Here is a 72,089-nt window from a genome sequence, read left to right on the forward strand (position 1 = left end):
CTTTAATAAAGAGTTGGACTTTCGATTCTTTAAATATAAGGGGAGAAAATGTACCTCTATTTCATGCAGAAATCCTTTTGAATAGAAGATAATCTCTTAAAAATTAAAGACAAGAAGTGTCAATGAGTGGTATATATAGAGGTTTTTATTATTACTAGTAATATTTACTGCCCATTTTATACTAATTTACAAAACATTCCCCAGTAAAAAAAAAAAAAAAAAAGAAAAGAAATCCATAGCCAAGAAAGCCTTCCTCAGTGACCAATGCAAAGAAATAGAGGAAAACAATAGAATGGGAAGGACTAGAGATCTCTTCAAGAAAATTAGAGAGGGAGTATTTAATTCAGAGATAAAGGACAGAAATGGTATGGACCTAACAGAAGCAGAAAATATTGAGAAGAGGTGGCAAGAATACATAGAGGAACTAAACAAAAAAGATCTTAATGACCCAGATAACCACAATGGCATGATCACTCACCTAGAGCCAGACATCCTGGACTGTGAAGTCAAGTGGACCTTAGAAAACATCACTACAGACAAAGCTAGTGGAGGGGATGGAATCCGAGCTGAGCTAGTTAAAATCCTAAAAGATGATGCTGTTAAAATGCTGCACTCAATATGCCATGAAATTTGGAAAACTCATCAGTGGCCACAGAAATGTAAAAGGTCAGTTTTTATTCCAATCCCAAAGAAAGGCAATGCCAAAGAATGTTCAAACTACCACATAATTGTACTCATCTCTCACACACTAGCAAGGTAATGCTCAAAGTTCTCCAAGTGAGGCTTCAAAGGTACGTGAACCAAGAACTTCCATGTTTTCAAGCTGGATTTAGAAAAGGCAGAGGAATCAGAAATCAAATTGCCAAAATCTGTTGAGTCATAGAAAAAGCAAGAGAATTCTAGAAAAACATCTGCTTGATTGACTACTCTAAAGCCTTTGACTGTGTGGATCACAACAAACTGGAAAATTCTTAAAGAGGTGTGAATACCAGACCACCTGACCTGCCTCCTGAGAAATCTATATGCAGGTAAAGAAGCAACAATTAGAAATTGACATGGTACAACGGACTGGTTCCAAATTGGGAAGGGAGTATGTCAAGGCTATATATTGTCACCCTGCTTATTTAACTTATATGCAGAATACATCATAAGAAATGCTGGGCTGGATGAAGCACAAGTTGGAATTGAGACTGCTGGGAGAAATATCAATCACCTCAGATACGCAGATGACACCACCCTTATGGCAGAAAGTGAAGAGGAACTAAAATGGCTCTTGATGCAAGAGAAGAGTGAAAAAGCTGACTTAAAACTCAGGTTCAAAAAACTAAGATCTTGGTATCCAGTCCCATCACTTTATAGTAAATGGATGGGGTGACAATGGAAACAGTGAAAGACTTTTTTTTTGAGCTCCAAAATCACTGCAGATGGTGACTGCAGCCATGAAATTAAATGATGCTTGCTCCTTGGAAGAAAAGTTATAACTAACCTAGACAGCATATTAAAAAGCAGAGATATTACTTTGCCAACAAAGGTCCATCTAGTCAAAGCTATTGTTTTTCCAGTAGTCATGTAGTTGGACTATAAAGAAAGCTGAACGCTGAAGAATTGATGCTTTTGAACTGTGGTGTTAGAGAAGACTGTTGAGAGTCCCTTGGACAGCAAGGAGATGAAACCAGTCAATCCCAAAGGAAATCAGTCCTGAATATTCAGTGGAAGGACTGATGCTAAAGCTGAAGCTCCAGTACTTTGGCCATCTGATGCAAAGAACTGACTCATTGGAAAAGAGTCTGATGCTTGGAAAGATTGAAGGCAAGAAGAGAAGGGGACAACAGAGGATGAAATGGTTGGATGGCACCACCAACTTGATGGACTTGAATTTAAGCAAGCTCTGGAATTTGGTGATGGACAGGGAAGCCTGGCGTGCTGCAGTCCATGGAGTCACAAAGAGTTGGACATGATTGATTGACTGAACTGAACTGTGCTATACAGTAGGACCTTGCTTATTCATTCTATATATAACAGCTTGCATCTGCTAACTCCAAACTCACAATCCATCCTTCCCCCATATCCCTCCCTTTTGGCAACCATCAGTCCATTCTCTATGTCCTTGATTTTTTTCTGTTTCATAAATAGGTTCATTTGTATCATTTTTAAGATTCCACATAAAATGAGAATAAGTAGTTCTATCTGAGAGATTTTTTAGAAAAATATTTAAGCAATGAGAAATTGGACCTTTTTATAAGTTACTAACATTTAGTAACTTAATGTTTTGAGATGATAAAGGACCTTTCATTTTCACATGATCATTCTTTTGAAATTTTTGCATAAGAAGCAATTATGAGGCACAAAGCAGCACCTATTATCTTTTGACAAATCTAAGCCTCCTTATAAAGATCGAGTTCATCACTTGGGAACCACCCACACTCCATTTCTCCTGTTCATTTGTATTCCTGTTAAAGATGGTTCTTTCCCTGCCGACCTCAAACTCCCCAAAACTGCTATTTTTGCACTGACAAGAATATTACCCAAGTATTAACTAAAAATGAATCATGCAAAAGACAGCTAATAGATGTTTTGCACACATATGTACATGAACAGTTTTTACTTTGCTTGTGCTCAGCAAAGTGTCCCAGAACCATAGGGACTCTTCAGACTTTAGTGGTAGTAAATGTCTCTACCACACTGACACAAGCCCTTCTCTGGGATTTTTGTCAAAAATTTGCTCTTGGTGTATGAGTTTTTGAGGTTGAGAAACTCTTTAAATACAGCTCTTTGCATTGCCTAATATGTAAAGCCCTTTTAAAAGGAATTCTTTTAAAAATAGCAATGGCACCCCATTCCAGTACTCTTGCCTGGAAAAATCCCATGGACGGAGGAGCCTGGTGGGCTGCAGTCCATGGGGTCACTGAGAGTTGGACACGACTCAGTGACTTCGCTTTCACTTTTCACTTTTATGCATTGGAGAAGCAAATGGCAACCCGCTCCAGTGTTCTTGCCTGGAGAATCCCAGGGATGGCAGAGCCTGGTGGGCTGCTGTCTATGGGGTCGCACAGAGTAGGACACGACTGAAGTGATTTAGCAGCAGCAGCAGCAACACTATAATAAAAGTTACAAACTCATATTTTTTTTTCACTTGGTAAATAGCCATTTATTGAGAGTCATTTTGATTCTGAGCACAATATTAAGGAATCTAGAGAGGAGATGGTATAAAAATAAGTACACACAGAGACATCAATTTAAACCATTGATGCCTTGTGACAGTATTTTATCAATATATTTTTTTAAAAAATAGACATTGCATGGATCACTACGAACAAAGCTAGTGGAGGTGATGGAATTCCAGTGGAGCTACTTCAAATCCTGAAAGATGATGCTGGGAAAGTGCTGCACTCAATATGCCAACAAATTTGGAAAACTCAGCAGTGGCCACAGGACTGGAAAAGGTCAGTTTTCATTCCAATCCCAAAGAAAGGCAATGCCAAAGAATGCTCAAACTACCACACAATTGCACTCATCTCACATGCTAGTAAAGTAATGCTCAAAATTCTCCAAGCCAGGCTTCAGCAATACGTGAACTGTGAACTCCCTGATGTTCAAGCTGGTTTTAGAAAAGGCAGAGGAACCAGAGATCAAATTGCCAACATCCGCTGGATCATCGAAAAAGCAAGAACGTTCCAGAAAAACATCTATTTCTGATTTATTGACTATACCAAAGCCTTTGACTGTGTGGATCACAATCAACTGTGGACAATTTTGAAAGAGATGGGAATACAAGACCACCTGACCTGCCTTTTGAGAAATCTGTATGCAGGCCAGGAAGCAACAGTTAGAACTGGACATGGAACAACAGACTGGTTCCAAATAGGAAAAGGAGTACGTCAAAGCTGTATATTGTCACCCTGCTTATTTAACTTCTATGCAGAGTACATCATGAGAAACGTTGGGCTGGAAGAAGCACAAGCTGGAACCAAGATTGCTGGGAGAAATATCAATCACCTCAGATATGCAGGTGACACCACCCTTATGGCAGAAAGTAAAGAAGAACTAAAAAGCCTCTCGATAAAAGTAAAAGAGGAGAGTGAAAGAGTTGGCTTAAAGCTCAACATTCAGAAAATGAAGATCATGGCATCTGGTCCCATCACTTCATGGGAAATAGATGGGGAAACAGTGGAAACTGTCAGACTTTATTTTTTTGGGCTCCAAAATCACTGCAGCTGGTGATTGCAGCCATGAAATTAAAAGACGCTTACTCCTTGGAAGAAAAGTTATGACCAATCTAGATAGTATATTCAAAAGCAGAGACATTACTTCGCCGACTAAGGTCTGTCTAGTCAAGGCTCTGGTTTTGCCTGTGGTCATGTATGGATGTGAGAGTTGGACTGTGAAGAAGGCTGAGCACCGAAGAATTGATGCTTTTGAAGTGTGGTGTTGGAGAAGACTCTTGAGAGTCCCTTGGACTGCAAGGAGATCCAACCAGTCCGTTCTGAAGGAGATCAACCCTGGGATTTCTTTAGAAGGAATGATGCTAAAGCTGAAACTCCAATACTTTGGCCACCTCATGCGAAAAGTTGACTCATTGGAAAAGACTCTGATGCTGGGAGTGACTGGGGGCAGGAGGAGAAGGGGCCGACAGAGGATGAGATGGCTGGATGGCATCACTGACTCGATGGATGTGGGTCTGAGTGAACTCCGGGAGTTGGTGATGGACAGGTAGGCCTGGCGTGCTGCGATTCATGGGGTCACAAAGAGTCGGACATGACTGAGCAACTGAACTGAACTGAATGGAACTGATGGAGAAAGAACAGAAATGATAATCTATAAAACAACATATAATTTATGGTTAAACAAACTAGAACATTATAGAAACATATTGTATATTTTTTAATCTAAATACAGAAACATAATCAGCACTGAGAAGCAGTCAAAAGGAAAATAAAAATTTAAAGGATTCATGAGACATTTCAAAGCACAGAAGAAGGAAATATTCTGATAATTTCAACAAATTTCAGGGACTTCCCTGGTGGTTCAGTGTTTAAGAATCCACCTTTCAATGTAGGGAACTAGAGTTAGATTCCTGGTTTAGAAACTAAGATCCTGGCCTGTGCACCATAACTAGAGAAGCCCACAGGCTGCAAATGCTGAGCCCGCAGACTCTGGAGCCCAAGCACCACAACTAGAGAACCTGAGTGCCACAACAAGGAGCAAGAACAGCCAAAAGTTTTTTAATTAAAAAAAATTCATAAAATTTGAGATGTTAATGATAAAAATAACACAGCAAAAGAGACACAGATGTATTGAACAGTCTTTTGGACTCTGTGGGAGAGGGCAAGTGTGGGATGATTTGGGAGAATGTCATTGAAACATGTAAATTATCATATGTGAAATGAATCGCCAGTCCAGGTTCAATGCATGATACAGGATGCTCAGGGCTGGTGCACTGGGATGACCCAGAGCGATGGTATGGGAAGGGAGGTGGAAGGGGAGTTCAGGATGGGGAACACGAGTACACCCATGGTGGATTCATGTTGATGTATGGCAAAACCAATACAATATTGTAAAGTAAAAAAAAAAATCATTTTTAAAATGGCATTTCTTGAAGTGTTGTACATATTGTAACCACTAATTGAACTTAAAAGACAGGAACAAGCTGAGATGGGGTGATCATAACTCCTGCTGTCCTTGAAGCTCACAACAAAGCTTACACCACCAGGTGGCAATCAGGGGGCAATACTACAATCACTACAGAGCACCCTTGTCCCCAGCATTGTTTGGAACATTTTGCATGTGTTGAATCCTTGTAGCAATTCATTAAATATCCTTGTCACTGCCTCCATTTTATTTAGAAGGAAACAAGGGCACATAGAGTTTGAGTTCCTTGCCTGAGGTCAGAAAATAGTGAGAGAAGAGCCAGTAATTATACACTCTAAGCAGACACAGAGCCTGAGCTTCCAACCAGTGTCCTCTGACATATTCCAGATTACAAGTGAGCAGAGAAGCCAGCAAGTGATAAGTTTCCAGAGTGTGTCTTAGAGTTAGGTGATTGTTGGTCAGGTAATATAGTTCTAGTTGGACAGATGGACAAGAAGTGTGAGGTGTGACAGGTGGTTTTGGCCCCAAATCTGATGATGAGCACTGCAGGATTTGGAGGCCTGTGGCACAGGCAAGGGACCAAACAGGTCTAGAGAAGGGGCACAAGGTAGCAATCACAGGATAGAATAAGAGAATCCATATGATGTGCACCAGGAGAAATGTCCTACTAGTGATGGGCCCCCGCTCTGCCTGAAAAGCAGATTGCCCTGGAGCTTTCAGGTTGTGAGATTAACTAGTTCCAAGAGTGAGCTGTGGTGAGCTGTGGGAGTAGAGAAATAGCATCATTAGCTTCATGCTTCATGAAGGCACCTGCTCAGAGTGCAGAGTGCAGCCTTCCAGGGACACAGAGGAAGTCCTCCAGGGGATGGGCACGTTGGACTCCTGCACCTATCTCCATCATTAGTGTTTTCTCATTATTGGTGGGGTCTGCTACTGGGAAACTTTTTTGCTTTTCATTTCTAAAGCTTTGAACAAGGTCTCTCAAAAAATATAGAAGACATTTTCCTTGTTTCCCATACTAAGGCCTGTATTTCTCCTGTATACAGATACAATCCATTCCCATTCTTCTACTTGTTATAATGTTGGTGACTAAAAGCAAATACCTCCATGACACTGCAATGTAAAATCTAATCAATCTCCAAATAAAAGAGGACCTGACTTCTTCAGTGTTTCTTATGATGAATTTTATTTCAGCAATAACATAAATAATGATAATATCAGGTTGTAACACAAAGGGTTAAAAGAAATCTTTCTGATTCATGCTGATTTAAATAAATGATTGAAAAAATAAACAAATAAGGGAGAGAGGACAGCTGTTCATTATGAAGTAATTCCAGCAGAAATAATTATGAATTAAGCAGCTAGTTGGGGATGAAAGTGAAAAATCTGATTGAGTCTGAGTAATAGATCTAAAATGAAATCAAATTAACTAGTAGGTACCCAAAACTTAGCTATTCCATATTTTTGGCTAGGAATTTTGCTTCCCTGTAAAAAGTAGTTGGAGTACTTAAAAATAACTCACTGTGTTATACTCTACTTAGCATAATAGGAAATTTCATTTTTCTCAAAATATGCTCAGGGAAAAATGCTATACATGTATTTATACTATATTTCCCTTTTATTGTTATATATCTTTGTATCAAATATTACACAATGCTGTGTCTAACATACTGTATATTTGTTCAAGAGACTTCTCTAGCTTGTTGGCTGAAATTGTCAGATGTTGAGTCCCTATATTCTGTTTTCCATATTCTATATGCTTAACAAATACCCAAGTTTGTCTTCTCACTAAGCTATTGTATAATAAAATTTCATATATTCTTTCACAAAATGTTAATATTGTATTATTGTTGTTGTTTAGCTGCTAAACATGTCTGATTCTTTTTGATCCCATGGACTGTAGCCTGCCAGGTTCCTCTGTCCATGGGATTTCCCAGCAAGAATACAGGAGTGGGTTGCCATTTCTTTCTCCAGGGATCTTCCTGATCTAGGGATTAAACCCAAGCCTCCTGCATCTCCTGCACTGGTAGGCGGATTCTTTACCACTTTAAAGAAATTCTTTACCGTTTCCACCAGGGAAGCCCCAAATATTATGTACACTATTAAATCTTTGAGAACTTTCCCTTATCTTAAAAAAATACAGAGATATATCATCAATTCAATTTAACAAAATTTGAAATAAGTTTATTTCCATTTGTAGCCATTACAAACAAATAATGTCTTAGTGAGCCTCGTAAATTTTTGTGCTCGTTTCTTATTATTTTCAGAGCATACAGTCAATAAGAACAATTTCTTGATAAAAAACAATGTTTTCTAATGTATTCAAAGTTACTCATCAGACAGAGAGTGCTTTAGGAGAGTGTTTATTTTCCTGTCCATAACAAATAGTGCTGTTAGTGTCTTTACATTCATTAAATCTTCTGGTCCTGAATTTTATCTCATGATTATGTAGTGAGTTTTAGTACATTATTTCCTGGCATTCTTACGTGTCTCTTCCTTGAGGAAGGGCATATTTGTATCCTTTGACCTGTTTATGGATAGGATGTTTGTTTTTATGGGTACTTTGGAGTACACTGTGCAACAGAGATACTAGGACTCTGTTAATTCACACAGTACTTCCCTCTAATTTTCATTTCCGCGTGTGATGTTGGTTTTGGTTCAGCATAGTATCCTGAGGTGGATTTCTCTTCCTGTCCTTAGACATTATGACACCGCTGAACTTGTAGAGTCATAGATCTGTGTAGCAGAAGTATTTTATGTGCAGTTTTTGTTACTGGAATGCACAGTTCACAGAGATTGCTTTCTTTTACAGTTGTCTAAATCATGCTTATAAAACCACATATCCCCAGTGTGCACGCAACTGTGTGCCCTTTCCTTCGCTGAAAGTGAAAGTCACTCAGTCATGTTCAACTCTCTGCGACCCCATGGACTAATACAGTCCATTGAATTCTCCATGCCAGAACACTGGAGTGGGTAAACTTTCCCTTCTCCAGGGGATCTTCCCAACCCAGGGATAGAACCTAGATCTTCCACATTGCAGGCAGATTCTTCACCAGCTGAGCTACCAGGTAGGCCTAAGAATACTGGAGTGAGTATTCTATCCCTTCTGTAGTGGGTCTTCGCAGCCCAGGAATCTGAACTGGGGTCTCTTGCATTGAAGGTGGATTCTTTACCAGCCGAGCTACCAAGGAAACCCTCTCCTTCTCTAAATCGTATTTTAAAATGAGTGCTGTAGATATCTCTAAAAGAATCAAGACTGAGTTTAGAATTATGCAGTCCCTGTGTCATAGGGGTGCTGCTGCTGCTGCTGCTAAGTTGCTTCAGTTGTGCCTGACTCTGTGCGACCCCATAGACAGCAGCCCACCAGGCTCCCCCGTCCCTGGGATTCTCCAGGCAAGAACACTGGAGTGGGTTGCCATTTCCTTCTCCAATGCGTGAAAGAGAAAATGAAAGTGAAGTCACTCAGTCGTGTCGACTCTAGGCATAGGTACCTCCTTTCCTTTCCTTTTTTACTCCCTTCTTTCTTTCTTTTTCCTTCCCTCACTCCGTCCCCCCTTCCCTCTCTCTCTCTCTCTCCTTCCTTCTCCCTCTCTCTCCTCCCTCCCTCTCAAACCAAAAATAATATAAGGCATTTTATTGTAAGAAAGCTCCCTTTGGCCTCAAGAGGATAAGGGAATAGCTCCAAAGTGATAATGACTTGCTCTTAATAGAGACAAAAACTTTGCCAGCACTTTAGAAAGATGAATTCATTTACTGAGAATATTTGATTAGCCACTGTAGAAGTCATATTTAATTGATGGTTTGCTGTGATTTGGGGCTTTCCAGGTGGCTCAGTGGTAAAGAATCTGCCTGCAATGCAGGAGATGTGGGTTTGATCTCTAGGTCAGGAAGAACCCTTGGAGAAGGAAATGGCAATGCACTCCAGTATGCCTGCATGGGAAATCCCATGGACAGAGAAACCTGGCAGGATACAGTCCATGGGACCACAAAAGAGTCAGACACAACTTAGCAACCAAACAACCACAAAAACAAATACTGTGGTTTGTTAGCACATGAAAAAAAATTGAATGTCATCTGAAGCTTACATTTGAGTTATCTGAGCTGCTCTACCTCTTTTTTCAGATAATAACTTAATGTAAATGTGTGAGAACATGGAATAATGAATTTGCTTAAAAGTTGGCATTGTGTGGATAATAACTCACTATATTGTAAAAATTGTTGAGCAACTTTGGCAATGCTCAATCTTCTTTTTCATTTTCTCAAAACCTCTAGCCCTGGAAAAGTTTGTGTCAATGGATTCTCTTTTCTTTTTAGCTTTTATTAAAGTAGAGTTGATATACAATGTTGTGTTAGTTAGGTGTGCAACAAAGTGAATCAGTTATACATATAAATATATCCACTCTTTTTAAGATTTTTTTTTCCCATATAGGTCATTACAGAGTATTGAGTAGAGTTTCCTATGCTATAAGGGGACTAATGCATAGTATTATTAGTTTTTAGTTGTCTAGTTTATGTATCAGTTCAGCTCAGTTGCTCAGTCATGTCTGACTCTTTGTGACCCCATGAATCACAGCACGCCAGGCCTCCCTGTCCATCACCAACTCCCGGAGTTTACCCAAACTCATGTCCATCAAGTTGGTGATGCCATCCAACCATCTCATCCTCTGTCATCCCCTTCTCCTCCTGCCCTCAATCCCTCCCAGCATCAGGGTCTTTTCCAATGAGTCAACTCTTGCATGAGGTGGCCAAAGTATTGGAGTTTCAGCTTCAGCCTCAGTCCTTCCAATGAACACCCAGGACTGATCTCCTTTAGGACGGACTGGTTGGATCTCCTTGTAGTTTAAGGAACTCTCAAGAGTCTTCTCCAACACCACAGTTCAAAACCATCAATTCTTCAGTGCTCAGCTTTCTTCACAGTCCAACTCTCACATCCATACACGACCACTGGAAAAACCATAGACTTGAATAGATAGACCTTTGTTGACAAAGCAATGTCTCTGCTTTTGAATATGCTATCTGGGTTGGTCATAACTTTCCTTCCAAGGAGTAAGTGTCTTTTAATTTTATGGCTGCAATCACCATCTGCAGTGATTTTGGAGCCCCCTAAAATAAAGTCTGCCACTGTTTCCAGTGTTTCCCCATCTATTTCCCATGAAGACCAGATGCCATGATCTTAATTTTCTGAATGTTGAGCTTTAAGCCAACTTTTTCACTCTCTTCTTAAACTTTCTTCAAGAGGCTTTTTAGTTCCTCTTCACTTTCTGCCATAAGGGTGGTGTCATCTGCGTATCAGAGGTTATTGATTTCTCCCGGCAATCTTGATTCCAGCTTGTGTTTCTTCCAGTCCAGTGTTTCTCATGATGTACTCTGCATAGAAGTTAAATAAGCAGGGTGACAATATACAGCCTTGATGTACTCCTTTTCGTATTTGGAACCAGTCTGTTGTTCCATGTCCAGTTCTAACCGTTGCTTCCTGACCTGCATACAGATTTCTCAAGAGGCAGGTCAGGTGGTCTGGTATTCCCATCTCTTTCAGAATTGTCCACAGTTTATTGTGATCCACACAGTCAAAGGCTTTGGCATAGTCAATAAAGCAGAAATAGATGTTTTTCTGGAACTCTCTTGCTAGTTTATGTATAGTAGTGTGTATATGTCAATCCCAATCTCCCAGTTTACCCCTCTTGTTTCACCTTTGTTAACCATAAGTTTGCTTTCTACATCTGTGACTCTATTTCTGTTTTATAGATAAGTTCATTTGTACCATACTTTTAGATTCCACACATAAGGGATATCATGTGATGTTTGTCCTTTTCTGTCTGACTTACTTCTGTATGACAATCTCTAGGTTCAACTTTAACAGGATTTGTAGATTTAAGTCCCTTTTTATAGGATTTGTACTCCAGCTATTCCCCATTCTTTGCTCTGATTTTGAATATAGACATTCCAATGAGTTCATTTTTATTTTTGCTAAGGTTCACATAATTTGATGATAAATACAGCATAAGGGGAATTCTGAATTCTCTCACTGCTGCTGCCTGTGTGAATTGTTAGAGCAACATCAGACAGCAATTTGACAGGAGACAGTCAAGGTGGAGAAGTATGTTCCAGAAAATCCCAGAAATTTCACTTCTAATAACATAACCTAGATATATGTGTATGCACAAATGAATCACTTTGCTGTGAACCCAAAACTGATACAACATTGTAAATCAGCTATAAAATAAAATAAAAATTATATTTAAAAATAACCAAATGGGATGTACAGACATTCATTGCAATATCTTTGCTATAGGTAAAATACTGAAGTTATGTGAATATGAATTAGTTGGGGAAAAATAAATAAATCATGATATATTTATTGGTAATTTTGTGCAATAAATAAACTAGATCTTCATATGTTGACATGGACACATAGGAAACATGTAAAATAAGAAAGCAGGCTTTAGACTGACACATTTAGCATGATTCAATACATGTAAAACCTGAAGGATATAGGGCAAAATGTGATATTAGTCAAATTTGGTATTAGTTAAATAAATATGGCTGTTTATCTTATTTTCTTAAATTTTTCAGTTTTTTTATTATATTTAATAATCACTAAGGTGTCAATTGCATAGAAATTGCTTTCTATGTTAATTTGTATATATTCAATTATCTTATTTAACTACTGATTTCTTATAAAATTTAAGTAATTTTAAAATGTCTGATTACATGTCTTAGCATGTTTAGACAAACAGGAATGAAGTAGACATTGAAGAGTCTGAGAGAAGCTAAATAGAGAAGGTGTAACACTGAAGAGTGGGAAAGATTGCAGAGATCCCATGCAAAAAGAATATTGCTGTAAAAGGGGAGAGGACGAGGAGAGTTATTAAGGAACAAATCACCATGGAAACTTTGTGGGACAGAGAAAGAGCTGTCCTGGATTAAAAGGCCCAGAAAGAATTTAAAAAAAAAAAAAAGATGCTTACTATGTAAGATGGACAGCTTGCAAAGGGTGATGGGAAGTTGCAAACAGTAAGACCATTTGAGGTGAGAGGAATGGTCACACTATGACATTTGTCATATAGTAAATTGTTGAGAGGAGGTATGGAATTCCAGGAGAGTATTTGACATTCTGGTTTCAGAACTGAAGGCCTCAGTTACGACAGAGACATGAGAGAAATGAGAAAGGAGAGAAAATGTCCAAGGAGAACAAACAGGATTTTGTGATTAGAGGTGGAACACATACTCAGCAGAAACAGCATTGTCGGAAATTCAGACACAGCAAAATCTAAACCTCGGGTCAATAAATAGTACTTAGTAACAGTTTAGTGGGCAAAGAACAGCTCGAGAACCGGGAGCTTTACAAGAAATAACCTGGTTTCATTTTCGCTTGTGAGATGAGCTAGATTCCATTTTGCTTAAGTGGCTTTAATGGTTTTGTCTGCTCTGGGAATTCTCAAATTTGTATAGAATCTTTTTTAAGGTTTTAAAAAATGCAGATCATTTTCTTAAAGTCTTTATTGAGTTTGTTGCAATATTGCTTCTGTTTTATGTTTTAGTTTTTTGGCTGTGAGGCATGTGGGATCCCAGGTCTCTGACCAAGGAGCCAACCCACACCCCTTCATTGGAAGGTGAAGTATTAACCACTGGACCACCAGGGAAATCCCCATTTTTAACAGTGTTCATGCTCACAGCATTAAAGAGTCTTCACGACAGCCAGGAATTGTTGCCAATGTGCCCCAGACACTCTGCTCTGAGGACACGTGCTGTCACGTGAGGCAGTGGTGGCCTCCAGTTCTGGGGCTTCTCCAGTTTTTATTCCTTGCTGATCATGGGGGTTCTCAGGGTCTGTAACCAGCTCTTAGCTCCAAGGCAGCTCAATAAACACCCCCAACAATGCAGGTGCGTGTGTTTCCCGTGACCCACAGTGCTTGGCCTAATTTTCAGTTATCTTGGTATTTTGCTGGAAGTTTTAACTTTTGTTTTAGGTTCAAAGGATTCATTAACAAAAGAAACCACTCATTTTATACAAATAAGTAATTTCAATATTTAATAGAGAATTATCTAACTTGTTTTCAATATAAAATCATTAAAAGAAAAGAGAAGCAGAAACAGTAGAGGAGAGTAACAGCATAAACATCACCTAACTGGGGCCAACTGACATCTGGATTTAAACAGTGCTGGGACTTCCTGGCATAACAGCAATCTGGAGTCCACACTGAGAAAAGGTCCCAGGCAGTGCATCCACCCCACTGGTGGGACTTCCAAATTGCAAGTTTGGGGGTTCCCACTTAGAATCCCAGGCCACAAATGGATATCATCATCAGTTTGCAAGCAAATTGCAGCTCTGACTTCACGTCACTATTTTTTACAATGCTGTTTGTTTTATCTTGCTAGTTGTAGGATTTTGTTAAGACTCAAGCTTCGTTGGCCAGGCCTCCTCCAGAGGCTCAAGAATTCCAAGACCCACTCCCTATCTTATCTATATTGTCATTCATCTTACTGGTAATAATTGGTGTACTTGCTATCAGGCACATAGTCAGGACAGTGTCCAGGCAGGTCAGAAGCAAGGTCAAAGGCCTGCTATGCTTTCTTGGCTCTGAAGCCTGAACAAGGCTGCTTCCATTTAACGTCCCTAACATTGGCTCTGAGCCAAGTTGACTCCCATAAATCCCTTGAATTTTCAAGGTAATTCATCCTTGAGGCTGGGGGAGAGGCCACAGAACCAATCCTTTATTCTCACTTCCATCTCCTTGCTACGCATCCCCCAGGCACTGCTTGTCATTCTTACTATAGTAATTTCTATAATAGTCAACCCGTAGAAGCAGACTAATGAAAACACTGATGACTGTCAGGACTTGCAGCTTCCAGTGAAATGCAGCAATTCGCTTTCAAAACATGCTAATGATGACCACAGGTCTCACAATTTTTTTATATTCCTTAACCACTTGGATTATTCATTTCCTTCCTTAATCCATTATTTTTTGTACCTTCCAATAGCTTTTATAGAGAAATTCAACTGCATATGGTTACTCTCCCAAACTTAAATTTACTTCTTTCTCTGGCCAGTTAATCTCATGGGCTCTGACATCAGAGGGGAGTTTTAGGTTAATTCCTGAAAACTTACGTTTATCCTGAGATTATAGTTTACTTAAGTTTCATTTATTTTAAGGTTTACAAGTAAATCATAAATCTTTTATTATGACATATAGCTGCTGTGGAGAGCTTCAAATATACTTTATATAACACATCTCAGTTAACAGAAGGGCTTCCATGGTGGCTTGGCAGGTAAAGAATCTGCCTGCCCCTTCAGGAGACTCTGGTTTGATCCCTGGGTCTGGAAGATCCCCTGGAGAAGGAAATGGAAACTCACTCCAGTATGCTTGCCAGGGAAATCCCATGGGCAGAGGAGGCTTGTCTATGGATTCCAAGTGGTGTTCATGGTGTCCAAGAGTCGGACACCACTTAGTGACTAAATTACAACTCAGTTAATATTACAATGTTATGTCTCAAAGTTTCCCACAAAGATCTCTTTTTATACAAATTGCACTTCCAATGAACACAGGAGTTACTGGAGGCCAGTGGTCACTAAATTTCAGGTCCATCTGGACTGGGGGAGTATTCCATACCTTAATCTTTAAGAAACAGATTTCCAGTGACACAGATTCCAGGTATCATTTTGACACACTGACATTCTTCCTTCTGACTCATTCAATGTACTGTGGGGAAAGTTCTTTGGTAATTCAGAGTGCTCTGGCCAGAAAATTATTGTCACACTGTAGTCTGTGTATAGTCATGCTACAAATGCATCCCTCTATTCAGAGTCTCCATCATCCCTCACCACTGCACTTTAAAAAATATAAATAATACACTTTATTTTTTTGAGCAGTTTTAGGTTGACAGAAAAATTGAGTGAAAAGTAGGGAATTCCCATACACCCATTACTCTACCACCTCTGTTTTACCCTATTATTGATGTTTTTCATTGATATGCACATATGTTACAATTGATATCCCCATGTTGGTATATTATTATTAACACAAGTCCATAGTTTACTTGAGAGATCACTCATTTTTTTTAACATTCTGTAAATTTTGACAAATGTCTAATGTGTCCACCACTACAGCATCATGCAGAATATTTTCACTGTCCTAAAAATCTTCTGGGTGTTACTTCCTTTCCTTCCTTGAGTCCTGTAAACCATTGATTTTTCTTCTTACATTTTTGTCTTTTTTGCCATATAGTTGGAACCATACAATATGTTGTCTTTTCAGATTTGTTTCTTTCACTTAGCAATGTGTGTTTAAGGATCTGCTATGTCTTTTTCATGGCTTGGAGCTTATTTCTTTTTACGCTGTTGCACTTTTAACACAATAGGTTTTATTGTAATCAAGACATTAATGAAAGATATAAGCCCTTTCCCAGCATGGTTGGAAAGTACAATGTTCCACTGGTTTAGAGATATGAATAGTGCATCATGTCTACACATAATCCTCTCAGGTATCCTCTAGTAATGCCAGGACCACTTGGCTCAACACACCAAGTTCTATTTCCCAGGTACCTACTCTCTTAGGATGCTGAGAGCGATATTATCTAAGCCAGTGGTGACACTTCTACCTGTTATATTTTATGCATGTACATGCATAGTACCCTCCAGAGGTAGCGAGTTCAAACATTCAGCTTCTATGTGCAATTATTTCTGAAGATTCTTTGGGTGACTCATCGGTGACTTATGGCTGTGTAAAAGCATCTTTGCCATAAGCATGACTTGAAAAATAAAACCCAGTGATGATTTCAGCCTGCTCTTCATTCAGGCAGGTCATCAAGGGGTGCTGATGATACCTCTTCTGCTATGAATTCAAGTAGTTTTTTGGGTTAATTTTGTAAATAGACTTAAGGTCACTTTTCCATCTTAGAGGAAAAACAAATCCAGGGATCTTTTCCCTATGGTTCATGAACTGCTGCTCCTGAGAGAATTAAGAACATTAATTCTTTCATGCAAGCCCTCTCTCAGGGAAAGTACGACAGCATCCTTCCTGATGTTATTTGTATTCACAAGCTCCTTTCCCATCTCCCCAGTTTCTCCTTGTCTGTTGTTGACCTGTTTTAACTCAGACTTGGTTTTATAGATTCAATCAGACTACCCACAGTCAGGCAAGTAGCAGAAATCTCCTTTCTGGAATGTTCCCTTTTGTCCAGTCCTAAGGAGCACCTTCCAAAGGCAAAGGCTCTGGGACCATTGTGGCCATGAGCAGGGGGCCAGCATCCTGGTCAGTCCTAGGCGAGCTGCGCAGTGTGCATTTCTCTGTTCTTCTGGGGATATTTATACTTTCAGGGGCATTGACAGTGTGGTGTCAATTGTTTGCACAGTGATGCTCCCCTCCTTCAGGACACACAAGTGTAACCCTTGATGAGCGGTGACTAGATCCAGGAAAATAAAGAAAGTATTTTGAGATGAGAAGTCAGTGTGTGATCATAGCATCTTCAGCCTTCATTCTCATCCCCGTACTCTTTGGAAAGAAACCTTCTCAAAGATGCTCCTCCTCCACTGTCCCTCATAGTGTCAGCTCAGCTCTTCAAGACTCTATCACAGTCTCTGCATCTTTGAGTAAAAGTGTTTTGAGTTCAGTTTGAAGGTGGTAGGAAATTTCCTAAGATCAGACAGCTTTAAGCTTCTCACTGTTTTGGTGTGCTGACAGCAGTGATGTGTCACTTTGGTCCATGAAATGTAGCGGGTAGAATCAAACGGAAGCACAACCTGTTGCATCAAACCCTTAATGATGAGACTGGCTTCAGTTAAAGGGTAATACAGCCCAGGGTAGAAATCATGCCTATTCCCGTCAGAACCACTTTGAAGCCAGCAGGGTTACTGGTAAGGATTTTAACAATCTACATGCTAGTGTTTGTCCTTAAGCATCTTACCCAAAGCCTTTGAAAGCAATTCTTTTCCTCTCAGTCTTCTGGACTGTGCTTGACCACATGGGAAAGGAATACACCACCTTCCTACCTATTATTATGTAGCTGGGACATCTCTGTGCTCATTTACATTCATTTGCCAATCAACCAACTCCAGGGCCAGAACAAGCAAGCCTCGGCCTTCATATGCCACATTCCCTCTGAGTCAGCCATGGGGTTTTTCAGGCGGGCATCTCATAAGCTGCTCTGATTCTCCTTCAGAATTCTGACAGAGATTTCCAAAATCACCTTCCTCATTGAGAGAAATTCCTAATCGTCCAATTATTGTGGGCCCATTTGACTGGCCACACATATCTATAAATATCCAAGTATTATTCTGGAGTAGGAATCCCAAGGGTCAGTCTCCCCAATGAGCCTTCTGTTTTCCCATTGTGTGGACTCACTTTTACCTGCTGCAACCAAAGTGTTACCCTCTAAGTGTGAAGGGAGGCTGGTTTCCAAACTGACTTTCAGTTAAGAATTTTCCATCAGTACCCCAGGCAGCTTGCTCTGAGATAGCAGAGAGGGGATTGTAACGTTTAGGGCATAGAGCAATAGGAGATGGCCATTGAGATTTTGTTTACTGGCTTTATTTTTCACTTGTAACATTTACTTGTTGAGTCTCAGAATATTAAGTTCTGTGCATCTTTTTTATACACCATATTCATTTTTTAATTTTCATTTTTAAAATAATTTTTATTGGTGAATAGTTGCTTTATAATGTTGTGCTAGTTTCTACTGCACAGCAAAGTGAATCAGCTATACATATGCATATACCTCCTCTTTTTTGGATTTCCTTCCCATTTAGATCATGACGGAGCACAGAAAACAGTTCCCTGAAATTAGTTATCTATTCTATACATAGTATCAGTAGTGTATATATGTTAGTCCCAATCTCCCAGTTCATCCCACCCTATCCCCTTACCCGTCTTGGTGTCCATGTTTTTCTCTACGACTGTCTCTGTTTCTGTTTTGCAAATAACATCATCTATACCATTTTTACATTTCATATATGTGCAACAATATATTTGTTTTTCTCTTTATGACTTATTTAACTCTGTATAACAGTCATATATACATCCATTCACATCTCTCAAATAGCACAGTTTTGTTCTTTTTATGGTTGAGCACTATTCCATTGTTTATATGTAGCTTCTTTATCCACTCCTCTGTTGATGGAACGCTAAGCTGTTTCCCTGTCCTGGCTATTGTAAATGGTGCTACAGTGAACACTGGGGTGCATGTATCTGGATTGTGGTTTTCTCTGTGTATATGCCCAGAAATGGGATTGCTAAATCATATGCAATGTGTATGCTGGGCTCTAGTTTTAATTTTTTAAGGAACCTCCATACTGGCTTTAAATGCACAGCTACAAACTGGTTTTGGATACAATGTTCTTCTTCCCTTCCCTCCATGTGCTCCAGAGTCCACATCAAATGTGCTCCCTGAGTACCATTTCCATTGCATCACTGACTGCTGAGTTGCTCTGTCTTTATTGAAAAGTCCTTCTGATATTGCAGTTATGAGGGGACTTAGATGTCTCAGTGGCAGGATATATCTTCAGCAAAACCTGGTAACACAGGAACAATTGACTCCTGAAAGAATTCTAAGTAGTTGCTGCATCTGGTGACTGACAGTCTTAAATTTTCAGTATTTTATGCTGAGATTTGATATTAAATTTACCAAAGACTAATCTGCATAGATCCACTTTCTGATACTGCCAAAGAGATTCTTACTTTAATTAAAGTTACAGTAGTCACTGTGTATGGAAATCAGGCAATTTTAGAGGTTCTCAAATCAAAATGGAGCAAAAGATGAAACTGACTTATTTAAGTGATAAGCCACTAGTGGCAAAGCCCTCTATCTTATGTGATAAATGCATCATTAGAGGGCTTTTTCTTTCTTGCTCCCCAACCCACAGTTTCCTGTTCACCCTAATGCTTTCCACTGCAGCAGCACTACATCCTCCAAGCTGCTCTTTCAGCTTTAAGATATTGCCTTCTGCAGCTTCAGCTTTCTTTACAGCTTCATTCCTTCTTAAGAGGAGGTTTGTATTAAGGACTCAAACCTTTATCCACATCTACCATCACTCTCTTCAGTGTTGTATCACTTGAGGATGACCCATTACTGGCTGTCATGTCACAAACATGGGTTTGCTTGTTTCCACAATATTTAAAATGCTTCAGAAGGACTAGACCCTTTTTTTTTTTTTTTTTTTTTTTTTTGCGGGGCAGAGGAGGGTAGGCAAGGGGGTAGAGTTGCAATTTTGACTTTCAAAGCAAAAAATCTCTGTGTGGCTACCTTCATCAATCCGCAAAGAAGTAACACTCATAAATGAATACTCGTTTCAAGGACTCTTCTCCATTTCATTCTCTTCTTCATTCCATTGCATTTACTCTCTGACTATTTGCTCTTGGTTATTTAAGCAAAGAAATGAAGAAAACAGATTCCCAGATGGGTGATGGTACCTTTCAGCCACATGGTCCAACTCTTACCTGGCCTGTCTATTACCATGTGCTGTTTATTTATTTATTTTTGAACATTCTAATTTAGTTAGTTTTCCGGCTGTGCTGGATCTTCGCTGCTGCTCGGGCTTTTCTCTAGTTGCAGCGAACAGGGGTTAGAGAGCAGGCTTCTCATTGCGGTAGCTTTTGCTGCAGAGTATGGTATCTAGGGTGGGCAGGCTTTAGTAGTTGTGGTTCTAGAGCTCAGTAGTTGTGACTCCCGAGCTCTGGAGCACAAGGCTCAATTGTGGTGCACTGGCTTAGTTGCTACACAATATGTGGGAATTTCTCTGACCAGGGATCAAACCCATGTCTCCTGCCTTGGCAGGTAGATTCTTTACCACTGGGCCCCCAGGGGTGCCCCCCCCCGCCACTCCCTGCCACCTGCTGTTTAGATGGTGCATTTAGTAACAGAGTCACAAAGAGGAGAGTAGACCAACTGCCTGAGGGATGATGGCAGCACAGCAAATCTTGAATTTCCTCCCGAGATTAAAGACGTATACACAGATATTAGAGATAAGCACTGTGTTTTCCCAATATGCTACAAGTTCACTTTCACATAGATTTATCGTAAGTATCCACCTGTACACGAAATAGACATAGATAGTGTCCCTCCAAAAATCAGTTACATAATAGGACTTTCCAGACAAAAGAAAAGAAATCATGTTGAACTTTCCCCAAAATAAAATCTCTCAGAAATTTTATAAAGCACAAATTACATGCGCTGCTTCCTGAATAAAGAAATATCTTGTCTCCTCAAATATAGCGTATCTATCATGTCTAACTTATGTAGTTAATCATAAAGAGTGTCTTTGCTATTGCACATGCTTTCAATCATTAGTAAGTTATTTCTGAAATGCCTACTATATAATCTCTACTGTTCTGGGTACTGGGAATTAATCAATTAATTCCATGGTGGAAAAAAACCCAAGACAGTGCCTGTTTCTTTTTTTAATATATAAATCAATATGTATGTGTAATTAAAGACACAGACAGAGATGAAGTATGTATAAAAAGATAGATATCTCCAGGACTATAGCATAAAGTTACAGAGCAGTGAATAAGCCGTGAGTAAATCTGAAGGTATCGTGAAGAGAAAAAATGCTTTTGTCCTAAGTGGACATCAGCATACCTCGATGCTGTCTTTATTCCCCAGGTGATTCTGAGGTGCAGGAGCGCCCTGGGCCATTTCAGGGATCTTCAGCAAGAACAAAATGCATATCCAGTAGAAATTGGTGAATATATACTCAATAATTTCTATAATTGTAATCACACTGGCCCCACAAAATAGGCCCAGCTGACCACCAACATCTGCTGTAATAAAGCCAATAAAGAAAGTGAATAAATCATGCTTATTCCATAAAAAGCAAATTAAACATTACTAGATTTTAAATTATTTGAAGCTCAAAAGTTAATAATAGCTGATATATGAATATGAGCTAATGGTATTAAGTTTAGCATAAATAATGCAGTAGCAATAAATAATACCTTAGAGTAACATTCACATAATTATCTCAAAAAAGGGAGTGAAAGAAAACATAAATTCTATTTCCAAAAATACAACTCAAGGACTTTGGAGGGTATTAAATCTCAGCAAATTCATAAAACATCCTAGACAATCACACATTCATTTCTAAGTGGAAAACAGAATGGAGAACAGAAATTGGACACCAGGACAGCCTTACTGGTTAATGATACTTTCCAGAAACAGATTTCCAAGCAGTTTATGACCTCAAGTGTCCAAACAATTTCTTTGTAAGCATTTGCAGTATTTCATTGAACTAAGATATATGAACACAATACTGCCTTCTTTTTAACAAGTTTTTCAGCATCTATAAGTCTTTATTGTTTGTGCTTTTTTGTGGCAAAATGTATATAGAATAAAATTAGCCATGTTAGTCAGTTTTAAGTGTACAATTCTGTGGCATTAAGTATATTCCCATTGTCATAAAATCATCACTAGCATCTGTCTCCAGAACTTTCTCATCTTCCCCAGCAGAAACTCTGTCCTCATTAAATACTGACTCATCACTGCCCCCTTCCCCAGTCCCTTGCATCCACCACCCTATTTTTTGTCTGTGAATCTGACTCCTCAAGCACTGCCTTTGTAAATAGATTACCTTACTAATCTTTTGCTCTTTGCCCTGAGCCATTCTTAGGACAATGTTATTTTTGTAAGACCTGGTGATGGATTGAGTATGAACGTGAAAGTTGCTCAGTCCTATCTGACTCTATTGGAGAAGGCAATGGCACCCCACTCCAGTATGTGACCCCATAGACTCTATACAGTCCATGGAATTCTCCAGGCCAGAACACTGGAGTAGGTAGCCATTTACTTCTCCAGGGGATCTTCCCAACCCAGGAATCAAACCCAGGTCTCCCACATTGTAGGTGGATTCTTTACCAGCTGAGCTACCAGGGAAGCCCATCCAAGAGCACTGAGGAGTCTGCATTGTGCTGAGGAGATTGGCTCAGCCACCAGGGTTTGACCTTGGTCACTTAACCTGACTCTGATTCCTGTTCTGTCTGTTCCGCAACCTCCTCTGAGAGACGGTGAGATCTGGAATTCAGCGGTTAAGTTTGCCAAGGACTGAATGATGGAGGAGCATGAACAGGTAGTGTTTGTAACTTAAATGCAGATTTTACTTTTTCAGGTTCTTTGCAGCCCAGTCTGGGTGGAATTTGTTGCAGAGGTCAGTGATGCTGATATTCGACCCAGACATGGGGTTAGATACATCTGGGTGAAGGCAGATGCTGAGTGACCATGAGACCATGCACTGTACCCTGTACTGTGCACAGTCATGGCTGATTCTTTTAACCCCATGGACTGCAGCCCGTCAGGTTCCTCTGCTGTCCGCAGAGTTTTCCAGGCAAGAATATTGGAATGGGTTGCCATTTCCTTCTCCAGGGGATCTTTCGAACCCAGGAATGGAACTCATGTCTCTTGAGTCTCCTACATTGGCAGGCAATTCTTTACCACTGCGCCACCTGGGAAGTCCATGAGCCCTGCCTTATTTGTGAGCACCCCGCTGCATTTGCTGGAGACATGTCCAGAGACTGGAAAGGTGTCAGATTTACATGACAAGTGAAAGACAAGCACCATGGATTATTTTTTCCCATTGATAAGCTAAACCTTAAATATGAAAGGAAAATAAACTGATAGAAATTTTTTTACAATAGAGGAACAGACATTTCTACAAAGAAGACATGCAGATGGCTAACAAACATATGAGAAGATGCTCAACATCACTCATTATCACAGAAATGCAAATCAAAACCACAATGAGGTACTATCTCATGCTGTTCAGAATGGCTGCCATCAAAAAATCTACAAACAATAAATGCTGGAGAGGGTGTAGAAAAAAGGGAACCCGCTTACACTGTAGGTGGGAACTCAAACTAGTACAGCCACTATGGAGAACAGTGTGGAGATTCCTTAAAAAACTGGAAATAGAACTGCCTTACGATGCAGCAACCCCATTACTGGGCAAACACGCCAAGGAAACCAGAATTGAAAGAGACACCTGTACCCCAATGTTCATCGCAGCACTGTTTACAATAGCCAGAACATGGAAGCAACGTAGATGTCCATCAGCAGATGAATGGATAAGAAAGCTGAGGTGCATATACACAATGGAATATTACTAAGCTATTTTAAAAAATGCATTTGAGTCAGTTCTAATGAGGTGGATGAAACTGGAGCCGATTATACAGAGTGAAGTCAGTGAAAAAGAAAAACACCAATACAGTATATTAATGCATATATCTGGAATTTAGAAAGATGGTAACAATGACCCTATATGCAAGACAACAAAAGAGGTACAGATATAAAGAACAGACTTTTGGACTCTGTGGAAGACGGTGAGGGTGGGATGATTTGAGAGAATGGCATTGAAACATGCATATTACCATATGTGACGTAGATGACCAGTGCAAGTTCGATGCATGAAGTAGGGCACTCAAAGCCAGTGCTTGGGACAACCCAGAGGGATGGGGAGGGGAGGGAAGGGGGTTGGGGGTTCAGGACGGGGCGACACATGCACACCCATGGCTGATTCAGGTCAATGTGTGTCAAAAACCACCACAAAATCTAAAGTAATTAGCCTTCAATTAAAATAGATAAATTAAAAAAATTGAGGAACAGCTAGATAATACTTACCAAGTAACTCAGAGACACTCACTGCTTTTTGCTGCTGGGTTATCTTATAGTTTAAGTCACTATAGTTTATTTCAATATTCACAAGATTCTCCCTGGGGATAAAAAAGAGTTAATTGAGCTCAAGATTGTCAGCCCGATTATTTTTTCAGCTTTTGAATTACTTTCTCTTTTTTGGTTACTCATATAAACATTGCCCACACTTAAACATGTGGAATATAATTAAATTTATCTATCTTTGATATTTGCCAACTTCCAATCAAATGAAAAGAAATCTATGGTTCTGCTGATATTTTTGACTTTGTCATTTTGACCATGTACTTGAGGTAAGTGGGCAAGCATATTTCCTCAAACAGTTAGGTATCTTATTTTGTACCTTTAAAATACTTAGACCTAAGGTATGTTGCCCTGTTTATAGCATCAAACCTTGCTTCTGTCACCAGTCACATCTACAACTGGGTGTGGTTTTTGCTTTGGCTCTGTCTCTTCATTGTTTCTGGAGTTATTTCTCCACTGATCTCCAGTAGCATATTGGGCACCTACCAATCAGGGGAGTTCATCTTTCAGTGTCCCATCTTTTTGCCTTTTCATACTGTTCATGGGATTCTCAAAGCAAGAATCCTGAAGTTGTTTGCCATTCCCTTCTCCAGTGGACCACATTCGAAATAAGATTGATTGTATTCTTTGCATCCAGGGATGGAGAAGCTCTATACAGTCAGCAAAAATAAGACTGGGAGCTGACTGTGGCTCAGATCATGAACTCCTTATTGCCAAATTCAGACTTGCCAAACTGAAGAAAGTAGGGAAAACCACTAGACCATTCAGGTACGACCTATATCATATCCCTTATGATTATACAGTGGAAGTGAGAAGTGGATTTAAGGGACTAGATCTGATAGACAGAGTACCCAAGGAACTATGGATGGAGTTTCGTGACATTGTACAGGAGACAGGGATCAAGACCATCCCAAATAAAAAGAAACGCAAAAAAGCAAAATGGCTGTCTGAGGAGGCCTTACAAATAACTGTGAAAAGAAGAGAAGTGAAAAGCTAAGGGGAAAAGGAAAGGTATTCCCATTTGAATGCAGAGTTCCAAAGAACAGCAAGGAGAGATAAGAAAGCCTTCCTCAGTGATCAATGCAAAGAAATAGAGGAAAACAATAGAATGGGAAAGACTAGAGATCTCCTCGAGAAAATTAGAGATACCAAGGGACCATTTCATGCAAAGATGGGCTCAATAAAGGACAGAAATGGTATGGACCTAACAGAAGTAAAAGATATTAACAGGAGGTGGCAAGAATACACAGAAGAACTGTACAGAAAGATATTCACGACCCAGTTAATCATGATGGTGTGATCATTCACCTAGAGCCAGACATCTTGGAATGTGAAGTCAAGTTGGCCTTAGGAAGCATCACTACGCACAAAGCTAGTGGAGGTGATGGAATTTCACTTGAGCTATTTCAAATCCTGAAAGATGATTCTGTGAAAGTGCTGCACTCAATATGCCAGCCAATTTGGAAAACTCAGCAGTGGCCACAGGACTGGAAAAGGTCAGTTTCATTCCAATCCCAAAGAAAAGCAATGCCAAAGAATGCTCAAACTATCGCACAATCACACTCATCTCACACAGTAGTAAAGTAATACTCAAAATTCTCCAAGCCAGGCTTCAGCAATACGTGGACTGTGATATTCCAGATGTTCAAGCTGGTTTTAGAAAAGACAGAGGAACCAGAGATCAAAACGCCAACATCTGCTGGATCATCAAAAAAGCAAGAGAGTTCCAGAAAAATATCTATTTCTGCTTTATTGACGATGCCAAAGCCTTTGACTGTGTGGATCACAATAAACTGTGGACAATTCTGAAAGAGATGGGAATAGCAGACCACCTGACCTGCCTCTTGAGAAACCTATATGCAGGTTAAGAAGCAACAGTTAGAATTGGACATGGAACAACAGACTGGTTCCGAATAGGAAAAGGAGTATGTCAAGGCTGTGTATTCTCACCCTGCTTATTTAACTTCTGTGCAGAGTACATCATGAGAAATGCTGGGCTCAAAGAAGCACAAGCTGGAATCAAGATTGCCAGGAGAAATATCAATAACTTCAGATATGCAGATGATACCACCTTTATGCCAGAAAGTGAAGAACTAAAGAGCCTCTTGAAGAAAGTGAAAGAGGAGACTGAAAAAGTTGGCATAAAGATCAACAGTATCATGCCATCCGGTCCTATCATTTCATGGCAAATATATGGGGAAACAGTGGAAACAGTGGCTTTATTTTTTGGGGTCCAAAATCACTGCAGCTGGTGACTGCAGCCATGAAATTAAAAGACGCTTACTCCTTGAAAGGAAAGTTATGACCAACCTAGACAGCATATTAAAAACCAGAGACATTACTTAGCCAGCAAAGGTCAGTCTCATCAAGGCTATAGCTTTTCCAGTAATCATGTATGGATGTGAGAGTTGTACTGTAAAGAAAGCTGAGCACTGAAGAACTGATGCTTTTGAACCGTGGTGTTGAAGAAGACCTTTGAGAGTCCCTTGGACTGCAAGGAGTCCAACCAATCCATCCTAAAGAAGATCAGTCCTGAGTGTTCATTAGAAGGACTGATGCTGGAGCTGAAACTCCAATACTTTGGCCAGTTAATGCGAAGAGTTGACTCATTTGAAAAGACCTTGATGCTGGGAAAGATTGAAGGCAGGAGGAGAAGGTGATGACAGAGGATGAGATGGTTGGATGGCATCACCGAATCAATGGACATGAGCTTGGGTAAACTCTGGGAGCTGGTGATGGACAGGGAGGCCGGGCATGCTGTGGTTCATGGGGTCACAAAGAATTGGACACGACTGAGTGAATGAACTGAACTGAACTGTGTTGCCCTCTGTTGCCCTGGGCTACCCCCCCCCCCCCCGATTAGGAGAGGTTCTGACCACCTTTTGTGACAGTCTTAGCTGACTTATTCTATTCTCAGCCTTTATTCTAACACGGTAGCCCTCACAGGCATAGACAGAAGGTTTGGCAGATGGTCTTTTAATTCCCATTTGACAAAGGTAGTATTTATTTTTGTGTTAGAGGTTGTTTAGTATTGAATTAGATATGACATTGTGTTCAGTACTAATCACTATAGCTTCATTTTAAATGCATTCATGTCATGTTGGTATTTAGGGAAAATAATTTTTCTCCTGACCTAATAACTTTTCTGTGCTTCATTCCTGAGAAACTGGGAAAAGACATTGAAAGTAAATCTCTACTGAGTATATGATTTACAAATGCTTGACTGTGTGTCTAACTTTAATTCAAATCTGGGTCCTGTTCTTTGTGACTTATGTGGTCCTGGAGAAACCACCTTCTTTTCCCGGGTCTTGGTTGCTTCTTCTGTAGTCAGGATTTCAGTTCTGTGGCAAGAAGCAATTAAATAATATATGCAAAGAACTGACACAGAACCTGCATCTATTGTGCTTTTGATAAGTGGTAGTCATTTACATTATATCATTAGTATTTTGGGCAGAGACAGTTTTCTCACTGTTTTCTGGAAATTTTTATATGCAGCCAGAGTGGCTAAATAACTATTTTGAAATAACTCTATGTACACTTACCATCTTCAACCCAGACACTACCTTTAAATTCATTAATACATCGAATTGCCTCTTGGTATTCTACTTGATGTTCAACAGACATTTCAAATATTCCAAGTCAAACTTTAGATATTTCTTCATTTTTAATGCAATAACACTTCACAGCTAATCCATCAGTAAGTATTTGCTTTACCTTCAAATATATCCAGAATCCAACCTCTCACCCATCCACTGAGACCACCTTTGCCTAAACCTCCATCATCTCTCACCTGGATTTTTCCAATCGCTTTCTGGTTTCTCCTACTTCTGACCTTAGTGTACTCCATCTCAACAGATACCCTCCGCTCTTCACACAAGAACCAAGGCAATACTTTTGCAACTTGTAAATCATATCACTTTCCTGCTGAGAGCTCCTCACAGATTCGCCCTCTGTGGCGTTATGAGATTTCTGTCTACCACTGACCTGTTCATGGTGACTGATGCTTACCCATCCTTGGCTATCATCTACTCTGCCTCCTGCCACACCAATTTCCAGGCTATTCTACCCATATATAAGATGCGCTTGTCAGCCTAGGACTTTTCCTGGCATGTGGTTTTCCTTCCTGAAGTGCCTTTTTCCCATTAATATTGAGACCAGCTCTGATATCACCTTAAAGTCTAACAATTTTCAAAGTGTGGTCATAGACCCCTACTGTGCATGCCTGCTTAGTCACTCGGTATCAGATTCTTTGAAACCTCATAAACTGTAGCCTGCCAGGCTCCTCTGTCCATGGGAATCTCCAGGCCAGAATACTGGAGTAGGTTGCCATGCCATCCTCCAGGGGGTCTTCCTGAACCAGGGATGGAACCCACACCTCATGGATTGCAGGTGGATTCTTTACCACTTGAGCCATCAGGGAAGCCCACACAGACCCCTAGGGGTCCCTGTTATCTCTTCTGGAAGTTCACAAAGTCAAAATTATTTTCATAAAATACTGACATGTTATCTAACATTTCCACTATGATTGTTACTTCAAGAAAGCTGCAGTAGCCGCTTCTGATGCGGAACATCATTTTCACTTGAAGGAATGGCTGACGAACTATAGTTCTTAAGAATGTGAAATCTGGCAGAGATTTTCAAAATAATAAACAAAATGAGCTTGTTGCATCAAGAATAACTGATAAGACTTGAGGTCAATAATACATTTTAAGCTTTTAAAATTAAAGCTTAAAAATTAAGCTTTTAAAATTAAAGCTAAAGTTAAAATTCTGGAAAATTTATGTCTGCTATGATGAGCTTGATAACTCAATTTTTAACGACTTTTATGATAGGAAACAGAGAAGGCAATGGCAATCCACTCCAGTACTCTTGCCTGGAAAATCCCATGGATGGAGGAGCCTGGTAGGCTGCCGTCCACGGGGTTGCTGAGTTGGACACAACTGAGCGACTTCACTTTCACTTTTCACTTTCATGCATTGGAGAAGGAAATGGCAACCCACTCCAGTGTTCTTGCCTGGAGAATCCCAGGGACAGCCAGAGCCTGGTGGGCTGCCGTCTATGGGGTTGCACAGAGTCGGACATGACTGAAGCGACTTAACAACAGCAGCATGATAGGAAAAGTAATGTTATTACATTGCAATGTGTATTATATAATAAAGTAGATTGATATTTGGAAAATGCTCATAGCTAAAAGAATTTTTCTAATGCCCAATAAATGATGTTCCAAACCATGCACAAATAAAAGACCCATTCAAAGTGCAAGTTTGTATAAAGTGCAAGTGAGTAGAAATAGAATTGCATATGAAAAATTCACTGATATGTTTTGACATTTCAGAGATGACAGCTTTCAAATGCCACCCCACCCCTTTCTTGTCCTCTAAGAGTTAAAGTGATGAGAAAGCCATGCTCTTCCCCCTTTGGGACCTGGGAAAGTTCAACCACACAGACCCTGGCCCTCATCTCAGATTGTTTGTCCAAGTCCTACCTCAAAACCATAAGGCCAGGCAGACCCAGCTGCCTTTTCTTGTTCTCTCACAAACCAGGAAAAGTTCTGCCCGGGAGCCTGCCCTTCTGTTCACAGAAAGTGTCATATGTGAACAATAAGTATATTTTTCATACCCTCCTGATGCATGTATGGCAGCATGAATCTCAACAGTGCCATCAAATGTTGAAACTGGAGCCTATTATACAGAGTGAAGTAAGCCAGAAAGAAAAACACCAATACAATATACTAACGCATATATATGGAATTTAGAAAGATGGTAATGCTAACCCTGTATGCGAGACAGCAAAAGAGACACAGGTGTATAGAACAGGCTTTTGGACTCTGTGGGAGAGGGAGAGGGTGGGATGATTTGGGAGAATGGCATTGAAACATGTATAATATCATATATGAAACAAATCGCCAGTCCAGGTTCGATGCATGATACTGGATGCTTGGGGCTGGTGCACTGGGACTACCCAGAGGGATGGTACAGGGAGGGAGGAGGGAGGAGCGTTCAGGATGGGGAACACGTGTATACCTGTGGTGGATACATGCTGATGTATGGCAAAACCAATATAATATTGTGGAGTAATTAACCTCGAATTAAAATAAATAAATTTATATTAAAAAAAATAAAGAGTTGACCTCAGTCCCTCTGGGCAAATCACAAAACACATACTGATGTTAACATGCAAGAAGCTAGTCTTGTTGATTTTTGATGTATCATCAAAGAAAAATATCACAATTATCTATAAAGGCTTTAAAAATAGGCCTCCCTTTTTGAACTATACATTTGTTTCATGCAAAGTTGTCTTCATGTTCTCCAACCAAACAACATAGCCCAACAGGTTAAATACGAAAATGAGAATCCAGCTGTCTTCTCTTTTCCGACACTGAAGACACCTACCACATCCTAAAACAATCCTACTCCTCTTCCTAAACATTTTTGAAAATAGTTAATCTTTATAAAAACTTTTACTTATGTTACTGTATAGCACATTCATTATTGTTGTTTTAAGTGAATCAATAAATTTAAGAAGTCACACCTTACTTTCCTAATATGGCAAATATTGATACTTAAAACTCACATGAAGAAGAGCTCATTGGACTCCTCAGTGCTTCTTAAGACTGTAAAGGGACTTTGACACTGACAAGTGTGAGAAGCACTGGGTCTTTGCTCGGCTATCACCCTGCCAGGACAGTCTTACTTGATCTCAGTCCTTCATGCTGAGACCAGCCCTCCCTGACTCTGATTCCTTTTCTTTCCCTTCCCCTCCCAGGCACTCAGCACCATGGCTGGTTGCCCCATATATTTATTGTCCATTTTCACTCCACAGGGCACGTGTGCAGCATGGCAGGGGTTTATCTTTTATGCACAGAAGTATCTCTAGTTTTTAGAGCACTCCAGAATACTGACACACAATAGGCACTCATTTCCAATTTGTGAAATGGACAAATAAGGGAACAAATCAAAGAAGAAAACAACGAATGAATAAATTTATAAATATTTAACCTCTCTGTCTTTTAAACTGAGGTAAAAATCAACTACCTGATGGTTTTCATATGCAACAATAGTTTCATTAAGAAAGATCCTATTATGTAAAGTAATATGTAAATGGGAAAAGATTTTGGAATAGATATATGTATATGTGTAACTGGGTCAGCTGTACATCTGAAACTAACACAACATTATAAATCAGCTATCAGTTCAGTTCAGTTCAGTCGCACAGTCGTGTCTGACTCTTTGCGACCCCGTGAATCGCAGCACGCCAGGCCTATAGTCCAATATAAAATAAAAAGTAAAAAAGAAAAAAAGAATAGGTTCTATTAGCAATGATTCCTGGAATTATGTGGTATCTTTAATAGCTGGGAGGCATGGTTGTAAATCACTCTCCTGATTGTTTACCATTTAGAAATCAATATTCCCAAATAGAATTAATTCAAAATATATCATTAATATGTTTACTTAATTTCCATTGGTTTAACCCTGGGTAACAGGGGAATGTACTGCGTTTCAGTAGCTAAGCAAGGGGTATCATAATATTTGCAAATAATAAAACAGCAGCCAAAGTGAAGGAAAATGATAAAGTTGTTTTGGAAGCTGAGAAATTTTAGCAATATTGCAATCTTTTTGTGATCCAAATTTGCCTGTAAACTGATAATACTGTTTAATTTCCCAAGCACAAAAGTTAGAGCCATTTTCCAAAATTATCTATTTGCGTTTTGGAGAGAAGATAAATTCAACCCCTATAAAAATATCACAAGGTTTACTCAGCTGCTCCAGAGTGAGTGACTTGCTAGTAATTTGGGTCTCTTTGAAACTACATTTCATGGTGATAGGAAAATTTTTCAGAATTTAGATCCAAGAATACTTGTTTATGTCAAGAGGTACAATTATAAAATAAAATCTGGATTTTAATGAGGGTAAGAAGATCAAAGAAAAAATAGAGTGTTTATCCCATTTATAAAACACTAAAAATGCTTCCACATGCTTAAGTTTTAGTGATGGATTAATTGAGGGGAATAATTTTTTTTATAAACCAAATCATTTTATACAAAATTTACTTGAAAATTCATTCAATTAAACAAAAATTTATTTTGCTAATGAAATTGGCCTAAATTGAGCCACAATTCACTTCCATAGGGTCCGCTTCAATCAGGCTCATCTGCTCACCTCCTTCTTGATGGAATCCAGCAACTGCCACTTGGGGCTCCGGACTGGTCATAGTCTTGGGCTGGTTTGTGCCACCACCATCACACTTCATGATTAAGTTAAGAGTGCTTTAAACCCTACTGATGCTAAGCTTTTGTAACTGCTTTCCTAACAAACTGTAGGCTCTTTCCTGGTGGCTCGGTGGTAAAGAATCCACCTGCCAATGCAGGAGATGCAAGTTCGATCCCTGGGTCAGCAAGATCCCCTGGAGAAGGAAATGGCAACTCACTCCAGTATTCTTGCCTGGAAAATCCCATAAACAAAGGAGCCTGGTGGGCTACAGTTCATGGGGTGGTGAAAGAATCAGACACCACTTAGCAACTAAACAATGACAACAAACTCTTCATGTTTTCTGATTAACCACTCTTTGATTTTTGATCTCTGTACACAAAGCAAATTTTTAATTATATATGTGATTCCTAACCCCTGGCTCTGTCTAGGGTTTGGACAGCCCTGAGTCCAGCTGTGTTTGTTTAGCCACTCGCCTTAGCCCTCCCGGCACTGGCCTCTGCTAGTCACAAGCCTGCAAGGTCCCCATGCGTCAGTTATAGGATTAGGTTAATGGGTAGCTACTTACAGTAACATAAATTTTAGGAGAAAAAACAACAATATTCTCTAGAGTAATTTTGTATAACATTGAGGTTTTTTCCTGACTTCACCAATATGTCTCTAAAATAAAGTCCACATCCTCTACATGATAAACAGGGAGCCCAGGAGATTTTTTGCAGCCAAAAAATCACATGAAGTGCTCTTCTCAGGCACAGCTAAGTATAATAGGAATAATATTATAAATACATCAGTTTTCCATATTAAAATGAAATAGAGGCATCTATACTAGAGACAGAAGTCTGACAAAGATATAGCTGCAAATTTTCTAACTTTCTATCTTTTCATCCAACTGTTTAAAGTGATGCCCTATCCACCTCATCTTAATGAAAAGACTTTTTCTTCCTGATTTGAAAGATCATTTTATTGTCTAGGAATTTACATTGGGAGAATGCTTTTTTGTTTGTTTCATTAAAATACATATCAGCTTAAAACCTGAAATATGCTTTCAAAGTCAGATACTTGGCTGTACAAAAGTAAATCCACATTTAATTAATTAATATATTTTATTATAATAGACTTAAATACAAACACCAAATGTATTATATTGATATTTCAGGTCCTCAACTTAAAAATATGAATAAAATACAAAGATAAATATTATGATGCTGCCTGATTTTTAAAACATTTTTTATGAAGTTTGATTTATTTCTGATAGATTGATATAGCAGGAGACCTAATATAATCTTTAGTTCATCAAAATTGTAGTGATGTGTCCCTGTGGAAAATATACAGAGACCAGAGTTTAGGTTTGGGGCATAAATTCTCTGTGTGCCACTAAGGACCTTCACAGGACAGTTCACTTGAAATGCATTAACTTTACTCCTTTCCTCTGTAAAATGAGAATAATTTGTATTCCCTTTAATTAATACAGTTATTAGTATACCCAAACTTTATAAAATATGTGGTTGTGCTTAGCTGCTCAGTCATATCTGACTCTTTATGACTCTTTGGACTGTAGCCCGCCAGGCTCCTCTGTCCATGGGATTCTCCAAGCAAGAATACTGGAATGGGTAGCTGTTTCCTTCTCCAGGGAATCTTCCCAGCCCAGGGATTGACCCCAGGTCTCCTGCATTGCAGGCGGATTCTTTACCATCTGAGCTACCAGGGAAGCCCAAGAATATTGGACTGGGTAGCCTATCGCTTCTCCAGGGTAACTTCCCTGCCTAGGAATTGAACTGGGGTCTCCTGCATTGCAGGAGGATACTTTACCAGCTAAGCTGTAAGGGATTTTCATGTTTTCAGTCATGTTAGCATCATTCCCCAGTTGGGCCAAAAGTGTAAGATCATAAGCAAATTATTCAGTCCTTATTTCACTTTTCACTCAATAAAGTTAAAAGACAAGCTTGAAAGACAAGCTCTTTTCTACCTTTAAAATTCTAGGCTTTCATTGATGATTCACTGCTGTCAGCCCTTGCTTCCTGTGATTGATCAGAATTTCATTCCTGGAGTCTTTGAAAGTAAAGAAAATAAGTATGTTAATTAGAAATAATATACAAGGCTGAAACAAATACCTGATATATTGCTGGCTTTGATTCAACTTCTTGGAAAGATATTTCAAAGCTTTTTGGCTCGGAAAAGTAGAATAAGAAATGAACGCAGGGTATTCTGTTTCTTCACAAGGTACAGGGCAGCTGGAATTGTGTGTTCCCACCGTACACAATCCCTTAACTTCAATGTGGTCTGAGATGAAAATTAGGACAGGATATTTGGAGAAAAAGATTATTTCACAGTGGGGAGGACAGAGCTTTTCAAAATTTTATCATTTCACTTTCACTGTGCAAGAATACTGGGGTGGGTTGCCATTTCCTTCTCAAGGGGATCTTTCTGACCCAGGGAATGAACCCACATCTCCTGCTTGAAGGTGGATTCTGTACAGTCAGAGCCTTTAGGGAAATCCCTATGTTTAAAACAGTGGTTAACAAGTTCAATCACTGCTTCCTTAACGAGTGGTATTTATATTCTGTTTACATTTTAGTACAAATAGAGCAAAGAAGACAATATAAATCAAAGGGGTTAACCTTGAATTCATGGTGTCACTGGATTCATATCTTTGTTAGAAGTAAGAATTTCTTACCAGACAGTCTCTGGGCTTGTTTTCATAAGATATTAGACATTTGGATAAAAGATGGAAAGTTTTTGTGACCTCACATCACCTTGAGAGGAGCTTAGAAACATCATCTTGAAAGTGAGTGACACAGGTTTAAACCAAATGTACTCTTGGGCTTGTTTCAATAAAGACGGTATGCATCGTGCTGTGGGGTGCTGAGGTCCTCGGGGCTGGGGATGCAGTGACTTTCTCACTTAGTTCCCTGTCCTCTGGCTTCTCTTCAGCAACCACAGCACCCTTGTGAGTGTGTCTTGGGAAGGGAGTGGTGTTTGCCCACAGGCACTTTTGGACCAGTGACTGGGCCCATCTTGTTGCTCTTTGTTTTCAGCACATGTTCCAGTTCTTGTTTTCCTTGTGGTTTTGTTACTGAAACTCTTTCCAGTGAATCCTTTGTTCACCAAGACCTTGAATAAGGACCAACTTTGGGCTTGTTTTCTAGATTCTCCTACTGATACTCCTCTGAGAATGACTTTTGTAGGCATCCCTTGGTTCTGAAAGATGACTGGCAATAACCTCCATGTTTTCCCTACACACACACACACACCCACCCACATACACATGCACAGACGCATACATGCACGTGCACGCACAATGCACTCTTCTGATCCCATTTCCCCATAAAACTCCCCCAAGAAGTAACTGCATGCGTGATGTTCCCCCAAACTTCACATTCATCCTTTTTCAGGGAAAGGAAATGACAAGAAATTTGACAATGTAATTTTAACTCCTCACTTAGGAATGTGACTTCTGCATATTCAGCTTGTAAAGCTGTTTAAAAATATCAGATCATTTCTACCCATGCCCATTCCATGAAATATTTTACAGCCATTAAAAGGAGTCTCTGAAATCTAGTCCTGCTTTCCTGGAGTTATTTCTGCAACAGGTTAGATAAGCAAGTTTCATAGAAGAGTATATAGTATGATTCCATTTTAATAAAATAACCAATGACTTAAAATCATAAATAGAAAACTATATTTGTGGAGAAAATTATGGTAGAATGTACTGGAGTGTTAACACTGGTTGAGAGTTAAGGTAAGAGATATATAAGTGAAAAATGCTGTTTAAGAGGAAGCTGTCTCCAGTATGTGTGTAATGTACATTGTGATTCCATTTATGTAAAAACTATCCATGCACACTTATATATAAGTTACATATAGTGAAATGAATGAGGAAAAGAATGATCACCTAAATTGTGACAGTAATTTTCAAAGTGATGCCATTTCTATTGATTTTCAGGTGATTCTTTCCTATTCTGTAATGTTTGAACTAATCACAAGCGTGTTTTATGTATGTAATAAGAAAAACCAACAAAGCTACTTTCATTATAAAAATGTTTACAGTTTTAAAAAATTAGAAGTAAAAACCACAGCTCTCTTACTGGCACTTTGATAGTGCATATCTTTGATTTAGACTTATTTTGAAGTAAGAAAGGCTTTTCATTGTGTTGTACTGAGTAAGCTATTGTTATTAAATTTAAGAACATTGAAAAACTACCTCTTATAGTCTCTCTTGTTTCATTTCTGAACTATCTATAGTATGATTTAAAGTCTTGTATGATTCTGAGCAACCTTCATATAAATCTTGAAAGTAGAGAAATAAATTAAGCCACTTACCGAGTATAGGAGACACACAGTTGTAAAACTTTTGTAGGTCACACTCTATCCCATTTCCTTAAAAATAAAAAGGGTAAATATAGAGACTTTACATTTTACAAAATGAGTGAAATAATGACAAAAACACTCTTCATCTATCCTTTTGCAAAAACTAGTGTGAAAACACAGTACCCGATGAAAATGCACACTGGGAGGAAGAAAATAATGTTTTTGTTTTCTTCCATGTTTCTTTCCATTTATCCAGTTCATTTAAAGTCTTAAGACCCTGATGCTAGAAAGGATTGAAGGCAGGAGGAGAAGGGGGTGACAGAGGATGAGATGGTTGGATGGCATCACTGACTTGATGGACATGAGTTTGAGCAAGCTCCAGGAGTTGGTGACGGGCAATGAAGCCTGGCAGGCTGCAGTCCATGGGGTTACAAAGAGCTGGACGTGACTGAGAGACTGAACTGAACTGCAAGTAGGAATAATGATTTCCAACTCTTCATATCTTTGGAATTTAAACTCACTTTTACACTTGTCGTCTCATTCTTTCCTACGGTGACTGTAAGATATGCAAATCACCATTTTACAAACGAAGAAACCAAGTTTCAGAAAGTGGCTTGCCTAAGCAGTTAGGGGGCTTAGACTCATCTCTTCACCTTCCATCCAGCTCCCTATATCCGTTGATTTAAATATGCATAGACCCACGCACCTGGTGGGGCTGCCTATCTAGTGGTAGGATGGGGCAGGGAAGTAGCACTGTCTGTGGAGCACCTGCTGTGAACCTTGGGACAGAATCAATCTCAATCAGAGCTGGGTTTCATCCCAGGCTGATTCTAAAACTTCAGTCTTTGCATCTTAATGCAGCACTTGTCTCTTGCTATAACCCATGCATCTCTGGGGTGAGCTCAATGTTTATTCAATGGTCCTGAGAACAAACAACAGAGAGTGTCACTTACAGTCTGTGGAGAAGTTCAGCTGACAAGGGGGAAGTGTGCTTTGGGAAGAAGTGAAAATAAAAAAAGAAAACTCTACCTTGAACACTGAGTCTGTGAGAAGTCTCTCTTACCACACTGTGGCTTACTTCTTGAATGATATTTCTCTCATTACCAAGAACAATGTGCTTCCCAGGTGGCTCAGTGGTAAAGAGCCTGCCTGCGATGCAGGAGACGCAGGTTCAGTCCCTGGGTGGGGAAGATCCCCTGGAGGGAGGCACAGCAACCCACTCCAGTATTCTTGCCTGGAGAATCTCATGGACAGAGGAGACTGTCATAGGCCAGGCCACGGGGTCGCAAAGAGTAAGACACGACTGAAGTGACTGGGCACATACACATCAAGAACGATGAAATTTTGGAAATGATCCACATCTGAAAGGCTGGTTTTTAGAACTACCTCTACAATTTGCTAGTGGGAGTTCTTCAGCTAGTTCCTTTAATGTGTATAAATCTCATTCCTCATCTGTTAGCCGACTTGGATAACTAAGTATCAAATCAAACAAGATATATTTCTGTAAGCACCCCAAAGTTTGTGCAAATGTCATGCTTTGTGTTTTACATTTCATTTTGCCTAGTGTCCAGTTCTTATTAGTTATTTCATTTTTGTTTTTTTTTCAGAAATAATACATTTTAAAACTGTGACATTATTTTTCATATATCAATTTGGACCCTTTCCTGTAACTTTGGAATTTTCAGAGCCAGAATTAGCAGTTTTATAGAATGCCAGTTTTGGAGGAGCCACAAGACCAAAAATAAAAATTCTAGAAAGAAGGAAGTGATGATTCTCAAAATATCTGAGAAGCTGTTTGCTGAGTTGCAACCCTTGTTGTAGGGGCAGCATTATCATGTTCATGTGTGAGTGTGTGTATGGTGTGTGTGTGTGCATGCGCATGGGGTGTGTGATGGGCCATCACATGGGGAACTGGTAAACTTGTAGGACCAGACTGGTTTCACCCTTTAAATCACTCTACACTTCTTCATAAATACACTGGAGAATAGGGTGAAGGAAATCTGAATAGAAATATCCAGCTGTTACATGGAGTGAGTTCTGTGTCAAGCAGTTTTGAGACTACCTGCATACTCACTCCATCCCTGTTATGACTTGTCAGGCCATGTAGGTTGGATACATTATGCTGCTCCTCTCTTTCCAGGAGCTGCAGAAGTTAAATGCAAGGCCAGCTCCATCCACCCTGCTCCAATGCCCTGTCCAGGGCTCAGCTCAGACATCCGTGGCTCCGAAAGCATTTCAGACTAGATGCAAAGGGGGACTACAGAGTCTTTCTGACAACAACAAAAAGGTCTCAACAAGGAAATATTCAGTATTGGTAAGAAGATCTACTGTTTCTTTCAAACAGAGAAAATCTTGATGAGCAGCTTAAGAGCACCCAACTGAAAATGTTGAAATCAGATTTGGGGACCGGCTCAGACAACACAAGGCTCTTTTCTTTTCCAGATATCTCTGCTAGGAGGTTTATTTGTCAGGTGGATGGTTTTCCAGCATAGAATTTCTTAAGAATGTGCAACAGCTCTCTGATACCTTTATTTCCATGTTTCAGATTAAGTAAAGAGTTATAGAATGGGACACAGCCTCTATTTACCAGGAAGAAGGAAAGGCAGACATCCACACTGCTTCTTGATGTGCCATGCTTTGCATTCCTGCAAGCAGCCAGAGGTGCTATAGGTCCTGAAGTTCTGCAGTTTCATGTGGGGATTGCACTCTCCCCAAGGATATTCCTGATGGACTGTCTTAAGACAAAATAAACACCCGGGTCAGAAGATCTGTCTGACTCAATACACCCCTTTTCTTTTCTCTCAAGCCTTTGATATTCTTTAGTTGACTACATTTGTCCATTATGCCTACTCTATTAACCTGAAAACCCCTAAAGTTAAGTCTACTGTTTGCGCTTTAATATCCACCCTAAATGCTCTGTGTTGTTCAGTTGTTCAGTCATGTCTGACTCTTTGTGACCTCATGAACTGCAGCATGCCAAGCTCCCGTGTCCTTCACCATCTCCTGGAGTCTGCTCAAACTCATGTCAATTGAATCAGTGATGCCTGTACCTGTAGTGAATCAATAAAATCAGACAAAGTGCTCCAAAACTGAACTCCTACAAGGAAAAAAATCATTTATTGACATATTTTAGCTTATTTATCAACCCACTCACAAAACAGCAACCAAAATTATACACACAAAAAGATCCTTTAAAACAGAATCGAAACATGAGAACAGCTTATGGTTGCCAAGGTTGGGGGAAAATGGGCTGAGAGTTTGGGATTAGCAGATGCAAACTAGTATATATAGGATGGATAAACAACAAGGTTCCACTGTATAACACAGAGAGCTATATTCAATATCCCATGATATATCATAATGGAAAAGAATGCAAAATTGATGTATATATATAGATATATATGTATAACTGAATCACTTTACTGTACAGAAGAAATTAGCACAACATTGTAAATCAACTAAACTTCAATTAAGAAAAGATCCTTTGGTGGTGGTTTAGTCCCACCAAAGATCCTTTACTGAGTACCTAATATGTGCCAGGCAACATGGTACTGTTTTCTTTATATTATTTCACTTAAACCTCAAAGTAACTGATTTGGCCACCTGATGCGAAGAGCTGACTCATTGGAAAAGACCCTGATGCTGGAAAAGATTGAGGGCAGAAGGAGAAGATGGTTGGATGGTGTTGGAGGCTGAGATGGTTGGATGGCATCACCAACTCAGTGGACATGAGTTTGAGCAAGCTCTGGGAGATGGTGAAGGACAGCTTGGAATGCTGCAGTCTGTGGGGTCACAAAGAGTCAGACACAACTGAGTGACTGAACAACCACAGAGTAACTGTGAAAGGACACATTAGCCCTTGGCCCTCAGTGTGCAGAGAAGAGATGGAAATTCAGGAAGTTAATCCAGAAAATTACAGAGCAAGGGGCTGCCAAGTGGAAACCTGTCAGACACTGGGATTCTAAGACCTGCTCTGCCCACTGACTTTTTCCTCCCTAGAAAGTCCCGTTGAGAAAAACCACAGTTCAGCCGCATGGACTTCCTTCTTAATGCCCATTTTCAACTCAAAATTCAAAGTTGACTTGGGTTTGCTGGGCTTCCCAGGACTCACTTACACTATATCCGTGAATTTGGGTTTTGAGCCTCCCAGTAATGGAAACGTATCTGAACGGAAACCATTGAATTTCTGGTGATGTTTGAAATGCAGGAGAGAAAAGAGTTTTAATGAAATGTGTTATTATGTATTTATGGGATCATTACCCCACTGAGGGACACAGCCTCTATTTACCAGGAAGAAGGAAAGGCAGACATCCACACTGCTTCTTGATGTGCCAAGCTTTGCATTCCTTCGAGCAGCCGGAGGTCAGAGTTCCCTCAGACTCTGAATTTTGTGATTATATGTATGTCTTTATTTGATATTTACCTTCACCTGGCGGATGGTCACCCGTGTATGCATTCCCACTGGTGAGGACAAGCCCAAACCATCAAACTGCGGCACCTTCATGGGTGAATGGATTACAAAGGTGATCCCAGCGTCGACGAAGCCAAGGGTTGGGTCATCTGTAAATTCCTCCTGAAACAAACAAGTATTTCTTCTCAGATTACAAATTGATGTCAATTATGCACAAGATGAGTTTGTGCAGAATTTTGTGCAGAGTTACTCTCATGATAGTATTTGAATAACTTAAAAATCAAATACGTCATGTCAATATGAGATCTCCTTTTATATAAAAGCTGTGAAAATTAAACACCTAAAGACCTACTTTTCATGGTTAAGCTACACATCAAGGCCTCAGTCATTTTCTCCCCTTCACCTCTTGCCTGAGGCAATTTGAATAGAAATAGGGAAGGTATGGTATCCTGACTGTCAGCCACCTGTTCCCCTGGCCCTCTCCTCACCTGCCTCTTTAGTTTCTTTCTCCTTGGCTGTTCTCTTTACTTATTTGTCTCAGAAAATCCTTTGGCCTGCTGCTTCTCTTTGCGGTTAAAATATTTGGCCTGACTTAAAATTCAAATTTATTTTCTCCTAAAAGTAAAGACTTACACTACTTCTTTAGCACTAGTGCTTTTCTTCTGTAAATCGTACGTCAGATAAAGAATTTTTTACAAGAAAACAAATATGTATATGTAATTGTTCATTACATAAAAGCATACATTTCAGGAGCTCAAGCTTTGCTTTATTGGTTAGGTTTCTTGGTTGGCTTTCGTATATTATCATAAAACCAAATTTCTGGTTTATCGTTTCTCTTTTTTTTCCTAAGAAGCCAATAATTCTTCATGATTAGGATCAGAAAGGGCTTTTGGAGGCATACTGTGTTTATTCCTGTGACTCTGAGGCAGGAAGAGCACACTCCCAGGGAGGGGTCAGAGTGAGCCTGTTTCACCAACCCACAGCAGCGAGCACAGCTGGAAGGAACCCCAGCAGTGCAGACATGAGCACCAGACGCAGTTCCAGTTCCAAAAGGCAGGACTCAAAGCAGCCGGTTTGTCAGAGAGGCACAAGAAATTTAAGATCAAACTTCCGGTGACTTTATTAGTTATAATTTCAAGTTATAAACAGAAGGGGTGGCCTTGATGAGGGACTAGGATGATTTTTCTTGTGAACGGTTAACTGCACATGCAACAACAATAAACCTGCTCAGTCTTGCGTTTGATACTCAGGACCCTGTTCTCCTAGCCCCCCTGTAACTCTCTAAGAAACACTTAACTGCTAGTCTGGAGAAATAGCTCAGCTCTATTTACTTACTGAACTTCACACTGAATTTGCAGATTTTAATTGCACTCTAAAAACACTGGGGGAAATTCTAGCTTATAGAAGTTATTATATAATATTTGAATTGAACATGTGGCTTATATTTAAGTAACTTGAAAATATCAATGAACTAGATACACAAGTCTGGCTGTGTGTATCACAATGCGCAGTGCTGCGGACTCTTGAATGGAATACAGGGGAAATTATGAAGCGTGGCTTAGGAGAAATTCCTGGAAAGTAACCAATCACCTTGTTCACTTGGACTGGGGAGTAGTTTGGTGAAATTCAGGGGTGCTACCTTTATTTTTCATCTCTTCCATTAATTGTGTGATTCTGAATACTTCATTCAATAGCATTTCAAATCTTCATTTACCAGATCATAACAACGTAGTAGAATACCTCTAAGTGTGTAACACTACAAATGATTGTGCAAGACAGAGGGTGAGGATCAGCCTTGGGTGAGAGTTACACCAGGTAGTCTTGAAGGAACACTTCTGAATTTCTTAGGAGCCTGGACAGCTGCCACCTAGGTCTAAACACTTAGAATCTACTTACGCCAATTACAAATTTACAAATCTGGCTTAGGCAAACCCTACTGATACAATATTTTTGCAAAGCAATATTTTTTATCACCTTTTCAGACTATATATTTCTATGGTTTGTCAAATATCTCTGTATGGCTTCTTTCTAAAACATATTGCCTATTTTCATGAAAATCTAAACATTTATCTGAACATTAAAAATTCATAGGTCTTCTTGAATTACTATATACATTGAGATTTAGAAATCTTTAGTTTCCTTGTTTTCTGACATGAACATTTCCAGCATCATAAAAATGACAGTAAGTAACATAGCTAAAATGTCCAGGTTATTCCTCTAAACTGTACATTTTCAATCTCCAAGTCTGTAGTTTCATCCTGAGAGTCTTGACTAAATTAATAATTAAAAAAAAAAAAGACATGTGGGAACAATTCAACAGGGCACAGCGTCCTGAAACTCCTGTGCATTCTTGTTTGGCTTGAACCTTGGTGAAGTTTAAAGAAATTCAATACCTGATTGACATTGAAGAGCAAGTGTAAGCCTCTTCCAGAAACACTCACTTTTTCCTTCGCTTGGATATTTTCACCATGATTAAAGGTAAAACAGTTTCCATATTCAGTGAAGACATGTGCAAAATCCTCCAATATGAAAATAAACAAAAGAAAACACAATCAGGTGAGTATTTTGGTCCTTTCAAAGTTTAAATGCCTATAACTTTCTTTTCTTACTCATAGTGCTGAGTGAGAAGCAAAAACAGCAGGAAGAATAGAAATCTGGCGATTTTAGTCTGTATTCCAAAAACAGCTTTCTTTTTTTTTTTTGTAAAATGCACCTGTCAATTTGTATCTGATTATCTAGTTGAGACATTTTCATGTGCAGTTGACCCTTGAACAACAGGGATTTGAACTGCATAGACTCATTGTTTTAAAATAAATACCCACCACAGTTCAGCTCAACCTATGGTTGGTGGAATCCTCAGCTGGGACTTGGAACCACAGATAGGGGTTTCCCTTTAAGGACAATCCTGCAAGAAATATCACCAAATATTTCTGTCTTCTATCTTTCCTTATCTAACTGTATGAAACAGGAGGTATGTCCCATGTGTATTCACACCTCCTGATATCATAAGGCTGAGCTAAGGACATGTGATCTTGGAGCAAATTTAAACTGATTCCCCATGGGAGTAAACTTTACCTCAATGCAAAATAATACAAAGAAGTAGCTTGTTATATTGATGAAATTTGAAGAAATAGTGCAACATTACCTCTGGGCCACATGGCTTTCCAAAAAATTCACATTCTAACAATGTGCTGCTGTTGAGATAAAAACCATTTTCCTTGACAAACTCTGTGATGCTGAAGTTTCGCTCACTTGCAAGGAAATCAATAGCCTCTTTAGAGCCAGTAGAATTGGTACTGATTTCCTGAAGATGAAGGACTTTGGATACGATATTCCATAAGAAAAAAATAATGCCAAATGTGGCTGCAGCTTCTGCTTGGAACCTATTTGTGGGAATAAAGGCATTATTTAGAATAATAAACACTTGTTATCTCAAAGATGGTATCTGAACTCTATCATTTTCTCCTCCTATCTCCTATATTTTCCCTCATTTGTAACACATTCAAGCAAAATTGGATTATTAAGAGGTCTTTGTCACCTGCTGCAATCTATCTTGAATTTCTACACATAATTTCATTTACCTAGAATACCTTCCAGACCTTGCTCTGGATACATCCAAATGGATCTTCACAACCCAACACTGAGAGAGGTGTTAGGAATTGATAACACTATAGGAACCAGATTTCTAGGGTTCACATCCAAGCCTCATTGTGCTCTATGCTGAATCTGTGTGGCTGCCTCAACTGCATTGCTAGACCTCTCCCTCTTGTCTGCATCTGTTTACAACCTGCAGTTCATTGCAGAGTGGAGGTGTGGTTGTTCTGTACATTGTGAATGTGGATCTGCCACCCCAGCTTGTCTGCACTGGGCAGTTCCCTCAGCCCTGTCCAGTCTCCTCAGACAGCTTCTGCTCCTGGCTCAGGCAAGGGTGCAATCTGAAAAAAGATGCCAACTCCTCCTGCACCACCAGGATCGGAGATGAAACACGCATTCCCAGCTCATGTTTGTTTCCTTCATTTCAAATCTATCTTGTTTCTTCTTTTTTTTTTGCCAATATTTTCATTTTATTTTATTTTTTACTCTATTTTACTTTATAATACTGTATTGGTTTTGCCATACATCAACATGAATCCGCCATGGGTGTACATGTGTTCCCAATCCTGAGCCCCCCTCCCATCTCCCTCCCCATACCATCTCTCTGGGTCATCCCAGTGCACCAGCCCCAAGCATCCTGTATCCTGCATTGAACATAGACTGGCGATTCATTTCTTATATGATATTATACATGTTTCAATGTCATTCTCCCAAATCATCCCACCCTCTCCCTCTCCCACTGAGTCCAAATGACTGTTCTATACATCTGTGTCACTTTTGCTGTCTCGCAAACAGGGTTATCATTACCATCTTTCTAAATTCCATATGTATGTGTTAGTATACTGTATTGGTGGTTTTTTTTTTTTTTTCCTGGCTTACTTCACTCTATAATAGGCTCCAGTTTCATCCACCTCATTAGAACTGATTCAGCTGTATTCTTTTTAATGGCTGAGTAATACTCAATTGTGTATATGTACCACAGCTTTCTTATCTTCCTTTCTAAGCACAGATCCTGCTGACTTCAGATCCAACACCAGAAACAGAGGCAACAGACCTGCAGAGACTTCTTACCCAGCCCCTATGGTTCAGTGGGCTGAATCCCTATAATAAACCCCTGGTTTTCTGCCATCCACAGAGGTTCTGCTTCTTGGATGGAGCCCTGACCGTTACAGCCTTAAGGCTATGACAGTGCATTTTCTCATCTCACTGTCACACAGCTTCCTCACTTATGAAACTGTTATTTGTTAATATACCAATGATGAAGGTTAATATATTGATTTATTTAAATAACATGTCAAACAATCATTTAGATGATTAAACTATTTTTCCTAACATATTTCAAAGAGTGTAAGGTAAATATTTATTAAATAAATGCCTCATTATTGTCAAAGCAACTTGCTGGCAATCAAAGCAGAAGTAATGTGTTTGCCCTAATAAGTGCCTTGTAATTCTTTTATTTTGCTGGACAGTTTCTGCTTTGCATTCTGTATGGTTCTTTATTTTCATACCTTAACTTCTTTCAATATATGATTTTCATATTTTGGATGTTATATTATATTATTACACAATTTGAAATGGAACACACTTCCTCTCCTCAAATCGGATGCCAGACAGCATAGAATAAAATACATATCCAGCTGGTAAAGAATCTGCCTGCAGTGTGGGAGACCTGGGTTTGATCCCTGGGTTGGGAAGATCCCCTGGAGAAAGGAATGGCTACCCACTCCAGTATTCTGGCCTGGAGAATTCCTGAAATGTATAATCCATAGGGTTGCAAAGAGCCACTTTCATTTCATTCTTGGTGCGCATACAGGACCATGCGGTGCATGGTTTGTGTGTGACTTTGCTTCTATGTCACAACATCTATATTTTATTTTCACTTTCCTTTTGTATTATCTGTAATGTAATTTTTCATTCTCAGGACAGTCACATTAAACCCTTTCTCAGTCAAGGCGGGACATACACAAAACCAAAAACAGGAAAAACAAAACAAAACAACCAAACCAACATCATATCCGTTTAGAGATGCAAAACAGCTTTTTTTGACCAGGTTTTAATAGAATACCTTATGTAACTAGCTCTAAGCCTTGCAAGACCTCTCTTAAAACCACTGCCCCAGGTCCCAGCACCCTATAAATATTCTCTTTGAACTCTTTTCTTCAGAGACACTATTAAGCCTCCACCTTTGTGGTATTTTATCTAACTAGAATATATTTAACACTCTTGATTTTCTTGGGCAAAAGTGTTTTTAGTGATCTTTTGGGAAGTTAAAAACCTACACTAGTAACAGATTTCGTGAAGAAGTGTTTGCTCTAAATGGAGGGATGAACCTTTTGCTGACTTCAGGTTTCTAACTCTTTGACTGACAGGGGACCAAGGGTCTGCTCCAAAGCCCTGTGACCTTGGAATCCTACACAGATTGAGCCCACACCACCTCATACAATGTTCACTGTATTCTTTTCATGATGATTATGCAGAGAAATGAAGAAATTATTATAGGTGTAGGAGGTCTGAGCACAATATATTAAAAGGTTAAAGAGGAGAGCATTTTAGAACATTATTTTAGAACTATTTTTTTATACTATTAATAGTTAGATCATGGAGTAATTTAGGTGGATGAATTAAACTTAGTGAATAAAGTCCAACAGTATTTGGAACAAAAGAAGTGATAAATTTTGTAAGACATTTTTGTTTAGCATAAAATCTAAGTGTTTTTCTCCAAGTTTATTTTCAACTTTAATTCAAGCTCCAAAACTCTTTCAAATATAATTTTTCAGAAACCTTGTTTAGTGATAGCTTGTCTTACTCTTTCATTTCCTATACTGATAAGTCTAGTCAAACAAAACAATAAAAATATGATATGTTTAAACAGTTTAAGAACTGATAACCAATTACCAAACTCATCTTTCTTAGGTGTGTTAGTACCTTTAAGTACATTTCCCCAAATTATATGACCCAAATGAGTAAGCTTCATTTCAAGTCCACGTTGATGCCTCACTCAGTCCTTTGTTGAGCTCCATCAAAATAGATCCAAGTGTATGTGTGTTAGAATCAATTTCCAGATCCTCTGCTCTAACTCAGCATTTAAAAAGAAACACCCAGTGAAGTAAGCCAGAAAGAAAAACACCAATACAGTATACTAACGCATATATATGGAATTTAGAAAGATGGTAATGATAACCCTGTATGCAAAACAGCAAGAGAGACGCAGATGTATAGAACAGTCTTTTGGACTCTGTGGGAGAGGGAGAGGGTGGGATGATTTGGGAGAATGGCACTGAAACATGTATAATATCATATATGAAACGAGTCGACTGCCCAGGTTCAATGCATGATACTGGATGCTTGGGGCTGGTGCACTGGGACGACCCAGAGGGATGGTACGGGGAGGGAAGAGGGCGGGGGGTTCAGGATGGGGAACACGTGTATACCTGTGGCGGATACATGTTGATGCATGGCAAAACCAATACAATATTGTAAAGTAAGAAAGAAAAAAGAAAGAAAATGAAAAAGAAAAAAGATTTTTAAAGTAACTAATAAAATTACATATACTAATAAAAAAAGTGAAAAATAAAAAGAAACACCCACAAAGATTCTTCTCCAATTTATGAAAGAGTTTTTACCTGTCAAGCATTACAAATCTTTGCATATAATGCACCTGGTGTATAGCAATCTCAAGGCCCGTAACAGGCAAACACTGGTGGAAGACTCCTCTAAGAATTAATCAAAGCTCCTTAAACTTTGTCTTGTCCTGTTATGCACATATTTCTGGCTAGGGTGAAGCTTGGCATTAAACATAGGGTATTTGAGCCCCTACTGGATCCTCTGAATTGAGAAAAGTTGAAGTAATATGATAAAACTTGTCATTTCATTTTTATTTTCTGAGTTACTAAAAAATAGGGTTTTAAAATTTTTATTGGAGTATAGTTGCTTTATAACATTTTGTTAATTTTTACTGTACACAAAAGCAAATTAGTACTCCTTCTTTTTTGGATTTCCTGCACATTATTTTAAATGAAACTGGGTTGTTGTGTGCAAATTCCAGATTATTGCAATATTAAAAAATGTGAAGTGTAGTGAAGTGAAGATGCTTAGTAGTGTCCAACTCTTTGTGATCCCATGGACTGTAGCCTACCCAGGATCCTCCATCCATGGGATTTTCCAGGCAAGAGTACTGGAATGGGTTGCCATTTCCTTCTCCAATTAAAAAATGTACACAGGTTAAAATTTGCATGATTTTTATCAATGAAGTAATTAAATATTTATAAAATCATAAACATTGATTCTTAATAGTCAATCCTTATCATAATTTATCTCCTAATATTTATCTCAAAATATTTATTTTTGATCTCCTAATATTTATTTATCTCATAATATTTATTTTTGATCTCCTAAAACTAAAACATTAAGTTATTTAAAGCTATGGTTAAAATTTTAGCTGCCAATTTAAAATTTGCAACTGAAATACATAGTTTTTCAAACTTCCTTTGTATGGAACATGAGGGAAAATGTTTGAAGACCACTGGCTGTGAGAACAGGGGAGTGCACAACCTAAGTTCTTTTCCTGATCCATCAGTCATTTGCTAAAGAGTGTTGGTGAGATGCTGGTGAACTGATATTCAAAGGATCTATTTTTAAAATCAGACTTTGAGAGTTGAAGATGTCTCTAACCACCACAGTATTGATGATGTATTAGTTGTTACCTAAGAAAGGGTAATTTTCTTATAATTAATAATTTTCCTCTTCTGTAATTTTGGTTTCTACACTATTGAATCTCATTTTTCATGTGGATATTACCTATATCTAACTGCAGGGTATACTATCAGTTTTTTCTTAATGCCACCATCCAACACCAGAGTTTAAATCATTGATTTGAGATTTGAATTATACAAAATAAACTTTTATACAAATAAAAATTTAATAAAAACATGATAGTACTTAAATTATAGGGTATTAAATATTTTCCTTGAGATCATTCTTCTTTTTTTAATCTATGCATTTCCTGATCAGCACTGCTTGAGTTGCAAATGTAAGTTTAGGTACCCTGTGTGTTTCTTCATTCATTTCAGAGTGTTGTCTAACACCATGTGATTTTTTTCTTTCATTGGTTATTTCGTGTGTGCTGTTTAATATCTCTATATTAGTTAATATCCCAAATTTCTTCCTATTATAGACTGCTTATTTCACTCTGTTGTACTTGATAAACATACTCTGAATGATTGCAAATCTTCTAAATGTATTGAAGCTTGTTTTATGGTCTTGCTACAACTTGCCCTAGAAAGTGTTCCATGTGCACATGAGAAGAGTGTGTAATCTGCTCTTATGTAGAGTGATCTATAGGTATTACGGGCCTAAGTATTAAACACTTGCATTTTAAAACAAGCAAGAGAAGAAAGAAAAATAAACACACATTTATAATGTCTTTTAAAATTGCGAAAGTATATTTCCAGGTGCTTTTAGTTTTTCATATGGATTTGAAAACTCTCTGAGTTCACTTGCTTTAAGTCTGAAGAACTTTTTAGTATTTCTTGTATGATGGGTCTGCTAGAATGAATTCTCTCTGAATGTTTTATTTTATCTTCATTTTAAAGATACATTTTTGTGCAAATTTGGGGAGTTTTGACACAATATATTAAAAAGAAAATTTTTTACTGTATTTTCTCTCCTATTCTGGTACTCCCATTTTACATATATTTTTATGTTTTTAGTATCCCCCATTTCTCTGAGGCTTTTTTCATTTTCCTTCATTAGTTTTTCTCTCTGTTTCTCAGCTCACATACTTTGTTAATTTATCTTCAAGTTCATTGATTCTTTCTTCAGCCACTTCAAACCAATTGCTGAGTCCCTTACTGGATATAGTGAATTTTTCATTTCAGTTATTATACTTTTCAAAACCAGAATGTCCTTTTGGTTCTTTGTATAATTTCTGTCCTTACTGATATTGTTTGCTTGATGAGACATTATATCTTCCTTTATGTCTTCAATCACAGTTTTTTCAGTTATTTGTATTATAGTAGCTGCTTTGATGTCTGCTAAGTCTGATACCCCACGTCCAAGGTAACAGAAACCCAGGTAAAATGATAGGTGTTGCGAGAGGGCATCATGGAAACCATAATCACAGAAAACTAGCCAATTTGATCACACAGATCACAGCCTTGTCTACTCAGTGAAACTAAGCCATGCTGTGTGGGGCCACCCAAGACGGGAGGGTCACGGTGGAGAAGTCTGACAGAATGTGGTCCACTGGAGAAGGGAATGGCAAGCCACTTCAGTATTCTTGCCTTGAGAAACCCATGAATAGTAAGAAAATGCAAAATGATAGGATACTGAAAGGGGAACTCCCTGGGTCAGTAGGTGCCCAATATGCTACTGGAGATCAGTGGAGAAATAACTCCAGAAAGAATGAAGGGATGGAGCCAAAACAAAAACAATACCCAGTTGTGGATGCGACTGATGTCAGAAGCAAGGTCTGATGCTGTAAAGAGCAATATTGCATAGGAACCTGGAACGTCAGGTCCATGAATCAAGGCAAATTGAAAGTTGTAAAACAGGAGATGGCAAGAGTGAATGTCAACATTCTAGGAATCAGAGAACTAAAATGGACTGGAATGGGTGAATTAACTCAGATGACCATTATATCTACTATGTGGGCAGGAATCCCTTACAAGAAATGGAGTAGCCATCATGGTCAACAAAAGAGTCCGAAATGCAGTACTTGGATGCAATCTCAAACATGACAGAATGATCTCTGTTCGTTTCCAAAGCAAACCATTCAATATCACAGTAATCCAAGTCTATGCCCCAACCAGTAACACTGAAGAAGCTGAAGTTGAACGGTTCTATGAAGACCTACAAGACCTTTTAGAACTAACACCCGGAAAAGATGTCCTTTTCATTATAGGGGACAGGAATGAAAAGTAGGAAGTCAAGAAACACCTGTGGTAACAGGCAAATTTGGCCTTGGAATGCAGAATGAAGCAGGACAAAGGCTAATAGAGTTTTGCCAAGAGAATGCACTGGTCATAGCAAACACCCTCTTCCAACAACACAAGAGAAGATTTCACATGGACATCACCAGATGATCAACAATGAAATCAGATTGATTATATTCTTTGCAGCCAAAGATGGAGAAGCTGTATACAGTCAACAAAAACAAGACTGAGAGCTGACTGTGGCTCAGATCATGAACTCCTTATTGCCAAATTCAGACTCAAATTGAAGGAAATAGAGAAAACCGCTAGACCATTGAGGTATGACCTAAATCAAATCCCTTATGATTATATAGTGGAAGTGAGAAATAGATTTAAGGGACTAGATTTGATAGACAGAGTGCCTGATGAACTATGGATGGAGGTTTGTGACATCGTACAGGAGACAGGGATCAAGACCATCCCATGGAAAAGAAATGCAAAAAAGCAAAATAGCTGTCTGAGGAGGCCTTACAAATAGCTGTGAAAGAAGAGAAGCGAAAAGCAAAGGAGGAAAAGAAAGATATAAGCATCTGAATGCAGAGTTCCAAAAATAGCAAGAAGAGATAAGAAAGCCTTCCTCAGCAATCAATGCAAAGAAATAGAGGAAAACAACAGAATGGGAAAGACTAGAGATCTCTTCAAGAAAATCAGAGATACCAAAGGAACATTTCATGTAAAGATAGGCTCGATAAAGGACAGAAATGGTCTGGACCTAACAGAAGCAGAAGATATTAAAAAGAGGTGGCAAGAATGAACAGAAGAATTGTACAAAAAAGAACTTCACAACCCAGATAATCATGATGGTGTGCTCACTCACCTAGAGCCAGACATCCTGGAAGGTGAAGTCAAGTGGGCCTTAGAAAGCATCACTACAAACAAAGCTAGTGGAGGTGATGGCATTCCAGTTGAGCTGTTTCAAATCCTGAAAGATGAATGTGTGGAAGTGCTGCACTCAATATGCCAGCAAATTTGGAAAACTCAGCAGTGGCCACAGGACTGGAAAAGGTCAGTTTTCATTCCAATCCCAAAGAAAGGCAATGCCAAAGAATGCTCAAACTACCACACAATTGCACTCATCTCACACACTAGTAAAGTAATGCTCAAAATTCTCCAAGCCAGGCTTCAGCAATACGTGAACTGTGAACTTCCTGATGTTCAAGCTGGTTTTAGAAAAGGCAGAGGAACCAGAGATCAAATTGCCAACATCCGCTGGATCATGGAAAAAGCAAGAGAGTTCCAGAAAAACATCTATTTCTGCTTTATTGACGATGCCAAAGCCTTTGACTGTGTGGATCACAAGAATCTGTGGACAATTCTGAAAGAGATGGGAATAGCAGACCACCTGACCTGCCTCTTGAGAAACCTATATGCAGGTCAGGAAGCAACAGTTAGAACTGGACATGGAACAACACACTGGTTCCAAATAGGAACAGGAGTACGTCAAGGCTGTATATTGTCACCTGTTTATTGAACTTCTATGCAGAGTACATCATTAGAAACACTGGGGTGGAAGAAGCACAAGCTGGACTCAAGATTGCCGGGAGAAATATCAATCACCTCAGATATGCAGATGACACCACCGTTATGGCAGAAAGTGAAGAGAAACTAAAAAGCCTCTTGAAGAAAGTTAAAGACGAGAGTGAAAAAGTTGGCTTAAAGCTCAACATTCAGAAAACGAAGATCATGGCATCTGGTCCCATCACTTCATGGCAAATAGATAGGGAAGCAGTGGAAACAGTGTCAAACTATTCTTCTGGGCTCCAAAATCACTGCAGATGGTGACTGCAGCCATGAAATTAAATACTCCTTGGAAAGAAAGTTATGATCAACCTAGATTGCATATTGAAAAGCAGAGATATTACTTTGCCAACAAAGGTCCATCTAGTCGAGGCTATGGTTTTTCCAGTGGTCATGTATGGATGTGATAGTTGGACTGTGAAGAAAGCTGAGCACTGAAGAATTGATGCTTTTGAACTGTGGTGTTGAAGAAGACTCTTGAGAGTCCCTTGGACTGCAAGGAGATCCAACCAGTCCATCCTAAATGAGATCAGTCCTGGGTGTTCATTGGAAGGACTGATGCTGAAGGTGAAACTCCAATACTTTGGCCACCTTATGCAAAGAGTTGACTCATTGGAAGACTCTGATTCTGGGAGGGATTGAGGGCAGGAGGAGAAGGGGATGGCAGAGGATGAGATGGCTGGATGGCATCACCAACTCAATGGACGTGAGTCTGAGTAAACTCTGGGAGTTGGTGATGGACAGGGAGGCCTGGCGTGCTGCAGTTCATGGGGTCGCAAAGAGTCAGACACGACTAAGTGACTGAACTGAATTGAACTGAAGTGTGATATCTAAGTTGGGTAATTTCTGTTGACTGTTATTTAAGATCCTCCATCTATTTATGGCTTGATAGCTCTTTTTTTTTTTACCACTAATAATATTTCATTTAGTTGTGGGAGTTACTTCTATATTTTGGTGGTTAGCTTCTAAATGGCTGTTTTTTTGAGTAAAATGTACCAGTTATGGTTGTTTCTCCCAGGAAAATTTCTGTTAAGGTCCTCACTCTGGCATACTCAAAATGATACTTGAAATTTCTTTGTGATATTGGCTATCTTCAACCAGCCTTTGCTTTTCTTAGAACATATACCTTCTGGACATCCCTCGTGGTCCAATGGTTAAAAAACTGCCTGCCAATGTAGAAGACGTGAATTCAGTTCTTGCTCTGGGATCTCATGTGTGGCAGGACAACTAAGCCCATGCATCACAACTACTGAGCTCACGCTCCAGAATCCACAAGATGCAACTACTGAGCACATCCACCCTAGAGCCTGTGCTTCACAACAAGAGAAGCCACAGCAATGAGAAGTCTGTGTTCCACAGCTAGAGAGTAGCCTCCCACTGGCTGCAAGTAGGGAAAACCCCCACACAGCAATGAAGACCTGGTGCTGCCAAAAATAAGTAGATAAATTAAAAATTTTTTAAATAAATAAAATTTTAAAAAAGAACACATGCCGTTTGAAATACAGTATGGTGCAACTGTATTGAATATCTTTGTGGGGCCTTTGATTTAGTTTTACTCTTTGGCACCTTGACACATATCTTGAAGTAAATCTAACTATTACCCATGCTGTAATATCAACTATATATTGAACCCCTGTGCTTCCCTTGTGGCTCAGATGGTAAAGAATCTGCCTGCAATGTGGGAGACCCAGGTTCGATCCCTGGGTTGGGAAGATCCCCTGGAGAAGGCAATGGCAACCTGCTGCAGTATTTGTGCCTATGGACTGTTCCATGGACAGAGGAGTCTGGCAGGCTACAGTCCATGGAGTCGCAAAGAGTCAGACACAGCTGAGTGACTAACACACACACATTGAACACCTGTCCGAAGAACCACCCCAGGGATGAGACAAAATGGTGTATATACTACCTGAACTAATGTAACAGAAAATACATCAAGCAGATATTACATCATTTTGTACACAGAGGAGTTGAAACTTTAAAAGGTGAAGTGATTTGTCCATGGCCAAATAGCTGATTAGCGGTGAATCTGAAGGAAACCACCTCCCCCACCCGCTAGGTGAAAATCCCATGTACAGGATTTCAGGCTTGACCACAGGCAGTAACAAGGGTTTTCATGAATGGCCTCATGGGAAAGTTCCCTCCCTACTCACCACAAGAGACCTGGTACACAACCAGGGACTTGCAGATCTCTGGAGGGAGTTGCGGTCAAGAGTGCAATAGCAATAGGGTGCTAAACCAAGTGTGTGCACAGGTCACATGCGTATGGAGCTGGGCACATTCCTATCACCATAAACACCGCATCCTGAACACATGGGAACATTTCACATCTCCAACTTTAGCACAGTGCTGTCCTGTATCTTCAAGTTATTCCTCATCTCCCCCTACAAACTGCCTAGCCACCTTTTGACACTCACACTCCGTGACACCTAGACAGGGATGTCACCTGTCTGTCCTCTTTGCTCGCAGAGTTCTTGCACATACCTTTCATGTAATCTATAGTCACCATATATATTGCATTGTGATTGCTGATGTGTCTCTTTTTCTGGCTAATTGAAACAAGCTTTTTAAATGCAAGGATAAAGACTTGTACATCTATTTAACCACAGGGTTTGGTGCTTAGCCTAGCATATAATTGTGGAGGGAAAAAAGAAAGAAAAAAAGGAAAATAGAGAAGAAATCAATAAGCCTCTTAACCCCCAACATTTCTGTTATTAAGACAGTTTAAGACCACAAGTGGTTTTGTGTATATTAAATAGCACACAATAAACTATTTCAGTCATCCAAGAAAGATTACACCTAGCAAAGTTACAGAGACTTATTAAAAGTGTAGCTTTTACCTATTTAAATTGCAGAAGGTCACAGCTGGGAACTCTATCCTCTCCACATACTGCACCTCCATAGATGTCGTGGTAGGCCACCTGAAGTAGTTGACGAGACGGCTGTAGACCTGCCAGACAAGGAGACTGATGGAACCCAGGACCACCAGCAACCAGACCACCTTGCGAATCCTACTCGGATTCCGGACAATGTTGTGGACTCCGTGGAAGGAAGTGGAGATGGCAAAGTCATGGTCAAACTTCCTACGGTCAGTGTGAGGTGGCAAAGTTTTCTTTGAAAGGTAGAGCTTGATCTTTTCCAAGAGTCCTTACATTCAACCAAAGACAAAACAAGCAATAAGTTAGGAAAACCTAATGCAGTATGTGAAAAACACAACTCACATGACTTTACACATGCTCCCCGACTCAAAATTCATCTTGAGTTGCACAGATTCTTCAGGAGTCAAGAAGTGTCTACTACAGAGATCTAATAAGTATGTGATGCCTCTCATGAGAGAATGCCTCTAGTTAATGCAAACCTACTTTAGCCCATTTCTTATTCTAATAGTGTGTTTCTCTTTAGTCAAATGGGAAAAACATTCTCTGCCTAATGAGTTGGTTGTATTAGATAAAATAGCACCTAAGGATAGCTTGGCACCTCACCCAGACCATGATAAGTACTCAATTCATATTAGCAACTTGTGTTTTTTTAATGAATTTGGTAGTGATGTGGTAGATGGAAGAGTTTCATGTCTAAAATTCTCATTTAAGAAATGAGTTCTTGGGTCTTCCTTGGTGGCTCAGTGGTAAAGAATCTGCCTGTCAATGCAGGACACATGGGTACAATCCCTGATCTGGGAAGAGGCTACATGCCATGGAGGAACTAAGCCCTGTGTCACAACTACTGAGCCTGTGCTCTGGAGTCCGGGAGATGTGGCTCAACGTGCTGCTGAAGCTCGTGCACACTAGAGCCCGTGCTCCACAACAAGTGAAGCTGCTGCAATGAGAGGCCCACGTACTGCAACTAGAGAAAAGCCAAGACAGCAACAAAGACCCAGGGCAGCCAGAAATAAACAAATAAATGAATAAAGATGAGTTCTGTCTCGCAAATGCTCATGATTAACTGAATTAACTTTTATATCCTTTGTTTCAGTTCAGGAAGTATTCTTTCTGTCAACTAATCAGCATTAATTTAATTCCAAAAGGTTTCATTAAATCATTAGTTAATATTCCCCAGGTCTCTAATCAATTAACCAAGTTTAAGTTATGGGATATACAATGATACATAAAGACACCTATGAACATTTTCTAAGGGACTCTGTCTCATCCACAAAGCATTAAGGCACAATTACAAATTATTTTATGATTTTTTACACAGATTCTACACTGAGCAGGAAATTATGTATTAGTCTGATTAGCTTGATTTTGTACTAAGATTTTATAATATCTCCACAAATGGTTTTTTAAAATTGTTTGAATTTTAAACAGGTTATATATACACATATATAATATATATATCCTATCATGTGGTTATATATTAATACATACTTATTATATATAAATGGGGGTTCCCAGGTGGCTCAGTGGGTAAAGAACCTGCCTGCAGTGCAGGAGGCGCTGGAGATATGGGTTCAATTCTTGGGTCGGGAAGATCCCCTGGAGGAGGGCACAGCAATGCTCTTCAGTATTCTTGCCTGCAGAATCCCAATGGAGGGAGGAGCCTGGCAGGCTTCAGTCCACAGGTCGCAAAGAGTTGGACATGACCGAAGCTACTGAGCATAGCACATTTTCTTATATATATATATATATTCCTGCATGCGGAATCTCAGCTTCCTGACAAAGGATCAAACTCATGCCACATGCAGTGGAACAGCAGAATTTTAACTTACTAGACTGCCAAGGAAGTCCCTAAATATGTGTATTTAGAGTAACTGCACAGCTCCAGAGCAAAATCAGAAATGTATGAAAAGCTTTTGTTATTAATATTCATGAGCAAAATAAACTTAATAATGCTTGTTTACATACTATTTATCCATTAGCTATAATACATGTGGGGAACTGACTCTGACAGGACAATTCAGTCTCAGGGAACCTGATGCCCTTCCATCCACAAGGGAAGAGTGATTTAGCAATCAGTATTTGGTCAACTGCAGTGTTTCTGGTTGTAAACATTACTCTGAAAAATGTAAGTTTTAAGTAGCTCTGTCAAAACTCAGCTCATTTATTATAAATCTACTTCTTGACAACTGCTCTGACTTTCCTGGGGTGTTCTCCATCATTTGCTAGGGCTTAGAAAGAATTCTTAAAAATATTTTTGGACGGATAGTGAAGCAACAAGGTCATGTATTACAGTGAGGAAGATTAGAATTTGTTTAATAAGGAGTCTACCAGTCTACAAAGCAAGAAACTTCTTACTTTCCCACTGAAATGGATACTTTGTAATTATTACAAGTGGCCCTTGCATTGAATATTGATCTTTACAGAAGCATTCTAAAGAACATCAAACAAGTTTTGCTGTATTTTAATATAAAAATTATAGGCACATGATAAATAGAAGCCAAATCAAATATAACTGCAAAAACAGATTCTGGTATACAAGGATATTTTAAAACCACATATATTTGACTCCTGCATACAAAATAACACTTTTCCTAAGTAACAGAAACTGTATTACTTATAGCATATCTAAGTAATATTGGAAATCAGATTTCCCCAATGAAAATATAACCTCCCTTTCCTTTGTTAATTTCTGGCTTTTACAGATAAAAATTCTACCTGTTCTGAGGATTTTACTCCTTACCCACCTTTCTTAGCCTGGGTGTTTGATTTCTCAAACTGCTCCATCTCCAATTTCAATAAGCAGGAGTCCTTGAGGTCTAACCAATTTCCATCAATAACCATACTCATTTTGTGGCCTTTATATAAAATACAGCAGTTGAGGCTATAAAACGTGGGAGCAATTTAAATGTTTGTGTTGCTATGTTTTGCCTCATAAAGTGCATAATCTGCAAACTGAACGCATTGGCAGAACCAGCTATGGGCCTCCACGGACTCATGAGAAGCTGTCATAGTGAAACCAAAAACCATAATCAAGGAAACCATTTTCTCAGAACTAAAGGGACAATCCCTACAAATATTTGTGGTTTTAGAATCCCCCTGAACAGGCTAAGTGACTCTGAAGACTCACCTGGGAGAAAGTCTTCATGGTCTTTATTTCCACCTCTCTTTACATCACTTTGAATCAAAATGCAGTTGGAGTGAAATTTGTGGGGATAAAGATGTCTTTTCCTCATTGAATTTTCCTTCTAAATAGTGGATGAAGCTTTTGAACAGAAATAATAATCACATGAAAATGACAAGATAAAACCCCAGAAAAATATCTCCTTGAGAGGAAATGGTTGTTGAAAGCATTCAAACTCAGTCGAGCACAAAGGCTGGTTATTTGTTCATAGGAACAATTCTGAGAAATTATAAGAATTTATAATATTAAATAATAAACTGGAGACTATGCATTGTTGTGTTTAAACGGCACCATCTCTTGACAGAACTGCGGAACTGCCTGTATCACTACTTAAAGCCTTTTAGAGTCACCATGGTAACATTTCATATGATCACTAACCTTTAACATGGTAAGATATGTGTTACGTGTATTTTCTTGGAAGCTTAGGACTCTAAGTTGAAACTATTCTTATATGGAAGCAAACTAAGAAATTTCAAGAGATGTAAATGAAACTCCTGGGATGACTTCCCTAACTATGAAATTAAAGATTTCAGGAAGCGGGTCAATCGTAACGTATGAATTTGTCCCTTAGAGGGCTCTCCTTTGGGGTTAATGACAGCCTCAGTTACAGTCTGTTAAAATCCAGGTGCTCCTCACTTACGTGATCACTCTTCCTTCCCCTGCACGTCCTCCTTCTTTTCTTCTTCTGAGCATCTTTCTGCAGCATTCCTGGAGGTTACATGTTCATGTCCGGTCAGTTACTCACTGTCTGAACTTTTAGGGGCAGACTCACTGGGTGATTTCAGTTTGGGAACAGACTGGTAGGTGATGGGGCCAACATGGAAAGGGCAGGCCAGGTGGGGGGCAGTAATAAAAATGGGAGCGGGTGCCCTGGGGGGGAAAATGCTGGAAGGGAAATCGAGAGAGAGAAAGATAGCCTCCAAAGCCACATTTTATCTGCATCATAGTTTAGCGAAGGCTCAGGCATAACCAGGGCTTCCCTGGTGGCTCATCAGTAAAGAATCTGCCTGCCAGTGCAGGAGGCACAGGGGCCGTGCGTCCAACCCCTGGGTCGGGAAGATCCCCTGGAGGAGGGCATGGCAACCCACTCCAGTATTCCTGTCTGGAGAATCCCATGGACCAAGAAGCCTGGGGGGCTACAGTCCATGGGGCAGCAAAGAGTCAGACGAAACTGAAGTGACTGAGCATGCAAGCAGGCAGGCATAACTAGAAATATTTCTTTTTTGATTTTTAAAATTTTTTGATGTGGAACATTTTTTTTTCAAGTCTTTTAGAGTTTTTTTTTTATAATATTGCTTCTGTCTTATGTTTTGGTTTCTTTTTTTTTTTTTGATCCTGAGGCATGTGAGACCTTACCTCCCTGATCAGGGATCAAACCTTTACCTCCCGCATTGGAAGGCACAGTCTTAACCACTGAACCATCAGGGAAATCCCTACTAGAACATTCCTAAAGTCTCTTTCATGTATTCACTTCCTCTCCCTCTTGCTCACAAATTCTGGTTACTTCCACATAAGACCTCAGTGCAAACAGGAAAGAAGAGTGAAACAGATAGGAAGCGAAGAAGGTTGGCAAGACCTCTCCTGTTTTGCCTACCCTTTACTTGATAGAGAATAGCATTTTAAAAGCCTCTTATTTTTATGTGTATTCCTCACATGTGACACAATTAAAGACTGGTTGCTCTGGTCTGCCTGCCCTGACACCTCCCCCTCTGGCTTCTACTTTTGGATGGCCTTTCCAACATTGCTTCCTTTTCTCCTTCTCTGCTCAGTTTTAAAAATATTTCACTGTCACTTTCCTCTATCAGCAGCTGGTAGTAAATTTGAACTCAATCTTTGTCTGGTGAGGCAATGCCCCCATTTGCTTCATCATGTCCTGCTGTGAAATCTAAGCCCACCATCCATCTCACAAGTGCCTCTGGTTTCTTCTTTGTTAATTAATGTACCTCGTTAAGCAGCTCAGTGAAAACACAGAACCTCCCACTCCCTTCCTTCTGCTTGCCAAGCTCACTGCCCTTGATTTGCATAGCAAGGGCCTTTGGCAAAAGATCCATCTCCAGATTCCTCCCATCACCACCCCTTAACATGCTCACAAACAGACAAAATCAAATTCAGGGGGAGTCCAGAGGTTACTAAATTATTATCTACCACTCTTGCACCAATAGTATCAGCAGCAGAAAACCACACATTACTACTGATAAATACAAAAGGTGAAATAAAGAGAGTGGATGGGGCAAGGGGAGCATTTTCTATGCCCTTGCATTTGAATTCAGAGCATAAGCAACATTAAGAATTTTATGCAGTGTCTAGAGAAGTATATTCTGGCACCACATTTATTATACAGACACATTTTTATTCTATTTTTCAAAAAAATCTTATGTGTGTTTTTTTTTTGTTGTTGTTGTTGTTGTTGTTGCTTGTTTTTGCCACACAGCATGTGAGGTCTTAGTTTCCTGGCCAGGGATTGGACCTGCACCCCCTGCATGGGAAGTGTGGAGTCTTAACCGGTGGACCACCAGAGAAGCCCCAAATCTTATGTGTGTTTAATAAAATGTTTGATCCCATTAAATCGACTTACATCTAAAGTTATCAAAAAGATCATCTTTAGCTACTACTTTTAAATTTACCTTTGAATTAAAACTTTTACTTTCTCTTTAGGAAAATGCATAACCATTAATAGTAATGCACAACTTTTTTAGATTTAGACAGATCTGATAATGACTATATGATCTGCAAAGGAAGACAATGTAAAAAATACCTTTTCTTGTATTATTTTGAGACACTCTTCTTAATAATCTTGGAAAGGAAAAAATAAAGCAAACTCACAGCTTAGCGTATCTTAACAAATACTTTCTGTCATTATATCTATTGTTGCGTGTAAGAATCCCTCAGAAGAAATGGAATAGCCCTCTTAGTTAAAAAAAAAAGAGTCCAAAATGCAGTACTTGGGCGTAGTCTCAAAAAATAATTATCTTTTTTGTTTTCAAGGCAAACCGTTCAACATCACAGTAAGTCTATGCCCAAGTCTATTCCCCAGCCACTAATGCCAAAGAAGTTGAAGTTGAATGGTTCTATGAAGACTTACCAGACCTTCTAAAATTAAGACCAAAGAAAGATGTCCTTTTCATCATAGGGAATTGGAATGTGAAAGTAAGAATTCAAGAGATACCTGGAGTAAAAGGTAAGTTTGGCCTTGGAGTACAAAATGAAGCAGGGCAAATGTTAACAGACTTTTGCCAAGAGAACACACTGGTCATAGCAGACACCTTCTTTCAACAACACAAGAGATGACTCTACATATTGACATCACCAAATGGTTGATACCGAAATCAGATTGATTATATTCTTTGCAGCTGAAGATGAAGAAGCTCTATACAGTCAGCAAAAATAAGACCTGGAGCTGACTGTGGCTCAGATCATCATCTCCTTGTTGCAAAATTTGGGCTTAAATTGAAGAAAGTAGGGAAAACATCATTCAGGTATGACCTAAATAAAATCATTTATGATTATACATATGGAGGTGAGAATAGATTCAAGAGATTAGATCTGGTAGACAGACAGTCAGAAGAACTATGGACAGAGTTTTGTGACATTCCGCAGTAGGCAGTGACCAAAACCTTCTCAAAGAAAAAAAAATGCAAGAAGGCAAAGTGGTTGTCTGAGGAGTCCTTACAAACAGCTGAGCAAAGAAGAGAAGTGAAAGGCAAAGGACAAAGGAAAAGATATACTCACCTGAATGTGGAGTTCCAGAGAATAGCAAGGAGAGATAAGAAAGCTTTCTTTTCTTTTTTTTTCTTATTGTTTCTTTTAAATTGTTATTTATTAAAAACCATTTCTTCCTTAACCTTAGTATGGTCATTCCTGCTTTATTTGGCTATTCATTGCGTGAAAAAGTCTCTTTTCCTCTTCTTATTCGACATATTTTTGTCTTTGTGTTTCAAAAAGTGAGTTTTGAATTGACAAAATGCAGTCACTTTAAATTGAGAGTGATTGACATGACATTAATTTCAGGTGTACAACATAATGATTCAGTATAAGGGCATATTGCAAATTGATTACCACAATAAATAAGGTTAACATCCATTGCAACACACAGTTTCAATATTTTTTTGTCATGGAACTCTTAAGATTTACTTTCCTAGCAACTTTTGAATATATAATTCAGTATTATTTATAGTCATCATGTGGTATAGTCTATATGCAACACATTTATTTTATAACTGGAAGTTTATACATTTTGATCCCCTTCATTCTTTTTGACCACCCCTCATCTCTGGCAGGCATTGATACCCAATACCAAATGTGTATTTATGAGATCAGATTTTAAAGTATTTCACATGCAAGATTGATCATACAGTATTTGTCTTTCTGTGTCTGATATATACTTAGCACAATAATTTTAAGGCCCATCCATGTTGTCACAAGTGTCAGCATTTCCTTCTTTTTTAATGGCTATATTATATTCTATGTATGTATGGATTGTGTGTTATAGATATGTAATGGAATATTTATGTACATAATTTAAAAATGTATTCTTTTGGGAGTTCCTTGATAGGCTGATGGTTAGCTTCCTGGTTTTTACTGCTGTGGCCTAGGTTCAGTGCCTGAGATCCTACAAGTGGGGTGGCCAATATATAAATATACATATATTCTTATAATATATGTTTAAAATTGTGAGTCCCAATCAATTAAAGTTAATAATTAAAAATTATTAATACTAAAGGACTTATTCCTGCTGTTAGTTTTTGTTCTCACATATATTTTTTGTTTCTCAGTTCTTCCAGTATAGCCTTATTTTTTGTATGAACATTTTTTTCTAGTGTGCGTTTCTTCCTCTTTCAAATTTTTGTATATTTTTCAGTTAATCTTTTTTTTTAATTTTTATTTTTACTTTATTTTACTTTACAATACTGTATTGGTTTTTCCATACATTGACATGAATCCACCATGGGTGTACATGCGTAAGTGAACACTGCAAATAAATAGAGGAGAACAATAGAATGGGAAAGACTAAAGATCTCTTCAAGAAAACTGGAGATAACAAGTGAGCATTTCATGCAAAGATGGGCACAAAAAAGAACAGAAATGGCAAGGACCTAACAGAAGCAGAAGATATTAAGAAGAGGTGGCAAGAATACACAGAAGAACTATACAAGAAAGTCTTAATGACCCAGATAACCACGATGATATAGTCACTCATCTAGAGCCAGACAATCTGGAGTGTGAAGTCAAATGGGCCTTAGGAAGCATACAGTTCCGTTCAGTTCAGTCTCTCAGTTGTCCGACTCTTTGCGACCCCATGAATCACAGCACGCCAGGCCTCCCTGTCCATCACCAGCTCCCGGAGTTCACTCAAACTTACGTCCATCAAGTCGGTGATGTCATCCAGCCATCTCATCCTCTGTCGTCCCCTTCTCCTCCTGCCCCCAATCCCTCCCAGCATCAGAGTCTTTTCCAATGAGTCAACTCTTCGCATGAGGTGGCCAAAGTACTGGAGTTTCAGCTTTAGCATCATTCCATCCAATGAACACCCAGGACTGATCTCCTTTAGAATGGACTGGTTGGATCTCCTTTAGAATGGACTGGTTGGATCTCCTTGCAGTCCAAAGGATGCTCAGGAGTCTTCTCCAACACCACAATTCAAAAGCATCAATTCTTCGGCTCTCAGCTTTCTTCACAGTCCAACTCTCACATCCTTACATGATCACTGGAAAAACCATAGCCTTGACTAGATGGACCTTTGTTGGCAAAGTAATGTCTCTGCTTTTCAATATGCTATCTAGGTTGGTCATAACTTTTCTTCCATGGAGTAAGTGTCTTTTAATTTCATGGCTGCAATCACCATCTGCAGTGATTTTGGAGCCCCCCCAAAATAAAGTCTGATACTGTTTCCACTGTTTCCCCATCTATTTCCCATGAAGTGATGGGACCAGATGTCATGATCTTCGTTTTCTGAATGTTGAGCTTTAAGTCAACTTTTTCACTCTCCTCTTTCACTTTCATCAAGAGGAAGCATTACTATAAAACAAGTTAGTGGAGCAGATGGAATTCCAGCTGAGCTTTTTAAAATCCTAAAAGGTGATGCTGTTAAAATGCTGCATTCAATATGACAGCAAATTTGGAAAACTCAGCAGTGGCCACAGGACTAGAAAAGGTGAGTTTTCATTCCAATCCTAAAGAAGGACAATGCCAAAGAATGTTCAAACTACCACATAATTGCACTGATTTCACATGCCAGCAAGGTAATGCTCAAAATCCTTCAAAGTAGGCTTTTGCAGTATGTAAAGAGAGAACTTCCAGATGTACAAGCTAGATTTACAAAAGGCAGAGGAACCAGAGATGGAATTGCCACATTCTTTAGGTCACACAAAAAGCAAAGGAATTCCAGAAAAACATCTGCTTCTGTTTCACTGACTACACTAAAGACTTTGACTGTGTGGATCACAACAAACTGTGGAAAATACTTCAAGAGATGGGAGTACCAGACCAGTTTACTTGCCTCCTGACAAACCTGTATATAGGTCAAGAAGCAACAGTTCGAATCAGACATGGAACACCTGGCTGGTTCCAAATTGGGAAAGGAGTATGTCAAGGCTGTATATTATCACCCTGCTTATTTAACTTAAATGCAGAGTACATTATGCAGAATGACAGGCTGGATGAAGCACAAGCTGGAATCAAGATTGCTGGAAGAAGTATCAACAACCTCAGATATGCAGATAATACCACTCTAATGGCAGAAAGTGCAGAGTAACTAAAGAGCCTCATGATGAGGGTGAAAGAGGAGAGTGAAAAAGCTGGCTTAAAACTCAATGTTCAAAAAACTAAAATTATGACATCCGATCCCATCACATCATGGCAAATACATGGGGAAAAATTGGAAATGGGTTTCATTTTCTTTGGCTCCAAAATCACTGCAGATGGTTAATGCAGCTATGACATTAAGATGCTTGCTCCTTGGAAGAAAAGCTATCAGAATCCTAATAGCATATTAAAAAGCAGAGACATCACTTTGCCAAGAAAGTTTCAAGTAGTCAAAGCTATGGTTTTTCCAGTAGTCATGTACAGAGGTAAGAGCTGGACCATAAAGAAGGCTGAACACTGAAAAACTGATGCTTTCAAACTATGGTGTTTGAAGACTCTTGAGAGTCCCTTGGACTGCAAGATCATACCAGTCAATCCTAAAGAAAAGGAACCCTGTATATTAATTGGAAGGACTGATGCTGAAGCTGAAGCTCCTGTACTTTGGCCAACTGATGCAAAGAACCTTTTCATTGGGTAAGACCCTCGTGCTGGGAAAGATTGAGGGCAGGAGGAGAAGGAGGCCACAGAGGATGAGATGGTTGGATGACTGACTCAATGGACATAAGTTTGAGCAAACTTGGGGAGATGCTGAAGTACAGGGAAACCTGGCATGCAGCAGTCCATGAGGTCACAAAGAATCAGACTCGACTGACTGGACAACAACAATAAATAATTCTATTTTGCTTTGGGTTTGTATTAACACAAAAACAGAGCTGCTATTTTGTGCTGTGCCCTGTGTGTAAGCATTGTGGGTTAGTGTTTTTGTATTTGTTACAGTATATTGTTTTTTTTTATAAAACACTAAATGAAAGAAACTAGCTACTGTATCATATCTATTCAAAGCAAATAAATTCACATATTTAAAATGATAGCATTTGTCACAGAAAGGAAACTTATGTTACCACCAAGTCCAAGCCTCATTGCTACCTCCACCCTCACCCAGACAAGAGGAGAAGGAAAATAAATTCCATGATAGCAGGGCTCTTTTTTTTTTTTTTTGCTGTTGTTGTTTACCCAACAGGGTAGAAAAATAAGTGGTAAGTAAGAGGTAGTCAACAAATATGTCGAATGAATACAAAGTCTGTCCTAGCCTTGTACTTTTTTCATTATGCACATGCTATCATGATACAAGAAAATTATAGTCATTAACTTTGTACTTTTATTTTGAAAAGTACAAACTTAAAATTGCATAAATTGTGCCATGAATACCTATATGCTGGTGCTGCTAAGTTGCTTCAGTCATGTCCGACTCTGCGCGACCTCATAGACGGCAGCCCACTAGGCTCCTCCGTCCCTGGAATGGGTTGCCATTTCCTTCTCCAATGCATGAAAGTGGAAAGTGAAAGTGAAGTCGCTCAGTTGTGCCCAACTCTTAGCGACCCCATGGACTGCAGCCTACCAGGCTCCTCCGTCCATGGGATTTTCCAGGCAAGAGTACTGGAGTGGGTTGCCATTGCCTTCTCCGAATACCTATATACTCTACCATAATCTATTCATTTTTAACATTTTCTCACATTTGCTTTATCTTCCTTGTTAAATAAAGGAATAAAATCCATCCTCTTATTGCTTAAGAAAAAAGACATCTTCCTGTGTAAATATAATGTAAAAATCACACTCAGGAAACTTAATTTTGATGCAGCAGTATAATTTAATACTCATTCTATACCGAACATTTCCAAATTTTTCCCCAGTAAAATTTTATAATATTTTATTTCCTAATCCAAAATCCCTTCAAGGATCATGGGTTTAATTTCCTTATCATTTGTATTCATTCACTTTTAATCCAGAACAGTTCCCTAGCCATTAGTTTATTTTTTTGTCTTCTCATCATATTGCTGTTTTGAGGAATTCATTCCAGATGTTTTGCAGAATGTCTCTCAAATCAGGGCTGTATAGTTTCTTCTTCATTAATTAGGCTCAGGTCAGGTACTTAAGGTCCCTGGAGAACCACTCAGGGATTGGTGTTCCTCACAAAGCATCAGATCAAGGAGCATGTGACCTCAGTCTCTTGTATCATTGACGGCAGGAAGCTTGATTGCCTGGTTAAGGGAGGCCAGTCATATTCCTTCTTCGTAAATGCACCTTTTCCCTTTGTAATTAATAACTAACCAGAAGGAAGTTAGACTTGTTCCCAACTGTTCACCCACTGATTTTAGCATAAATCAATGAGTCTCATCTGAATTAATTATAGCTATGGTGTTTATAGAATGATATTCTCTTTCTTTATTCTTGCCATATTTTTTGTCACTATTCTTCTAAAAGAAGAGTTTTATCTTCTGATTTCCCTTATTTTTTTAAAATTAGTTTTGAATTGTTGTATACATTAAAACTTATTTCTGTGGTTACTACTTTTTAAAAAATTATTTAAGTTGACAACTTTTCCAGAAGGACTAATTGAAATATATTTGCTGTATTTACTCCTGTCTCATCTTCCATAAGTATCTATTAAAAATTAGAAATTAAAAATACACTTTAGACAAAAATGTGTTAATCTGAGAATAAAAACTTGTGATGTTTTCTACTCAGATCAATTAATTTAAAGCACCAAAATACTTAGCTTTAGGAAAGAGATAGGATTCATAATTATTTTAGCACTCAGTTATTTGGGTGGCTGTCAAGAGTGGTAAGGTAACATGTAGACATGCTAACTTTTGGGGGTTCCTTTTAAGTAACTCAATTTCCTTTTCTGTCTTTATTTTACATCAAATAAAGATAAATAAATTTATTTATCTTTGTGTTTAGATATATTAGAAACAAAGCCTCTTGGCTCAACACAAAATTGAATCACACACTCTGTTTCTTTATCTCTTGACACTTAATAAGATGTTGACCTTGTTACCCAAACAATTCTGAATTTCATTTTAGTGCTCTGATTCAATAAAATGCCCATCCTTCAGTTTTTAAATATAGGAAGCTACTGTTTTCTACACATAGCAGTAAGATAGACAAGAAAATGTCACATAGCTGTAATATCATCATTAATAAACATGTATTAAATGTACCTCGATGATATCCTAATTATTTGTATGTGGAAAAAGCCCACCCCCAGCTGGTACATTCAACCTTCTGAAAATGGAAAGCTCTGGGGACTCCAGCTCTGCCACAGCCTGCCATTGGTCCATTCTGTGGGAGGTTTGTTTGTCACTCAGTGCCTGCCACGCCACAAGGGAAACGGTCTCTGTTTAAACACCTCTGGGTTTTCCTCACAGCACTGAACATGTTTCTGTTATTGGCCAAAGTAGGGGAAGGACTCTACTAATGCTTAACCTGCAGGCCCAGGAGGTTGTGAAACTATGTGTCCATATAGTTCATGATGCTGGGGTCAAGGTTAGTTGGATAGAGTCAACTTATCCAAACATTCTACTGGAGATTTTATGTTCCTGTTTATTTTCTCAATTCTGATCTCTTATTTCTTTGTGCAATGGCATATTTGGAAAAAATTTACCTGCATTCCAACTACTTAGAGGAAAAATAGTGATTCCTCACAATTTTCATACGTTTGGAAACTATTCTAAAGAAGGCTATAAGTTGTGTGCTTAGCGTATCTTCAAGAAAGAAGGCAAAGCAAACTCAAAGATGGTGAAGTTTTAGAATTGAACATTCAACAGGCATAGATTGTCAGGAATAATAAGAATGATCTAATTTTTCTCATGATCTAATTTTTCTCATGTGAGTTTCACACACTAGAGGGGAGTAAATTAAAAAACATTCATGTCCACTGGAAGCTTCAATATGACCTTATTTAGAAATAGAGTCTTCATGGATGTGCTCCGTTAAGGATCTCAAGGTGAAATCATCAGGATTTTGGACACACAGAGGAAGCCATGGGAGATGAAGGCAGTGATTGGAGGGACACTGTGCCTTAGCTGAGAATCTTTGGGAGCCCCCAGTGGCTGGAGGAGGCAGACATCGTGTTTGTGGTAAATTATTTTAGCAGTCCTAAAATACTCTTGGGCTTCCCTGGTAGCTCAGTGGTAAAGATCTGCCTGCCTATGGGAGAGATGTAGGGTATCCCTGGGTCAGGAAGATCCCCTTAAGAAAGAGATGGCAACCCACTCCAGTATTCTTGCCTGGAAAATCCTGTGGACAGAGGAGCCTGGCAGGCTACAGTCCATGGAATCACAAGAGTTGGACACGACTTAGCCACTAAACAGCAACAACAACAACAAACTCGTACACACAATGAAGAGATATCTGGTGGATTTTTAACTGGATTTGTAAAAAAGTTGTGAGATTCCGTGGCAACTAAGCCTCATGATAAAGCCTAGTTTTCCAAAGTAAACAGTAAGTTTCTATGTGAGATGAAACTCTTTGCAACTCTATAGCAAACAAATGTGACAATCCAGATGAATGCCAGGAAAGATATCGACGATATCGAGAAATGCTTCATGAAAACTATGTCACAGCAAAAGCCCAAAATCTCTGTAAGGCTTTCAATAAGTCAAGAACAATGAGAAATACTTTTACACCATACTTGGGTTTAGCATTAAATCTGTGGGGATAGTTGTCTTCATTCAACAAAGTCTGGACACCCTGCTGTTGTTCAGATGCTGCTCCCAGCTCTGTAAGAGGCATCTGTGGGCAAAACAGAGATGCCTGATTTTGTGGAGGTGCTAGTTTAGCAGGAGATGACAATAAACCTAATCAGTAAGTAAATTACATAATGAGTTAGAGAAGGAACTGTGCTAGAGAAGAAAAAGAGGTAAAACATGTAGGAGAGATCAAGGGTCCTCAGTTGGAGGAGATGGTGTAGATGATGCTGGGGCAGTCAGTGTGTAACAGGAAAGAATAAACCTGACTCCATATTGAATCTGTTCCTTCTATGTTAACTCTGTTCTAGGGCTGGGGAAGAGAGAAGATGAAAATAATGTGAAGAACCAAGCTGAGGTTCATGGGGATGATTTTAAAGTGAATTCAGTAGAACGACACAAGAATAAAACACATGTATAGCTTTTAAAATTTTTTATAGACTTTAAAAAAGGAGAAACAGGTGAAATTGGTTTTAATCATATATCTCACGCAACAAAATAACTAGTATATTATTTGGACTTGTTATCAACATGATTATTAAAGAGACATGTTTCCACTCTTCTTTTAGTGCTTGATCTTCAAAATCTGGTGTATATTTTACACTCACATCTTTGTTTGGACCAAGAACACTTCAAGTGGTCAATAGCCACATGTATCTGATGGCTACTGTGTGGGTGGTGCAAGAGCAGGTGGTAGCTCCGGGGGTGACTGGCTGAGAGAAAAGGAACTTCAAGATTCTTAGAGGAGACAAAGAAACCAGAGGACAGATTGGACAGGCTGTGCATAGGGCAGTCTACATGCACTGAAAGTTTCACGAATAAATAAAGGACAACCTCTGAAAGGAAAGCCAACCTGCAGGTAGGTAGAATCCTTGGGAAACATGAAAGGACTGTGCAGGACTCTGTCCTTCATATCAACAGTGACGAGTGATTTAGTTTTCAGAAAGAAACAAAGAATAGTCTGAAAACAAGAGTAAGAAGTGAGTGGACCGCTGTAAAAAAGAATTGAAATAATATCATTTGCAGCAACATGGATGGACCTACTGAGTGAAGTAAGTCAGAAAGAGAAAGAAAAAGAAAATACAATATGATTTCACTTATATATGGAATCTAAAAAGATGATACAAATGAACATATTTACAAAACAGAAATAGACACACAGACATAGAAAACAAATGTGGTTAACAAAGGGGAAAGGTGTGTGTGAGGGGGTAATTTAGGAGATTGGGATTAACATGTACACACTTCGTTGTTGTTGCTGTTCAGTCACTGAGTCATTTCCAACTCTTTGAGACCCCATGAACTGCAGCACATCAGGGTCCTCTGTCCTCCACCATCTCCTGGGATTTGCTCAAATTTCATTGAATTGGTGATTTTATCTAGCTAGCTCATCCTCTGCTGCCCTTGTCTTCTTTTGCCTTCAATCTTTTCCAGCATCACGGTCTTTTCC

At 39.1% G+C, this 72,089-nt stretch overlaps 1 protein-coding gene across 1 annotated transcript; it reads right to left on the reverse strand.

Annotated features, from left to right (window-relative positions):
• On the reverse strand, window positions 20,586-58,912 carry ASIC5 (acid sensing ion channel subunit family member 5). Its single transcript, XM_005691492.3, has 11 exons — window positions 58,873-58,912; window positions 56,090-56,396; window positions 44,315-44,552; window positions 43,563-43,688; window positions 41,182-41,331; window positions 39,346-39,493; window positions 36,771-36,827; window positions 34,562-34,730; window positions 24,190-24,281; window positions 21,163-21,344; window positions 20,586-20,612 (listed from the first exon to the last, which is right to left on the reverse strand). Exons 1-11 carry the CDS (start codon window positions 58,910-58,912, stop codon window positions 20,586-20,588), a joined length of 1,536 nt encoding a protein of 511 aa, XP_005691549.3.

Source organism: Capra hircus, chromosome 17 (assembly GCF_001704415.2).
Source record: "Capra hircus breed San Clemente chromosome 17, ASM170441v1, whole genome shotgun sequence".
NCBI lineage: Eukaryota > Metazoa > Chordata > Mammalia > Artiodactyla > Bovidae > Capra > Capra hircus.

Excerpts from the sequence above, each read along its gene's own strand:
- ASIC5 (XM_005691492.3), bottom strand. The coding sequence starts at position 58,912 with ATGGAGCAGTTTGAGAAATCAAACACCCAGGCTAAGAAAG. Across the intron at positions 56,397-58,872 it reads AAACACCCAGGCTAAGAAAG|GACTCTTGGAAAAGATCAAG; the intron begins GTGGGTAAGGAG and ends GTTGAATGTAAG. Across the intron at positions 36,828-39,345 it reads TCTGCCTTTCCTTCTTCCTG|GAAATGGGATAGAGTGTGAC; the intron begins GTAAATAGAGGC and ends TTTATTTTTAAG.